Source organism: Phycodurus eques, chromosome 7 (genome assembly GCF_024500275.1).
Source record: "Phycodurus eques isolate BA_2022a chromosome 7, UOR_Pequ_1.1, whole genome shotgun sequence".
Taxonomy (NCBI): Eukaryota; Metazoa; Chordata; class Actinopteri; order Syngnathiformes; family Syngnathidae; genus Phycodurus; species Phycodurus eques.
Window position 1 is genome coordinate 777,017 of NC_084531.1, and position 72,089 is coordinate 849,105.

Genomic DNA, 72,089 nt, shown 5'->3' on the forward strand with positions numbered 1-72,089 from the left:
GACACACAAACCCCTCCACCACGACAAGGTGACGGCTCAAGGAGGGGAGAGACATAATACATAGGTTATATATAAAAAATAATAATATTAATTTAAAAAACAAGAGACCGTCTTTTATTTAAACATGAGAAATCACAGCTTCATTATACAAACCCCAAAAGTTGTCCAATCAGTTGTTCTGATTCTGATTCTGAAAAAGAACAATTATCCCCTCCTGTGTTACACTGCTTAACCTGCATTACATTATTGTTGTGTAAACGGAGAAATGGGGCAATATTGTACAAACCCAATTCCAATGAAGTCAGGACGTTGTGTCAAACATAAATAAAAACAGAGTACAATGACTTGCAAATCATGTTCAACCTATATTTAATTGAATACACTACACAGACAATATATTTAATGTTCAAACTGACAAAACTTTCATGTTTTTAGCAAATAATCATTAACTTATAATTGTATGGCTGCAACACGTTCCAAAAAAGCTTTATTCTTATAACGTTCCATCTTCATTGGAATTGGGGTTGTTAAAGTACATTTGAGTACATCACATTATGTAAAAGTACATTGAGTACATCACATTTGTGACTCAGATGTCATGGTCTTGTATTTTGTCAAAGGTAATCTTGTCTCACCCCATGTTTCCATATCCCGCATGTTGACGAGTGGTCAGTATTTTGGTTTCCATGTTTCTTTGATTATAGATTTTTTACTATGTTAAGTTAGCATTTACAGTTGTCCATGTACCTTGTTTGTTTTGGAATTAAATCTCATTTGTGAGACTACGGCACTCCTGCCTTGCGTCCCTGCCTCCCTGCACTTGGGTCCCCCACTTCCTTGCCTCCAGTGCCTTCAAAAACCCCACGTGACATCAGAGACTCGGAAGCAAAATAAACATGTAGCCACTGACAGCAACACAATGCAATTTAGAGAAAAATACGGTTCATTCCAAGAAAAAAATCACAAGTTAAACCTTGGCTATTTTTTATTTGGCTAGTTTTTCTTTTCCTATCTTCTACCCAGAAATCAAACAAAGGGCCTGATTTATGAAAGATTTGCACACACAAAAACTGGTTCATATTTGATTGCTCAATCAGAATCAGAATCATCTTTATTTGCCAAGTATGTCCAAAACACACAAGGAATTTGTCTCCGGTAGTTGGAGCCGCTCTAGTACAACAGACAGTCAATTTACAGAACACTTTGGAGACAAAGACATTGACAAAAAACAATTGTGCAAAAAGATGCAGAGTCCTCTAGCACTTTGAGCAGTTCGAATGACTAATATTGCAATAGTCCGGTGCAATGACCATTGTGCAAAGGGCGCTGAGACTTCAAAGAGTGTATGCGGTTTAAAGTGACGAGTAGTGCGATCATCTGGGACAATGTTGGTTGTGCAAATGTTACAGATACTCCTCAATCAGTGTGCAAATGGAGCAGATGCTACTCTGGCATGAGTGGCCAGTGTATGCAAGTAGTGCAGCGTGGCGAGACAACTACAGTGAGTGCACGAGTAATACATAATTGGCCCCACAGAAATGTGCCAACCAACTCAAGTCAAAAAATTGCCAGCTTGCTGTAATGGAATTACAGGTTAGGTGTTTAAGAAGTTGATTGCAAGAGGGAAGAAGCTGTTGGAATGTCTACTAGTTCTAGTTTGCATTGATCGGTAGCGCCTACCTGAGGGAAGGAGCTGGAAGAGCCGGTGACCGGGGTGCGGAGGGTCCGAGAGGATTATGCACGCCCTTGTCTTAGTTCTGGCAGCGTGCAAGTCCTCAATGGTGGGTAGGGGGGTACCAACAATCCTTTCAGCAGTTTTGATTGTCCGTTGCAGTCGGAGTTTGTCATTTTTTGTAGCAGCACCAAACCAGACAGTGATGGAAGAACACAGGACTGATTCGATGACCGCTGTGTAGAACTGTCTCAGCAGCTCCGGTGGCAGGCCGTGCTTTCTCAGAAGCCGCAGGAAGTACATCCTCTGCTGGGTCTTTTTGAGGACGGAGTTGATGTTGGTCACCCACTTCAGGTCCTGAGAGATTGTAATTCCCAGGAACTTGAAGGTCTCGACGGTTGACACAAGGCAGCTGGACAACGTGAGGGGCAGCTGTGGCGAAGGATGCCTCCTGAAGTCCACGATCATCTCTACCGTCTTGAGCGTGTTCAGCTCCAGGTTGTCTCGGCCGCACCGCAGCTCCAGCCGCTTCGCTTCCTGTCGATATGCAGACTCGTCACCGTCCTTTATGAGGCCGATGACAGTGGTGTCATCTGCAAACTTCAGGAGTTTCACAGTCGGGTTCGCTGAGGTGCAGTCGTTCGTGTAGAGAGAGAAGAGCAGCGGAGAGGACACAACCTTGGGGCGCCCCAGTGCTGATGCTGCGTGTGGATGAGGTGGCCTCCCCCAGCCTGACCTGCTGTGTCCTGCCCGTCAGAAAGCTGTAAATCCACTGGCAGATGGCAGGTGAGACGCTGAGCTGGAGAAGCTTGGTTGAAAGGAGTTCAGGGATGATGTTGTTGAACGCTGAGCTGAAGTCCACGAACAGGATCCTCGCGTAGGTCCCTGCACTGTCGAGGTGTTTGAGGATGAAGTGCAGTCCCATGTTGACTGCATCATCCCCAGACATGTTCGCTTGGTAGGCAAACTGCAGGGGGTCCAGCAGGGGAGCTGTGACACTCTTGAGGTGGTCCAGCACAAGACGTTCAAAGGACTTCATGACCACAGATGTCAAAGCGACAGGCCTGTAGTCATTCTGACCCGAGATTGCAGGTTTCTTGGGGACTGGAATGATGGTGGAGCGTTTGAAACAGGATGGAACTTCGCGAACAGATGTGAGCGCTGTAACCAGGCGTACCTCGGATTGCATCTGCCAAACGTGCAACATTCTGTCCCACATCCCAAAAACATGTGTGGTAGGTTGAATGAAGACTCTAAATTACCCGTAGGTGTGAATGTGAGTGTGAACGGTTGGTTGTTTATATGTGCCCTGCGATTGGTTGGCGATCAGTTCAGGGTGTACGCTGCCTCTCGCCCGAAGATTGCTGGGATAGACTCCAGCCTGCCCACGAACTTGCTGAGGATAACGGCGTCTTTGTCCTCGCGTAGGTGGTGACCGCGCTGACGTCATTGCGGCTTTCCCGCGCGCAGTTTGCCTTTATAATCGAGCACAACCCACGTGCGCAGTTTTGAAAATGTACTGCAGTTCCCCTGCAAGTCGGGGGTGTCGCTATAGCTGATATTGGCTTGGACACCAGTGGGTGGAATTTCCTGTGCCATTTCCGGTAGCAGTTTATAACTTTCCTTTCCGTAATAAGGAACAAAGCAACAACAATGGCGACCGTGGAACAGTGTCTGCTCGAACAAATGGACCTAGATGACCAGATGATACGTTTAATTATGCTCCAAAATCGATCAAGAAGGCGACGGTATGTGGAACCAAGGGGAAGGCTGAGTAGGTCATCACAGCATGTGACAAAAACGGACCAATCACGAAATATGATCTCAGTAGCATTCTTCGCGCAGCAACAATTTTTGCAGTGTGTGCGTCAAGTGGGCCGCACGGGCCAATGTCTCAGTCACGTGATGCAATGCGGGCGTTTTCGGCTGCGCGGGAGTATAAAGAGGCCTTAAGCGGTAAAGAAAATGGATGGGTGGAAGTTCAGAGTTCCAGCTTTTATTTCATGGTATTCACATCTAGATGTGTTACATGTATATACAGTCTGGGGAAACCCATTGATTTCCCCAGACTGTATATACATATAATAGCTGGGCGTACCGGTGCACCATTCAGATGTTAGGGCCCATGTGCGACTAAATCAGTCACACTGTAGAGCCCTGAAAAATCGGATTCCATTAGCACATATGTCATAGTAGTATTTAAACTTCAAACACATAAATAATAACAATTATATCATTAGTTTTAGGGAAAATGACAGGCATAAGATGCACACAAAAAATATATATTCTTTATTCCAAAAATATTTTCTTCCCATACAGTGATGAAGTACAGATAGGTACAGTGGTAGAAAGTAGTTGATGAAGCAAAGAAGTGTCATGTAGTCCTTGGAGCTTCAGAATTAATTAACTTCTTAAGTGGTACGGAAAATGGATGGCTGGATGATAAACCTGTCAATCGCTCACTCACCTCCCACAGCTTCTTTGCCAGAGCATCATCTCGCCCTTTGTGTCCCACCTGTTGCAGGGCACAGTTGGAAAAATAGCGCCCGCTGAGACTCTCGATGCCCTCTTGGAGGGCACAGTACACGGTGGTCTGGGAGCCACCCTCAGGGTCGAGAAAGAAAAGCTTGGCAAAGGGCATTATCAGAAACTGCTGCCACAGGCTCATATTGCGGCATAATTCGGTGTAGATAATGCCTGTGAAGAACAGATATGATCAAGCTTTCCAAACAATTTCCTTTTTTATTTTTTAACTCTTCAACTTGCCTGTAAGACCCCATCCCTCCTAGGTTGCCTAGGGGTTTCCCACCACTGGCTGTTAGTTCAGCACATCTTTATCGACAGGCTAAATAATACCAGTGTTAATCATTTAAATAAGTAAAAAAGTATATATATATCTACTCTTGACTTGGGTGTCTTTTCCAACTACAGGCCTACATTATATCTAGCCTCCTTACATACCGTAATTTTCCTACCAAATTATTTACTCCTTTACTCCTTATTCTTCTTGTTCCCTGAGAAAGCAACTCCCATCCATCAATGCTATGGCTACTAAACAGTCAGTACGTTTAACAAGAGATAATTGAATATTTTGCTTTAAAACAACTGCAACCACACACTTAAAATGGATGTAAACTGTAATCTGAGCATTTCAAGTGGACATTAGTATACACTTCGACCAGTAAGAAATCATATATGCCTTTCAGCCCATGTTGCAGTCTCCAACACATTGTCACATCAATGATATCAGGGTGAACTACGGGCTCTGATTCATTCAATAATTGGATGAGACATTTGTTTCCATAGTTTTGCTCAAATGGAAATAAATAAACAAAGATGATAGTAGTGCACCTGTGCAAGTTTCACTAACCTGGGTGGAGACTGTAGCAGGTCACTTTTGAGCCCTCCAGTATGTTTGCAAGTTCTCTGGTGAAAAGCACGTTACACAGCTTGCTGTTGCAGTAGGCCTGAAAGTTGCGCCAGGTCGACTGGCCTGTCACCAAATCTTTGTTGCAAGCCAGAAAGGAGAAATCAATGTTGCCAAGGCGGTGGAGAAGAGCGGACACATTTACGACGCGACTGGGCCCGCACTGCTGCATTCTCTTGAGGAGAAGGTTGGTGAGCAGGAAGTGACCCAGGTAGTTGACCCCAAGCACCATACTAAAACCATCCTGTGTGCATCCAGGGCCCATGAGACCTGAAACATATATGTCGAAAAAAATACCGTCATTTTTCATCCATAATACACGTTCAAGTATAATCCGCACGTTCAAGTATAATGTCGCGTCAATGCAGAGGGCATCTGACGCTCACCGTCATGTCATCAGGTAGAAAAGTGTTGTATTCTGGAGCGTTGACGCGGTGACGTCAAAAAGCTCCTCCAATGGGAGCAGGGTTGGTGGAGTGATTTCAGAGTGTCCTACTATCCCAAACTTTGGGCCAAAAGAAAAACAATATTCCGAAAACATCTCTGCAGGAGGCTTTCAAACTCCCTTTTAAAGCTCCCTGCTCAGTCTGAAATACACCTCGAAGCACTCTTCTTGGAACTAGAAAGCTCACGAACGAGTTTAAACTCTAAAATGCTGCTGTTAAATTAGTATGGGATATTCCAATTGTTTTTTTGGTTTTTTTTTTTTTTTTTTTGCTGCTCCATCACCTCCTCCTCCTTAAAATAAGGTTCTACACACACGCAACAATTAAAATATACTGTAGTTCTTTTTAGAGACTTCTGTAAAATGTGATATTTTGATCTATTTGAACCATCTTACCTGCATTGTTGATAAGAATGTCCACTCTGGGCTCAGTTTTTAAGAAGGTTTCAGCAAAACTGCGTACAGACTGAAAACTTGCAAGATCCAACTGCATGAACACAACTTGATTGTTCCCACTCTCCTAAGAGACAAGTATAATGTTTGAGGCTATGAGTGAAAATCCGCCTAGATTCGTTGAGTTTCGACTGACACAGTCAATAAGATTGTAATTTTACACGCACCTTTGATAATAGTCAAATTAACATCCCTCAATACAATGCATTGCATTTCGACTAAAAACAATTACCGGTACTTGAACATACAAGTGTAGAAGTATCTTACTCTGCGGATGTCAAACACAGCAGCTTCAGCTTTCTTCTTATTACGGCAGGCTAAAATGACCCTGGCTCCTCTCTTGGCCAATTCAAGAGCTGTGGCCTTACCAATACCAGTGTTGCCCCCTGAAAGGAAATACCACTTGTTACACCACAAAATAACACTTAAAAAAGATATTTCGGTAAATGGTCCACAGGCACATGCACACATCGACCCCAAGTGGTGCTCAAGCACCTGCCCTTTTGCCCTGGATGAAAAAATTGCCCTTTTTGCTGCACTAATTTTTTTTCCTTCATCAATAATTATTCATTTATTCATCAACCTTTCCGCTTATCCTCACTAGGGTCACGGGCGTGCTGGAGCCTATCCCAGCAATCTCCGGGAGAGAGGCGGTGTAGACCCTGAACTGGTCGCCAGCCAATCAGGAGGGCATATAGAAACAAACCACCATTTGCACTCACATTCACACCTACGGGCAATGTAGAGTTTCAATTAACCTACTCTGCATGTCTTTGGGATGTGGGAGGAAACCGGAGTACCCGGAGAAAACCCACGCAGGCACGGGGTGAACATGCAAATTCCACACAGGGAGGAATTTGAACCCCGGTCCCCAGAACTGTGAGGCAGATGTGCTAACCAGTCGTCCACCATGCCGCTTTCATCAAGAAATTCAAAAAATATAAATTATCTTCTGTGTCATGAATGCCAACAAATGTTTTGATATATGATGGCCATTTATTTGCGTCTTTGTGAGAATTATAAATTTGATATGATTAGTGATGCTTTTGGAATTGTTTTGTTACCTTCTTCTGAACAATGAGACTGCGAAAGCTCTCTGCGGACCTTGGCTGGTGGTGTAAGATGTGACAACAAAAACGTCCGGAAAAGCCTACGAGAGCAGCTGAGATGTATTTGTAGTTAATCAGAGCCATTTTAAATGGTGGCAGTTGTGTGCTGATCCCCATTTAACATGTTTGAATGTCATTGCTTAATTCTGAACAAAAATACAAAACATTGTTATTTTTGCAATTCAGTTGTACAGGTTATAGGTTAAAAAAAAAATAATAATAAATAAAAAGTCTTACATTTATTTGTCTTGGTCTCATTTTTTTATACCACAAAGACCTGCCATTTGAACAAGGGTATGAAGAATTATTATACCCACTGTAGCTTCCCTTCACTTCCCTTTGTTAATAGTTGTACTATTAATACTATACTATAAACAAATTAACTGACGGTGACTGTGTTGATTATCTCAACAGAAATAAATAATACATGATCCATATACGGGCGGCACGGTGGACGACTGGTGAGCACATCTGCCTCACAGTTCTGAGGACCGGGGTTCAAATCCCAGCCTCGCCTTTGTGGCGTTTACATGTTCTGCCTGTGCTTGCGTGAGTTTTCTCTGGGTACTCCGGTTTCCTCCCACCCCCCCACACAAAACATGCATGGTAGGTTAATTGAAGACTCTAAATTGCCCGTACGTGTGAATGTGAATGCGAAGGGTTGTTTGTTTATATGTGCCCTCCGATTGGCTGGCGACCAATTCAGGGTGTACCCTGCCTCCCGCCCGAAGATAGCTGGGATAGGCTCCAGCACGCCCGCGACCCTTGTGAGGATAAGCGGTACAGAATATGGATGGATGTATGGATGGATGATCCATATACAAGTTTTTTTTTTTTTTTTCCTTAATTGTATGAATAATTTTGGGTGCCCTTTATTTGGCTTGAGCAGCTGCCGCCTAAAATGTCTGTGGCAGTGCCTGATGGTCCATTCCAGATCTAGCTTTCGAAATAGATACAGCGGCTGAATATATTTAACACGTTACTATTTTTCCCAAATACATTTCCAATGGTGCTATTGCCATGAACATTTCACCAGATGTTGGGAAGATTTTCAATTTTTTTCCTTTGAAACCAATTGAGTTTCCTTGGTTTTGGATCATTATCCTGCTGAAATGTCCCCCCCTCGTTTCATTTTCATCATCCTCATAAATGGCAGCAGATTTTTGTCAGGAATGTCTCAGTACATTTGCCCATGCTCTTACCCATCATGAGATGTGTCTTGACTCACAACTTGGCTATGAGACCTTTTTGTAGGCCATCAATTAGGACTGAACCAGCTGATAGAAGGGGCGGGATTCCTGTTTGATTATTGATCAGAGTTTCGGTGTTGTCTTGGCTTTCCATGCCTTTTTGCACCTCCCTATCTTCATGTGTTCAATACCTTTTCCCTGTGTCATTTCAACAAGTTCAACGCACAACTTAATTTCCAATTGTATTTGTTCTACTTTCTTTGTATGTATGGATTACGTAGGTTTGTGCCCAACATCTGGTGAAAATTTCATATCAACGGCACCTTTGGAATATATTTAGTGAGAAAAAGGGTGACGTGTTCAATACTTCTTTCAGCCGCTGTAACTCCCATATCCACGCCACAATTCATATAATATACAGCATCCCACTTTGCTTCACACTGCCATGCAGGATTTGATGTGGCCCATAATTTTTTTACAAAATTAAACATAAAGTTAATGCCCTCATAAAAAGGCTAGTGAGTCTGGGAAGCCAACTAGCCACGGTGACTGGTGAGCAAAAAAAAGTTAGCGTCAAGCCCGGGATACATGGTCGTGTTATGTCCTTAAAATGTGTTTAGAACAATTGAACCGTACTCGTGTTAACGTAAACAAAGAAACTGATTCCGGGTAGTTCCTGTCACAATTCTGATCTCACATTGACTGACACGACTCCTGAAAACGAAAAGATTACCTGTCACGACGGCTGTCTTGCCGTTCAGCTTCTTTGGACTCAAGCACCTCGCCCCCCTGAACACCCAATAATACGCGAACACATAGCAAACGACGACGACCGCCACGAATCCAACAGGCGCCACCATCACTGTGTTCGTTAGTATCAAGCTAGCCTGTCGGCGTCAATAAAGTAGTTCCGCTTAAATCATGACTATTTAAATATTTACGTTTCTAGAAGGGTATTTCAAATAATATATTCGGCTTTGTAGTGGCAAAATACGTTTCGAGATTCCAAGACTTGCGTCGTGAGTACGTGTTCATCACGTGGGCTTCACGCGCTTGCATTGTTGAGCCAGAAGATGTCGGTATTTATCTACTCGACGAAGACAAAATGGCGATTTGAAACAGCAAAAAAAAAAAAAAAAACACCAAAATGGAAACAGTGGCACTTGTGCATCTGGACAGAAGAGAGACGAGTTCAACTGTAATGTTGTCTCAAGGACAGCATCTCTGCTATGTGTTATCACTGCTGAATTTTTCAAAATACTGACACACTGTGTACACTTAGCCGGTGTTTATTTGATTTTCGTTTGTGTCATCACCACCACACTGCACTATGTGATGACATGCGATGGTAATGACATTTGAATTTGTTTAGCTAACTGTGCTATGCTGGTAGAGTTAGCTTACATTTTTCATTTTAGCTAGCTAGTCCTGTACAACATTTTTATTTGATTATCAAGTTTTTACAGGAAAATCTTAAAACATATTGACACGACAAGTTGTTTGGTAATGACATGCAATAAAAATATGATCTGACTTAACGGTACCAATGAGAAAAAAAAACTTACTCATGCAGTTCTCAAAAATGTCTGACTTCTCTCTGCCCGAGCATGTGCTTGAGCGACAAGACAAAATGACACAGGGAATTTTGAATCAGATTTTGAATAAACTTTATTGATCGAAAAGTGGTCAATGTGGCGGTAATGACAGCAACTTTAAGGGACAGACATATTGTAGTGAAGAATAAAAGACAGAATTTGAAATGTTTTGAATATATGATGAGAAATCATTAATTCTATTATATTTTAAGGAATTTATGGTAAACATTACACAATTTTTGCATTTTTAAAGTAGAAAGATAGAGCTTCATATATCTGAACCCTGTGCTAGGGACTGGGTGAAAACTGTAAAATACCGCCAATAAAACCTCTCCAAAAATGTCAAAATATTAACATGAAATTTTAGACAACACTTATAATTAGGCACGCCCAATGCTAGTTATTGAAAAAAAATTATTTAGTAAATACATTTTTCCTTTACATTTTACATCAAGGACACAAAAAGGTCCGGAATCAAATAAACAATGGTCGTACATTGTACAAAGTACAATGGGGTTACACAGTAGAGAACGTTTCTTTCAAATTAAGAGTCAACCAATTAGAGTTTCTATTTTACCTCAAAATCTGAATATAATTTATGGTCTTGGAAATTATTAATAATTAATAAACTGAGGAAAACATTAAAAATGTAAGTGAAATACAGTAGATGTAAAATGCCCACTGCTTTTTCTCCAAAACATCGAACCTTGGTTGTCCCTCTGATGAGCTCCACCCTTGCTATCTCTTCCCCCACCACCCCTCTCATTCATGCACATATATTCTGTCTTACTTCGGCGAATCTTCATTCCTCTGCTTTCCAGTGTGTGCCTCCATCTTCCTAACTGTTCCTCCACCTGCTCCCTGCTTTCACTGCACATCACAATGTCATCTGCGAACATCACGGTCCATGGGGATTCCAGTCTAACCTCATCCGTCAGCCTATCCATCACCACTGCAAACAGGAAGGGGCTAAGGGCTGATCCCTGATGCAGTCCCACGTCCACCTTTAATTCGTCTGTCACGCCTACAGCACACCTCACCGCTGTTCTGCTGCCCTCGTACATGTCCTGTATTATTCTAACATACTTCTCTGCCACTCCAGACTTCCGAATGCAGTACCACAGTTCCTCTCTGGGTACTCTGTCATGCTTCACTGTTGGGACTGTATTGGCCAGGTGATGAGCATTATCTGGTTTTCTTCACACATACTGCTTAGAATTCAGGCCAACAATTTCTATCTTGGTCTCACCAGACCAGAGAATCTTATTTCTTACCATCTTGGAGTCCTTCAGGTGTTTTTTTTTTTTTAGCAAACTACATGCGGGCTTTCATGTGTCTTGCACTGAGGAGAGGCTTCCATCGAGCTACTCTGCCATAAAGCCCCAACTGGTGGAGGGCTGCAGTGATGGTTGACTTTCTAGAACTTTCTCCCATCTCCCGACTGCATCTCTGGAGCTCAGCCACAGTGATCTTTGGGTTCTTCTTTACCTCTCTCATCAAGGCTCTTCTCCCCCGATTTCTCAGTTTGGCCGCCATGCTTCTCTCCCGCAGATATTTAATGCACTACACACATTTGCATATCCTTTGGGGAGCTGGTCGGTCTAGGTGGGGGTGACGGTGGCGGGTCATTATTGCCCTATGACAGTCTCGCCTCACGCCCACCAGTTTCTCCCAATTTAATGCACTTCACCCCACCACACACAATAACTGTACAGGGATAATGGTTGCCAGTTAGGGACCTGGTAACAATCAGAATCAGAATCATCATTATTTGCAAAGTATATCCAAAAACCCACAAGGAATTTGTCTCCGGTAGCCGCTCTAGTACGACAACAGACAGAGAACACTTTTGAGACATAAAGACATTGACAAAAAGAGGCACTGAGCAATAAAAGGTTGCTAGTTATCTGGTAATGCCCGTACAAACTTTTGTTGTTGTTTTTTTGTTTTTAACAATTGTGCAAAAAGATGCAGAGTTCTCTAGGACTTAGAGCAGTTTGAAAGACTAATATAACAATAGCCTGGTGCAATGACAATTGTGCAAAGGGCGCCGAGACTTCAAGGAATAGTAGTGCGATAATCTGGGACAATGTTGATTGTGCAAATGTTGCAGATACTCCTCAGTCAGTGTGCAAATGGGGCAGATGCTACTCTGGCATGAGTGGCCAGTATTGGTCAACAACAGATATGCAAATAGTGCAGCGTGGTGAGACTACTATAGTGAGTGCACGAGTAATATACAATTGGCCCCACAGAAATGTGACAACAAACTCAAGACAAAACAATTGCCATGTTGCAATGGAATTGTAGGTTAGCTGTTTAAGAAGTTGATTGCAAGAGGGAAGAAGCTGTTGAATGTCTGCTAGTTCTAGTTTGCATTGCAATCGTCATAGGGTGGGTGGTGGGTTTTCACATTTCTCTTGGTTGGACTTCTGGGGCCTGCGCCCCCCTACCCTTTGGTTTCCTTTCCCCTCTCTTGGCGCCCTCGCCCGTCCTTGCTCACGGGCGCTTAACTTGGGCTTGCTTTGGCAAGCTATGACTTTTTTTGGGTGGCTACTGGCTCCCGCGTTGGACCCTGTTGATGGATGGGGCCCCCCATGCTCTCCTGGGTTGATGGGGGCAGCGGGGCTTGCTGGGTGGGGAGGGCGGGGTCCGGTGCCCATGCCCCTCCACTTGGGACTGGTCGGGGCGCTTCGGTCAGGCTCGAGACCTCCCTGGGTCATCGGTGGCGTCCCCCTGGATGTTGTCCGGGCTCACCCTCCCTCGATGTGCCGGTTCAGCAACTCCGTACACCAGTTGAGTAACATGCATTTTATATGGTGTTCATTCACTAATAAGTTTGATAGGAACACTATAGACTTTCATTACTTGTGCTGGGATCACTAATAACAACACAGGTTATACTAACATTTCAACTCACAGGTTCTTACAGGTGTTTAGGCACTAAAAAAGAATCCCACCACACCACTCGACAGTAGCACTGCCTTGCTCGTTTTCCCACATCCTGTCCAGTCCCTTCTCTGTCCTCTCTTATCTTTTGATTAGTTAATGCATGTCCTCACCGGGTGTCTCCCACCCCCAAATCTACAAATAACTGGTGTAATCTTACTTGTGTTCAAATATCTAGACTGTCTCACTATTGTTCTGCTGTGGGTTTCACCCCTGTCCTCTTGTCCACTCTGCCCCTCTGTCTGTCCCCTAAAACCCTTTTCTGTCCGGCTGCATTTTCGATAAACATCAGAATAATATATATACTTTTTTTTTTTTTTTTAAATAAGCAGAGGGAGTATTTCAAACTCCCATGTTGCACAGCAAAACTGTTCCACCACAAAGGCATACAGATCCACCATTCTGCAAGGCCATGCAGCTGACAGGACAGGTTTAAAACAGTTTTTTTTTTTTTTAAAAAGATACAGTATGACAATGCATGTTGATGAATAGTTGTCTTAATTGGCATACTGTACTTTCATGAAGTACAGTTTGACAGTGACTTGATATATTTGCCAAATATTTTCCTGGGAACAAGAATTTTGTCTCTATAGGGCAGGAGAATTGGTTTGAAATCATGGCAAAACAATAATGAATTGTAAACAAAATCCATACGTGATCAACACTAGTCGTACATGATGAAACCTGTCTGGAATGCCAATCACCTGCCAAAACATCATGCCAATTGCAAAATGTTATATATATAATATAATACATATATAATATATAACATAATATATAACATTTGTGTATGAACTGTATTTTAAACAATGCATTTACATCGATTAAAATCATTACGTTAACTGTGCATGAAATTCGCATTTCAAGTAACAGACGTATATGGATTTCCCTATAGTGCATACAGCAGAATGTTTTTATTTAAAAAAAACAAAAAAAAAACGCTGTAATTTTTTTTTTTTCTTCTTCTCGCTCTGAAAAATACAACAGGAACCACACGGCTACCTTTAACAAGCCGTGCGCTGTACAAAATGAGTTGTTGGTTCAGAAAAAAAGAAGTCATTATTTCCACAGATATTTTTAGCTCGTTGAGTACATGAGTTACAGTGCCGTGAAAATTTGCCCCCTTCTCAAATTCTTATATTTTTGCATAGTTTCTCCGCTTTATTATCATCAAACAAATGTAAATATCAGACAAATATAACCCAAGTGAACTTAAAATGCTGTTTTTAAATGATTTAATTTAGTAAGGAAAAAAACTATTCAAAGTCACCTGGCCCTGTGTGAAAAAATAATCACCCCCGCCCCCTTTGTTAAATCATGAATTGTGGCTAATCACAACTTTTGGTGAATTTTCATTGATCACACACACCCAAGCCTGATTACCTCCAGAACTGGTCAATCAAGAAATCACTGAAACCTAATGTGTCCCGAAGGGTTACAAAAGCCATTTCTAAAGCTTTAGGATTCATGTTAACCATAGGGAGAGCCATTATCCTCCCGTGGAGAAAACATGGAACAAGTGATTAACCTTCCCAGGAGTTGCTGGCCTACAAAGATTACCCCCGAGAAAACGGCAATGATTAATCCAAGAAGCCACAAAGGAACTCACGAAAATTTTCCTTGCCTCAGTTAAGTTCATGACAATAATAAGGAAGAGATTGGGCAAAAATGGTATCCATAGCAGAGGCCCAAGGTGAAAAGCTTTGCTGTACATAAAGAACATAAAGGCTCGTCTTACTTTTTCCCAAAAAAAAAAAAAAAAACAATGATTCCCAAGACTTTTGGGAGAATATTATATGGACTGGCAAGATGAAAGTTGAGCTTTTTGGAAGGTGTGCGTCTTGTTACATCTGGCATAAATGTAGCACAGCATACCAACAGTCAAATGTGGTGGTAGTGTGATGGCCTTGGGCTGCTTTTCTCCTTCAGGACCTGGACAACTTGCTGTGATGGAACCGTGAATTCCGCTCTTTAACATAAAATTCTGAAGGAAATATCTTCAGCCGTCAGTTTGTGACCTCAAGCTGCAGCGCACTTTTAGAATAGCCACTGTTAGCATTTTATCAGTACCGTAGAAATAGTACAGGGAAAGATATTCCTGGCCAATTGCAGTGATTAATATCCAATTAAGGTTATTCAATCGCAAATTGATCTCCCGTAGGTAGGCACAATTCCATCAGTAAAGCCAAGTTGTCAGCAGTTTAATCTGGACACAAAATTTGTGACAGGAGCAGTGAAGTAATTACAACACAACGCAAAGTTATGAGCTTTAATTGCATTCAACTAAAATCAATTGTGAATTCATTCATGCAAGGCCACACATTCGCTCACTGATTTCCCACAGCTTCTTAGCTGCAGCATCATCCTTTGCTTTAGAATAGACTTCTTGCACAGTACAGTTGGAGAAGTAACGTCCACTGAGATGTTCAATTCCCTCCTGCAGAGCACAGTGAAGAGTGGTCTGGCATCCCTGGACAGTGTTTTTGAAGAAAAGGGCAGTGATGGGCTTCAAGAGGAGCTGAAACAATGAGTTGGTGTTCCTGGCCAACTCAGAGTTGATACTGCCTGCAGGGGGAAAAAAAACATGACAAAATAAAGGGGGGGGAAAAATGCTGCTTTTCCCCTTTTTCTTAAACATCCGATGGTGTTGTACAGTATATTTCAAAATAGCACTCAAAGAATAGACTGATAAAAAAGGCCGTGCACAATATAGACACCTGGCCAATAAACGGATGGATTTGTTTTGCAGACACACACACACACAACACGCAACTTGCAGTGGGTACGCAGTTATCATGTGTCAAATTGTAAATTAAATAAATGTAACAAAATCCAACTGAAAAGAGTTTTCGTATAACCTATAAGGAAGGGCATTGTGTCTCATGTCATGAAAAAGCAGACCACGGTGTTCAGCTGACATTCCAGCGACTGATAGCATCTGATCCAAATCCCTTCAGGGTTTTCTTGTCTGGCTACTTTCTTCACATGACTCTTCCAACCACCACCGCATAGAAAAATACAAAACATCTCCTCTGTAGCACCTTGGTCGAGCTCACATAACCAGCGTCACACCCCCACTACCATTGCCTTTTCTATTAATAAAAAGACTGTTTTGGTGGGCGGCTGGTTAGAGCGTCTGCCTCACAGTTCTGAGGACCGGGGTTCAATCCCCGGCCCCGCCTGTGTGGAGTTTGCATGTTCTCCCCGTGCCTGCGTGGGTTTTCTCCGAGCAATCCGGTTTCCTCCCACATCCCAAAAACATGCATAGGTTCATCGAAGACTTTAAATTGACCGTAGGTGTGAATGTGAGTGCGAATGGTTGTTTGTTTCTACGTGCCCTGCGATTGGCTGGCAACCAGTTCAGGGTGTACCCCGCCTCCTGCCCGATGATAGCTGGGATAGGCTCCAGCACGCCCGCGACCCTGGTTTCACATTTGTAGCTTGTATTGCATAATTTCATCAGAATTAATGTTATAGTAAATTCTCACTGACCTGGATGGAGGGAGTAGCATGTGACTTTGGTTCCTTGCAGTCTCTTGGCTAACTCATGGGTGAAGAGGACATTGCATAGTTTGCTGTTACAATAGGCCTGCAATACCTCCATGAATGAAGTCCCCAGTCCCAGAGCTTTGTGTTTATTTAGACATTCAAAGTCGATTTTTCCAAAGTTATGTCCCAATGATGACACGTTGACCACTCGACTTGCTTCACACTCCTTCAGCCTGTCCATCAATAGGTTGGTTAAGAGGAAGTGACCAACGTGATTGATGCCAAACATCATGCCTAAACCATCCTCCGTTCGACCCGCCATATAAATTCCTGAGGCAAAAAAAGTAGAGCAGTCATTTTCCCCTTTGTCATTCCTCATACAACAACTTAACACGTACAGTAACTTAGACACAATTTGCATGATTGGTAGACATCTAAAAAATGTTATCACGAAGAGAAAGGCAACGTCATTTTATTTTGTTATACAACCCCAATTCCAATGAAATTGGGATATTGTGTTAAACATAAATATAAACAGAATACAATGATTTGCAAATCATGTTCAACCTATATTTAATTGAATACGCTACAAAGAGGTGGCACGGTGGCCGACTGGTTAGAGCGTCAGCCTCACAGTTCTGAGGACCCGGGTTCAATCCCCGGCCCCGACTGTGTGGAGTTTGCATGTTCTCCCAGTGCCTGCGTGGGTTTTCTCCGGGCACTCCGGTTTCCTCCCACATCCCCAAAAACATGCAGCCTCTAAATTGCCCGTAGGTGTGCATGTGAGTGCGAATGGTTGTCTGTTTGTATGTGCCCTGCGATTGGCTGGCAAACAGTACCCCGCCTCCTGCCCGATGACAGCTGGGATAGGCTCCAGCACGCCCGCGACCCTAGTGAGGATAAGCGGCTCAGAAAATGGATGGATGGATGGACGCTACAAAGACAAGACATTTCATGTTCAAACTGACATTGTTTTGAGCAAATGATCATTAACTTTTATGGCTGCAACACGTTCCAAAAAAGCCGGGACAGGTGGCAAAAAAGACTGAGAAAGTTGAGGAACGCTCATCAAACACCTGTTTGGAACATCCCACAGGTGAACAGGCGAATTGGGAACAGGTGGGTGCCATGATCGGGTAGAAAAGGAGCTTCCCTGAATTGCTCAGTCATTCACAAGCAAAGATGGGGCGAGGTTCACCTCTTTGTGAACAAGTGCGTGAGAAAATAGTCAAACTGTTTAAGTACAGCGTTCCTCAACGTACAATTGCAAGGAATTGAGGGATTTCATCATCTACGGTCCATAATATCATCAAAAGGTTCAGAGAATCTGGAGAAATCACTGCATGTAAGCGGCAAGGCTGAAAACAAACATTGAATGCCCGTGACCTTCGATCCCTCAGGCGGCACTGGATCAAAAACCGACATCAATGTGTAAAAGATATCACCACATGGGCTCAGGAACACTGGGGAAAACCAATGTCAGTAAATACAGTTCGGCGCTACATCCGTAAGTGCAACTTAAAAACTCTACTATGCAAAGCAAAAGCCATTTATCAACAACACTCAGAAACACCGCCGGCTTCTCTGGGCCCGAGCTCATCTAAGATGGACTGACGCAAAGTGGAAAAGTGTTATGTGGTCCGACGAGTCCACATTTCAAATTGTTTCTGGAAATTGTGGACGTCGTGTCCTCTGGGAGGCCAAAGAGGAAACGAACCATCTGGACTGTTATGGACGCAAAGTTCATAAGCCAGCATCTGTGATGGTATGGGGCTGTGTTAGTGCCAACGGCATGGGTAACTTACACATCTTGTGAAGGCACCATTAATGCTGAAAGGTACATACAGGTTTTGGAGAAACATATGCTGCCATCCAAGCAACGTCTTTTTCATGGACGCCACTGCTTATTTCAACAAGACAATGCCAAACCACATTCTGCACGCGTTACAACAGCGTGGCTTGAGTGCGGGTACTAGACTGGCCTGCCTGCAGTCCAGACCCGTCTCCCATTGAAAACGTGTGGCTTATTATGAAGCGTAAAATACGACAACTGAGACCCCGGACTGTCGTACAGCTGAAGCTGTCCATCAGGATGTGCAATTAGTGCTCTTACCTGCATTGTTGATGAGAATGTCCAGTCTGGGTTCATTTCTCAAGAATGTTTCGGCAAAGCTGCGAACAGACTTAAGATTCCCCAGATCCAACTGCATGAACACAACCTGATTACTCCCACTCTCCTGTCAGGGCCAATAAACATATTTGACTCATACTGCACGTGTCGAATACAAATAGGTTATTATTACACGATGGAAAACGCATCATCAAGACTTCAGTTCTTCTCACCTGTTTGACATGAGCAAGAGCAGCCTCTCCTCTCTGACGATTACGACAAGCCAGAATAACTCGGGCTCCTCTTTTAGCCAGGTCTACTGCTGTAGTTTTCCCAATGCCCGTGTTGCTACCTGGGGAGACAGAACAACACTTTTAGCAATCCTCGTCGACGAAAATCCAAGTTCAATTGTGAATTCAATGTGAAGGGTTGCATTTTTATCAGCTGTCCGATTAAGGAAAGTAAATAACTTTACATTCCCAACCCTCATTGAGTGACAGTTAAGTCTTTCCAGTTCCAAGTTCTTGCGAAATACCTTTTGCCCATGAACCGATTTATAACAGTAAATGGGCTGTAACTTCCACGGCCCCCGGGCGAATAAGCCAAAGGAAATCGAGATTCTTACCGGTCACGATCACAGTCCTGCCGTGCAGCTTTGCTTCGCTCGTGCACCGCTTCCCCTTGACCACGACCTGACGGAAAACATAAGCAGCTCCCACAACTCCACCCAAAACCAGCAAGGCAATAAACATTGTGTCGTCGTCTGAGATACCGCGAGTAGAGTGAATGTAATCGCTCTTGTTCTGCTGTGTAAAGACTGACTTGACCGTTGAAACAAGCACGCCCCCCTTTCCTGCATGGGCGTGGCGATGTTCCCCTTGTTGTCAGCAAACTGGAAGGACCAGAAATGAAGCAACAAAAGCAAAAGCACAGTCAACTACAAGTTAGGGTCACCGAACTAGGTGTGTGAGTTCACCGTTTATCTCAAAAGGTAATGAATGGCAAGTCAGAAAAAAAAAAAAAATGAAATAAATACTAACACAATCCCAAGAAGGGAAAGCCCTCGGTTTGTCAGCCCCGGTAATTTACTGCTCCATTCTCTGCACCAGGGTGTAGAGCTGGTCGGGTCACCCACGGCCAACAGATCCTAGGTGAGGGATCAGACAAAGCACGGCTCCAAAACCCCCTATGATGAATAAAATGGATATAGGTTTCCCTTGCCCAGACACGGGTCACTGGTCACTGGCCCCCCCCCCCCCCCCCCCCCTCTCCTCTGGAGCCAGACCTGGAGGTGGGGCTCGAGGGCAAGCTCTTAACTATTATTTTATATTACGTTAAAGTAGTTGGGGCATGATGGTGAAATGTCTGGGAATCAGTGTTCTACATTGATTGAAGCAGATTTTATTCATTGCCGATCAGCGATCACTAACATTTTCATCTGCAAACATTGTGATGAGGCCCCAGTTCCGATCCTCAGTAGGGAAGGGTCTTGACACCCCCCACCCCTGCGAAAAAATAAAATAATGCAGGGCCACTACAGATTCAGTGAGCTTGTACTTAGAAAATCTTTATGTATTTACAGTTATGAGATGAGAGGCTACAGAAAAAGAGTGCTTATATACAGAGCAGCACAAGTTGTTAAAATGAGTGCTTAAAACGATATATTTACAGATGGATTATAGCAGAGTACAGACTACGAACAAGGTTTATCACAAAATCTCTGGTAGTCTACACAGTATCACAAATTCCATGGGCTGTACAGTTAAAAGCCAGAAAATGGGGAATCTACATGAAATGCAATGCTTCTCCAATTGAGAGCCATTGAATCATACATATTTACAGAAGATGGATGTACATATAATGTATGAGCATGTACACTACCATTCAAACCGTCTGGGGTCACCAAGACAATGCCATGTTTCCCATGAAAATATACTGCTGTATATATAAACTACAAGAGTTTGGGGGTCACAGAGAAATGTCCTTTTCAAAAGGGGAAACCAGTTTGACCACATCAACAATGTCTAGACTGTATATCAGATTGATTCAATGTTATCTTCATTTAAAAAGTGTTTCTCTTGAGGACATTTCTAAGTGATCCGCCCCAAACATTTGAATGGTAATAGAACACAGTGTTTTTTGTTTTGTTTTGTTTTGTTAAAAAATAAGGACATTTCTAGATGATTGCAAACTTTTGAACAGTAGTGTAGCATGTCATACAGAGCTACCTGTGGCGCAAAGGCAGCCGAAGAAATAAGAATGCACGTTAAGACAAAACAACAAAATGAGACATTTGTGCTAAACAGACAGACTGACAAAGTTAGGATACATCATACATAATATACTGGCAAAATAATTGAACATAGACTAATACTCTTTGCTCAAAGTCAGTCTAACATGAACAGGTTGATGTCAGTCTTTCAAAAATAGAAGAGATTGTCAATTATACTCCCAAGTTCATGCAAATATATCATTAACAATGACCTAAAAAAGAAACAAAACAATCCCTGTCCACCAGCCAAGTGTGCAGGCTTTACAATAACTGTATAGCAAAGAAGGTGCAAACCAAAACAAAAAAAGAGGAGGGTGGGATTTCCTGCTTTGAGTTTATGGGATAGAGTTGGAGTGCAGAGTGAGCACTTGGTCGGAAAGTACTGTCTCCATCTCGTCCTGGCTGGAGGGGCTGCATGCTGCGGCAGTGTTGCGGGGAGGTGCGAGCATCGTGGCGTGTGTGAGGCTCGAAGCACTGCTGCTACTGCTAGTGCAACTGGCAGCAGGCGCGGCGCTGTCTTCCTCTTTCGGCTGCTTACTGGCAAACTCTGCGATGCTGAACACAAACTGCAGGCAACCTAGTTTTATGTAGCTACCGTGGTGGAGCATGGCCGTGCCCTCCCAGCCTGCTCCACTACCTCCAATCAGGCTTGAGCTGCTTGCCTTACAGCTGCACAACTGCTCCAAGCCACCCTGAGGGTGGCTGCTCATCACGCCGCCAGCCGGGAGCAATCCCACCACAGACGTGGGACCCTCTTTGTCCACCCACTTCTTGCTTCGACCTGGAGGGGGAAAAACAAGAACAAAAAAGACATGCCTTATTTCTGCAAAACTGTATGTAAGTGTTCATTATGCGTTTGACCTTTAACCCAACTAAGAAACAGCCAGATCCACCAAATATTGGGACATGGACACAATTCAGCATTTGAAAAGAACGCACATGATGTGAATTAGAAGAACTTACGAATGATGCCTTGGACTTTCGCTACGAGGCCACTGGGTGGCGATGGCGAGACTTTCTCAGAGAAGTCACAGGAGTAAAGGACGTTGTCCACTGTGGTGCCATGCTCACTGTAGTTTAGCAACTCATAATGCTTGGTGTTCTACAAACACACCAGTCAAAATCACATCCATTAATTAATTAATGCATTAACATGAATCATGAAATCACTTGCCAGTGCCTTACCTCGTCATAGAATATACAGGCGTGTTTGCCTGATACGAAGTTGCAATGACCATAGTTTGGGAGGCACACATCCATGTCAGCACCTTGACCAAAAAAAAAAAATATATATATATACATATATAATTCATTCAAAATAAGCTAGGGTATGGACTTTTCCCATGAATATTAAAGCATATTTGGGTCATTTTCATATAACTTGATCAATAATGGTAACGACATGGCCCACTGAATTTGGTTTTGTAAAATAAATAAATTTGACTGGTATGAGTATTGCAATTATTGGCAGTTATTATACATCAAAAGGTCAAAATTGGGAAGACCTCCGGTCTGGCGAGCATGGAGTAGGCTGCTTATCCCTCGAGCTCCCACTCCTGAACTTTACGACCCAGCTTTAAACTGTTTTTTCGTATACATGACCGAATGTTTGGAGTTTGTCACTTGGTCGTGCCTTGTTTCATGATGCCACCTAGATTTCCCAAAGTGAGTGGGGGGGGGAAAAAAAAAAAAAAAAAAAAAAAAAACAGTCGGAGGTTACCACCGGCAGTATTAGCAAAGCTGATTTGCCTGCCTCGTTAGCCGCACTTCAAACATCCCTGCTCACGGAGATAAAAAAGTATTTTGCCGAAGTGAATGGGAAGTGGGATGGGCTTCAGAAAACGGTCGATACCCATGACGAGTGCTTGAACTCCCTGGCAGATAACGGTGACTCGCTACAACAGCGCTTGGGTAAAGTGGACTATTGCTATGAAAGACCGCTGGCCGATAACACCAAGCTAGCGGCAAAGCTAACGGACCTGGAGGGGAGAAACAGGAGGAACAATTTCTGTCTTATTGGTCTACGAGAGGGGGATCCACAGTCCCGCAAGTTCTTCTCACAACTGTTTCAGGATGTTTTTGGACAGGACGCCTTCTCATCACCTCCGGAATTGGATCGTGCACACCGCAGCCTAGCTCTGAAGCCGGGTACTGGTGATAAGCCTCGGCTTGTCATCTGTTTCCATCGGCAACAAAACAAAGAGCTGGTGATCAGTCAGGCGCGGAAGAGACGCGACTTGTCCTACCAAAACAATGCATTTAGAATCTACGAGGACTACAGTCCTGACCTGGTGAGTCAAAGGAAGAAATATTCTGCGGTGATGTCAGCCTTGTATGAGATGGGACTTAAACCTTCCCTGTTATTTCCTGCCCGGCTCGGTATTGTCAACAGCGATGGCATGTACAAGGCGTTTAGCTCTGTGAATGAAGCCGAGAAGATTCTAGAGGACTCAAGGGACGTTTGAGCGACAGGTACTGACTTCTGGAAGCTGTGTAACAACTATTGTAAAGAATGTTCACTGTTTCCACATAGTAGTTTACACGAGGCATTGTACTTATTTCTAACGTTTAATACTTATAGTTGTGGCGATAGCGTATGTTCTATTGTTTGTTAGGTTTATGTCGTTCTTGGCGGCTGTAGCTCAGTTGGTAGTTGGTTTTCTATTGTTTTTGGGGGTAAAAATGACATTAAATCCACTGTTGTTACTTTTTGGGGGTTATGGCTGAGGGGTTAGGGCTACCTGCCAGGGGTCGAAGAGTTATCGCCTCCTCAACCTTGCTAGGACGTCGGCTAATTCTTTCGAAATGGAAAGATGCAGCTCCTCCTAAAGTATCACATTGGATTGGATTTCATCGCAAATTGGAGAAAATTAGATGTGTGATGGGGGGGGGGGGGTTCTGAACGGGAGTTTCATTGTGTGTCTTTTTTGACATTCTTTAATCAACCATCAACAAAGGTGCAAGAATTAATGTTTGTGCAATATTCTGGCAGACTTACAGAGTATTAGTCTGTGTGTGTATGCTTGTATTGTGCGTATTTATTTGTTTTATGTGACGGGAGTAAAGGGAGTTGAGCTTTGTGTGGGGTGGTTTTTTTCCCTTTTTTTTTTCTTTTCTTCTGTAAGTCTTTTTGTGACTGTTAAAATGTCAAATATATTAAACACAAAAGGTCAAAATTGTTTCTCAGAAAAAAATTATAGTAAAGTACCGTAATTTCTCGTGTATAATGCGCACCCCCCAAGTTGACCTCCAAATTGACCTCAAATCCGATGTATAATGCATTTTTACAATGCATGATTTTGCTTCTACTCATATGATCAAAACATGAAGTATGATCTGTATTTTGTTAGTTTTTTCCAAATAATAATTTATTTGAACACGTAATACTTTGTATTTATTTATTTGTTCTTATTTTGAAATTCACAGCCCTACTTTTATTTAGCAAATTAGAAAACACACAGTTGTGCTCATATGTTTGAATATCAAGGCAGAATTTGTAAGATGGGTACAATTCTTTAAAGAAAACATGAAGGACCAAGCGAAACATTAATTTTCTTTTAATTGGATTCAAATTAAATGGTCAAGCATTTCAGAAAATCATTATTCAACAAAACACAACCATAAAGAAATGAATATATATTTCACAAATTCTGCCAGGGTATGTAAACTTTTGAGCACAACTGTACATCTATGCAGTCATATGTACCCCTGTCGTATTGTAATGAAAGTGCAGGCTACACCTTTTTATAACCATTAGGTGGCAGTGCCATATTAGAATGAAAGTGTACACCTCTCTCATAACCTCTCGGTGGCGGTGGGATTTTGGAATGAAAGTGTACAGCTTTTTCATAACCACTAGATGGCGGCACACATTTATAAAATGTGACATTTCTTTTCAATTTGCCCCTATATCTATGTATAATGCACACTATTGACTTTTGAAATTTTTTTGTTGGCGAGGTGGGGGTGGGAGAGGAAATGCGCATTATGCACAAGAAATTACGGTAATATATACAACTTTGTCTCCAGCCCAGGTTTCTGCATTAGATAAGCCAAAAGAGCTACAGGAGATAATGGAAGCAATTAGATCATTGTAACCGCGCAAATCTCCCGGTTTGGACGGCCTGCCAAGTGAGTTCTATGCTGCATTTTGTAAAGAACTTACACAAATTTTTACAACAGTAAGTACAGAATCTTTTACCCAAAATGTCTCTACCGTTAGTTGTCTGAAATGTTTTGCAACATTTCTTCTGAAGATGATGCCAATTTTACATTTTTTTTTTTTCTCCTATTGCTCATTATGCCTTTTTCCATGAAAACTAACACAAATGCATCTTAGTGTCTGAAGAGTAGGGCTGGGCGATTTGGCCAAAAAACCATTACGATTATTTTCTTCATATCGTCCTATCTCAATTATTATCAAGATTTTTTATAATTTAAAAAATATTTTTTTTAAATAGACGGTTTTAAAGGATCTCCACTGAAAACTAAAAAAGCTAGAGAGTAATTCAACATTTTATTAACAACACTCAGTAAATATTTAAAACAGTAACCCCAGCACGATATTGGCATACTAAGCAAATAAGGCGAAACAATTTTCACTCAACAGCGCAACAAATGAAGAAAAATATAACAACTGTGCACTGGTTTGAAGTCCTGAGTATTTTTGGAGGAATAAGATACAAAATAAATAACTGCCATCTCTGGGATCCTGAAGACACCTTGGATTGTAAACATTATCGCTCTCCAGTTATGAAGGTTTTGTTTTTGTTGATTCTATTATTGTTACATTCAAATGTGCATCATCTTTAATAATAATAAAGATTAACTAGTTTTGCCATTTTACCCTACCTGAATAATGATGACACGATTGACTGTTGCGTTGGTCTGGTGGCCTCACCGCTCGCAGCTAATAGCATCGCTCAACGTCGCTTTGGAGAAGCCACCACACAACCGGACACGGACTTGCCGGCCTCTAGAGCATGGGCGAAGAGTGGCCGCCGAAGACACGGCGTGCGCTGTGTGACGACGGCTGAGTTGGACCGAGAGTTTCGATTTTGACAGCAAAGGAGGCGTGTTTTCTGTTTACTCCCACAACTGGCAACCAGAAGTGGAGCAGAAAAAGGACAACTCTGATTGGCTGTTGTCACACACATTCCCGCCGTGTTAGATCGAGTAAAAACGTAAACAGTTGATAATAGAGATTGACGGACAATTTATCAGGATATTTGATCTCGATCATTTAATTGCCCAGCCCTACTTGTTTTCTTTTTTTTTTGGTTCTTTTACAAATGGTCCTTCTTCCTCACTCAAGCTGTCTCTACTGTTAATGCCACTGTAGAGAGCGTCGTTATGTTGTTGCGATACACCAGAGTGATCCGTGAGCTGAAGTGCCAGGATGAGGCAGCCATTTTGCATTCACACAGCAAAATTGTGTTATTTCTGTGATATAAATGAAAATGTATACATTTGTGCAAGTATCGGAACTATTGCATGTCTTTACTGTTATTACAATTGTAGAAAGAAAAGAGTGTAATGAAATTATTGAGTAGTTTGGATCATTTATGCCACAAGTGTCAAACTCAAAACCCGGGGGTCAGATCCGGCCTGCATCATCATTTTATGTTGCCCGTGAAAGCAAATCATGTGACTTCACTATACTGGCTCAAATACCAAAGTTGCAAATTGTCTTCACTTTAAAAAAAAGGTTTTGATATTGCAAGCACTTTTTGTTACGAATCCCACTTTAAAATAAATTGAAAAATAGTTGAAAGGTTTGTCCTGCTTTCTTATTTCCAAACTAGTTACCCATCAATTTGTGTACATGTAATAATATGAGGCGATCATATATTCATATGGGTTCACAGCCATAACGGCCCTCTGAGAGAAACCATAACTACCATATGTACCACAACAAAAATGAGTTTGATGTCCCTGATTTATGAACACGTCAGGCAACAGGTAAATTGTGGAACTGGCACTATTTTTATCAAGCTGTTTGTTTTTACCGTTGTTGTTGTTGTTCACCTTTTTACTTTACTGTTAGAAATGGAAATGTATTTCGACAGGCTACCACCATTTGCTCTGTCAATAAGGATTGCCTTGACTATGAATGCCTAAAATATTAAATCAATAACTTTTTGAAAATGGGACTTGAAACGTGGCTATTTCAGCATGGGAGACATTTATCCATTTAAAACCAAGGCGGCATAAAAAGTAGAATTTACTTCGACCTGATCAGTATCGGCCGATAATTAGCATTTTATGCCGATCGGCTTTGTCATAATTCGCCGATCTGAACGCTCCGCAAAAGACATTTACTCCGCGTTGTGGTCATGTACAGTATATTTGAATCCAAAAGCTGGTTTGTTTTTAGCCTTGTTGCATGTCTTTTGACGTAGTACTGTAAATATTTGACAGCCAACAAAGTTATGGGAAAAAAAAAACAGTGGTGGTATGGGACAGACAACATGTAATGCCTGGGTAAGACTATAAGACAAATTAGGTCTTTCACGATTGCACTCATGTCAGACTACTGCAATAAAATCTTGTATTCCGATACCACAGCATCCTGTCTTTTTTTTTTTATCACTGGGCTTTATCTTGTCAACAAAAAACACAACCGGTTACGCTCGTTACCACGGCTACAACAACAACAACAATGGCTTGCGCATGTATTGTGTTGGTCAAAAAAGAACAAAATGGAGGAAAACGCGTGGTGGTGGTGGTCACCCACACTCGGGAGAAGATGTTCATTCCAGGATTGCTTGATGAGCTATGTTTATGTACTTTTAATACGATATGGCTCGCACACAGGCAACAAAAGGTATGTATGTAGGCCAGCAAGCTAGTGCTAGTTCTGTCGAATCATGCTCAAAAGTTTGGGTGTGTGTGAAGTAATTGAATTCCAATAAAGTAATTGTACGTTTGCTCCCATTATTTCCGTCATGTTGTAATGCTGGTTTCACATGACTGATTAGAAAACATTTATTCTTCTCCCCATTCTTGAAGGCATGCACGCTGCAAGAATTTAGAAGTGGCCAGGCAAAATCATCTTTATATTCCATCCTGGGCAGCCGTGCCCCAATGGTTAAGATCATCGCCTGCCACCGTGGGGAACCTAATGTTCAAGACCCCGACTGGACCATCCGCCAACATCCCCCGGACTCACAGCTGTGGTGTCCTTGAGCAAGACACTGATACCCCGAAATGCTCCCCGGGCGCTTCAGCTACCCCCTGCTCCAGTGTGTTCCACTAACGTGTATGCGTTCACTGTGATGGGTAAAATGCAGAGAACAAATTTCATGCGCATGCATGCGTGTTCATGACAATAAAAGGTGATTCTTCCCTTCTTCTTATGGACAGAACTGTTTCCAACTCCTTGCTACTTCCTTCTGATAGAAAATGCTAAACTCTACACCTCGCTATATTATTTTTTTAAACAATAGATTGTTCACTGACACGTTGCCATTGTTTTGCACAATGGTGCTGAGTTCATTACTGTAACATTCTCACTTTGCCAATTACACTTTCTGTACTTTGTACATTTATTGATGTATTGTAAATTTATATTTTGCCCTTTATTTTTATTTTTTTACTTGCTCTGATACAAGAATGACACCAACTAGCAGCAACATATTCCTTGTTTTTGCACATACTGCGCCAAGAAAGATTATTTTGACCTACTTATTCCGTGTCAGTGCAGTTTATACATAAAAGTGTCATGGTAAAAAAGAGAATGCAGCCTGTTACATATATTAGTTTTCTGTCCGATTACTTACAGAACTATAACCATCCCACCTACATACCAAGGCAATAAAGATTGTTTAGTTGAACAGAAAGCTATTGTCTTGTTGTATGAAAGGCATCAGGTGGATACGCATGATAAATGTACCTTCTGCCATCTAGAGGAAGAGCATTTAATTGTTCTGCCTGTCATGGTATAAAAATGTACCACGACACAGTAGTTGGGAGTCACCGACACGTATATGTCAGTTTGCACCAAAAATGGTAGTATTTCTCACTAATAAGCTGTTTTTTCTTTGTTTTTAAATGCTTTGAATCATGTAAAGCATATTGAGTTACCTTGTGTATGAAATGCGCTATATAAATAAATTTGCTTTGCTTTGCTCATACTACTAAAAAACTTGGTGTACAAAACAAGGTGGAGACATTGTGACTAAATCATTGTATCTTACCAGATCCTATGTATAATGTCCTATAGCACATGCTAACAGCCTTTCCTTTTCCTGCCAGTGGGTAGAAGACTGCTCGGGCCTGCAACTTCTTCTGATCTGCAAAAAAAATGAATTCAAGATTAAAACTTTGGAAGAATAGACATGCGTGAAATCAGACTGAATTGCAATGTTGATGTCTTACAGTCGGGTAGAGACTTAGGGCGTTTGGGAGCGTCGCTGGCATCTGTAGGAAGAGGGCTGGGGGCTTTACAAGGGAATAGCTGCTGGATCCTCTGCCATGCCAGTAACTTTACCATCTCTGTGTCAAGCTTTCCCAGCTCGATCCCTAACAAGATATGCATACAAGAACACAAATTTGACATTTCAACAGATAAGGCTTGTAGAATCCCCCAACTAAAATGACTCCACCTACCCCCATTATCATCAATGCAATCTTTCATGCAGAGATTAGTGATGGAGGAGAGCGAACTGGATAGCAATGCGTCCGTCAGTCCCAAACCAGCCTTCACATCTGCAAAGACCATTAGGATAGAAATAGTCAGACGTGACACTAAACCCATATAATGAACTCATTTTAGAAGTTGTGATTTTGAAAATGTTCATCACTTCCCAGCTTTAAAATTCAGGCCGGATACAGTGCAAACACTCCAAATATTATCCCTAGTCAAAACTAATCTGATTGGACTTAAAATAAGACTCATCACCTAAAAAATTTACTTGTTTTAAAATAATTTTCAGGTTATTTTTACTTGTAATAAGTAGGAAAAAATACCAGTGGAGTAATTTTTTTTTCTTACTCCACTGGCAATTTTCTAAAAATAAATCACTTTTGATGTGATGAGTCTTATTTAAGTGTAATCAGATTGTTTTGACAAGAAATAAGACAAATATACTTGGCAACATTTTGAGTTTTTAGTGGAGCCAAGCTCTCTCCCTCAAGACAGCTGAAATGACTTACTACCAGTATCCAGTGTTCATAACTGCACAGTACTCTTAAAAGGTCGATTTAATAACATTTTAACCTGAATTGACACATCTGTGAACCCATCAAAGAGTTGATATAGTGTATTGTCTCTATGTACTGTATACAGATTATAAAAGGAAACTCCCTAGTTTTCATGTTGAGCAGTCCATCTACCAGTCTGATTCTACACTTAGAAATTTCATAGGGCTTTTACAGTAACTTACTGAAATTACAGTAAACGACAATAACTTACTGACAACAGTGTCAAATCAATGTTTCTATTCATCGTGGTGCTGATGAGTTACACAAGGTAACAGCAGAAGTAGGCCAGGTAACGCTTACCTTAGCAAGCAGCAGAACTGACAAGGATGTCACTCGACTGCACACAACCCACAGTCAGGGTTTAATGGAAAAAAAAAAGTGCAACATACATGTAACGCGAGAGTTAAATAAACATGCAGTCAACGATCTATGGGTGACATAAAGACATGTGATCAATGCTATGTTAATCCTTAGTGTTCATGATAATTAAGGATTACCTCTTTAAGATCATCAAACATATGTAAATAGACATATAATAGGCTTTACACGATCAGGATTTTTGGGGCCGATCAGCGAGTTGAAAAAAAAAATTATAACCAATCACCGATCCGATCACAAGATGGAGGAATGTGTCTATTTAAATGACCTGTTCATTTACTTTATATACGTGTGTACTTAATTGCTCAAACAATTATATTTACAATAAATAATGTATCTTTGTTCATCTATTTATGCCTGTGAGGCATAGCGACAGACAGAACAAATGATAAATGGTCTTCTATTAGATGGCAGGAAGTACATATGGTAATAAATGTATCCACTTTTTGTGACATTTTTGTTTGTTGGTGTTCCGTGAGATTTTTCAATTGTAAAATATGTTCCTTGGCTCCATAAAGGTTGGAAATCACTGCTCTAGTCAGATCGTGTATTCTAATCAGTCAGGTCAAACCAACATTACATGACAGAAATAATGGGTGCGAATTTACGGTAATTAAATTACTTCACCCACACCAAAAATTTAGAGCATGATTCGACAGAACGGCGCCATGTTTACGTCCAACCGTTCATGGTACCGCTACCTTGCTAGGCTACATAACATTTTGTTGCCTGCTTGCGAGCCATATCGTATTCAAAGTACGGGAACATACCTCAAGCAAGCCTTAAACGAACGTCCTCTCCTGCCCTGAGCACCGGTGACCACCAACACACGTTTTTCCCCAATTTGTCCTTATAATACAAAGTCGGCGCATTCCACTCTTGTTGTCTTCGCCACGGTAATGTGTGTAAATCGGTCGCAATTGAGTTGGCAAGATAAAGCCCAATGATCGTAAAAAACGGGATGCGGTGGTATCGGAATACAAGATTTTGTAGTCTGAGGGCATTATGTGTTGTCTGTTCCACACCGCCTACAGGTGTTTTTTTTTTTTTTTTTTAAATAACTATTGGCCGTCAGATATTTCCAATAATATGTCAAAAGACGCGTGACAAGGCTAAAAATAAACTAGCTTTTGGATTAAAATATACTGTGCACGATGGCGACGCAGAGTAAATGTCTTTTGCAGAGCCAATCAATGACGTCATTGATTGGATCGGCGAATTATGACAAAGCCGATCAGCATAAAATGCTAAATAACGGCCGATACCGATCAGCCCAATAAAATCGGTGTAAAGTCTAATATATAACCCAAGTGAACTTAAAATACAGTTTTTAAATGGTGACTTAATTTACTAAGGAAGGGGGGGAGAACTACAAAGTTACCTGTTCCCATGTGAAAGTAATTACCCCCCTCTTGTTAAATCATGAATTAAGAGTGGCTAATGACAATTTTGGGTTAATTTGCACTGATCACACCCAAGCCCGATTACCTCCAGACCTGTTCAATCAACAAATCACTTAAAAAGAATCTGTCCCGATAAAATCAAGTCAGACAATAGATCTAAAAACGTTGCAACAAAATTACACGATCCAAAGAAATTTCAGAACAGTTGAGAAACAAAGTAATTGACATCTATCAGTCTGGATATGGTTACAAAAGCCATTTCTAAAGCTTTAGGATTCCAGCGAACCATAGGGGAAGCTATTATCCTCACATGGACTAAACACGGAACAGTGGTGAAAAGATCCCAGGAGTGGTCGGCCTACAAAGATTACCTCAAGAAAATAGCAATGACTCACGCAGGAGGACACAACGGAACTCATGACAACTAAAGAATGGCAGGCCTCCCTTGCCTCAGTTAAGGTCAGTGTTCATGACACAACAATAAGGAAGAGACATAGAAAATGGTATCCATGACGAAAAACGCTGCTGACCAAAAAAATAAAGGTTAGTCTTACTTTTGAAAAAAAACAACTGAATGAATCCAAAGACTTTTGGAAGAATATTTTATGGACTGAGGAGAGAAAGTTGAGCTTTTTGGAAGGTGTCTCTCTTTTTACAGAAACAACAACAGAAAACAGCATTACAGAAAACCACCACCAGTCATATGTGGTGCTAGTGTGATGGTGTTGGGCTGCTTTGCTCTTTCAGGACCTTGACAACTTGCTGTGATTGATGGAAGCATGAATTCTGCTCTAACAGAAAAATGGAGAAGGTTCACCCATCAGTTTGTGACCTCAGGCTGAAGCACACTTAGGTTCTGTAGCACGATAACGATCCAAAACACACGAGCAAGTCAACTTTTAAATGGCTTAAGAAATCATAATGAAGGTTTTGGATTGGCCTAGTCAAAGTCCAGAATTTAATCTGATTGAAATGCAGTAGTCTGACCTTAAAAAGACTGTTCATGCTTGAAAACCCTCCATTTTTGCTGAATTCAAACAATTCTGCAAGGAAGAGTGGGACAAAATAAAGCCGCCTCCAGAAGTATAGGTACGGCAAGGTCAACTCCTTTGTTTTTATTTTCGTTGATACTGAAGACATTTGGGTTTCAGATCAAAAGATGAATATGAGACAAAAGCTCAGAATTCCAGGTTTTATTTCATTTACATCAAGGTATGATCAACAACTCAGTAAAGCACTTTTTGTTTGAACCTGCCCACTTTTCATGTGAGCAAAAATATTGGAACATGTGACTGATGGGTGTTCCGAGTTGCTCAGGTGTTGCCTTTTAGATTGATTGCTTTTTTTGGCTCTAGGTTGCAACTGTGAAAACTGCATTTGCTCTGATGCAAACATGAAGACCAGAGAGCTGTCTATGGGAGAAAAGCAAACCATATTGAAGCTGAGAAAAGAGGGCAAATGGATCACAGCTATTGCACAAATATTGGGCATAGCCAATACAATAATCTGGAATATCCTGAAAAAGAAAAACTACTGGTGTACTGAGCAACAGACATGGAACAGTTCAGCCAAGGGTATCAACAGCAATTGAGAGAAACGTGAGAGCTGTGAAGAAACACCCAGAGACACCACTGCCAACATCCACATGGCAGGGGTGAAGGTATCACAATCCACTGTTCAAAGAAGACATTGAGAGAAGAAATATAGAGGCCATACCGCAAGATGCAAATCACTCATCAGCAAAAAGAATGGGATGGCCAGACGAGATTTTTCAAAGCAGGACAGCGATGAGCCACAAAGGTTTTGGAACAAAGTTTTATGGACTGATCAGAACAATATTAACCTTGACCAAAGTGATGGAAAGGCCAAAGTATGGAGAAAGAAAGGATCTGCTTATGATCCAAAACACACAAGCTCATCTGTGAAGAATGGTGAAGGTGGCTTACATGTCTGCTTCTGAAAGTGGCTCACTAGTCTTTACTGATGATGTAACTCGTGATGGTAGCAGCAGAATGACTTTTGAAGTCCAATAAACCATTTTGTCTGGCGATTTACAGAAAAATGCATCCAAACTAATTGGGAGAAACTTTATCATGCAAGCAAGACAATGACCCAAAAGACACTGCCAACACAATGAATGACTTCATCAGGGGGTAAAAGTGGAAGGTCTTAGACTGCAAGTCAATCACCGGACCTTAACCCAAAAGAGAATGCATTTTACCTCCCGAAGGGGAGACTGAAGGGGAAACCCCCCAGAAACAAACAAGAACTGAAAGAGTCAGCAGTAAAGGCCTGGAAAAACATTTCAAATGAAATTCAACAGTCTGGCGAAGTCAATGGGTCGCAGGCTTGATGCAGTTATTGCAAGTAAGGGTTATGCCTCCAAATATTAATTGTTATTCACTTTAAGTGAATTTAATAAGGTCTGTTCCGATACTTTTGCTCACTTAAAAAGTGGGTGGCTTCAAACAAAATATGCTCTGTCCTGAGTTGTTCAACACATCTAGATGTAAATACTGTGACATAAAAGGTGGAATTCTGAACTTTTGTCTCATATTCATCTATTGATCTGAAACCAAAATATCTTCGGTAAACAAAAAACAAAGGAATTGACCTTGCCGTTATAAAACTTTTGGAGGGGACTGTGTCTCCACAGAGATGTGAAAGAATCATTGTCATTTATAGAAAATGCTTGATTTCGCTTGATTTTCACATTTCCCTTGGCTTGAGTCCTTGTCGGGCCGCGGAGAGATGGGGGTCCGCCCCCCAATTGGGCCCCGCCTTCCTCTCCCCACTGTTGGCGCCCTCGTCCATCCTTGCTCATGACAGGCGCTTAACATGGGCTTGCTTTGGCAGGCTATGACCGTTTTTGGGTGGCAGCTGGCTCCTGCGCTGGTGGCTGTGCCCCCCTCGTTGGGTCCCCTGCTCGACGGGCTCGCTGCCTTGACCCCCCCCTCACCGGGTGTCTCAACATACACATAAATAATAACACGATTTGATTGTTGTAATGTTACTTGTGTTCTAATATCGAGACTGTCTCACTATTGTTCTGCTGTGGTTCTCACCCCTTGTCCCTTGTCCCTCTGTCTGTCCCCAAAAACTATTTTCTGTCCAGCTGCATTTTCAATAAAACATCAGAATAATTAAAAAATTAGCAGAGGGATTATTTCAAACTCCCCTGTTGCACAGCTAAACTGTTCCAGCACAAAAGCATACAGATCCACCATTTTGCAGGGCCATGCAGCTGAACAGGACAGGTTAAAAAAAAAATAATAATAATAATAATTAAAAAAAAGAAAACACTTGCTTTCAGTTGTTGCTGCTGTGGATGGCCCAACCAGTTATTAGGTTTAGGGGGCCATTACTTTTTCACACAGGGCCAGGTAACTGAATAGTTTTCCTTAATAAATGAAAATCATCATTTAAGAACAGCATTTTAAATTCACTTGGATTATATTTGTCTGACATTTACATTTGCTTGATGAGCTTAAAAGTGGGGAAACTATGCAACAATGTAAGAATTTGAGAAGAGGGCCAATACTTTTTCACGGCACTGTAGAAGATCATTTGTATGAGGCTTGCAAGGTTGCGGCACTCGCTCGCCATGTTTGTATCATTTTAATGATGACACACCTACTAAATGAGCGATTTAGCAGCACATTAAATTAGCGATTGTCGATTGAACATAATTTTGGGGTGCGAGCTGTGTTTCATAGCTGTTGTTCATGTGATATATTCTGCCTGGGTAATCGAACATATGATCACAATTGTGTGTTTTCTAATTTATTAAATAAAAGTAGGTAGGGCTGTGAATTAAAAAAAAAAGCAAGTTAAAAAAAAAAAAAAAAAAAAGTAATTCAGTGTTCAAATAAAGTGCTTATGAGTAGAAGCAAATAAAAATATCAATTATATTATATTATAAAAATGCATTATACATAGGCAGAAGGGTCTTCCAGAATTTTGAGGTCAACTTTAGGGGTGCGTATTATAGGTGTGCATTATACACGAGAAATTATGGTAGTTAAAACGGCAGCAATTTCTAATGTTATACCTTTAAAAAAGTCAAATAACGTGAACTTACAAATTCATTGCAACATGCTGCCATTATTTTTGTCTTGAGTTTGTTGTCACATTTCTGTCGGCCAATTACACATTACTCATGCACTCACTGTAGTAGTCTTGCCACGCTGCACTATTTGTACATCTGTTGTTGAGCAATACTGGCCACTCATGTGCCTGAGTAGCATCTGCACCATTTGCACAATCAACTGAGTAGTAAGTCTGGCGCGGCAGAGAAGTATGTTAGAATAATATAGGACATGTACGAGGGCCCTCCTTGGGCCGTCACCTTGTCGTGGTGGAGGGGTTTGTGTGTCCCAGTGATCCTAGGAGCTAAGTTGTCTGGGGCTTTATGCCCCTGGCAGGGTCACCCATGACAAACAGGTCCTAGGTGAGGGACCAGACAAAGCACGCTCAAAGACCCCTAATGATGACGACAACCAATGGACTTCGTTTTCCCTTGCCTGGACGCGGGTCACCAGGGCCCCCCACTGTAGCCAGGCCTGGTGGTGGGGCTCGAAGGCGAGCGCCTTGTGGCCGGGCCTGCACCCATGGGGCCCGGCCGGGCACAGCCCGAAAGGGTAACGTGGGTCCCCCTTCCCATGGGCTCACCACCTGTGGGAGGGGCCATAGGGGTCGGGTGCAGTGTGAGCTGGGCGGTGGCCGAAGGCGGGGACCTTGGCGATCCGATCCCCACTGACAGAAGCTGGCTCTAGGGACGTGGAATGTCACCTCTCTGGCAGGGAAGGAGCCCGAGCTGGTGTGTGAGGTCGAGAAGTTCCGACTAGATATAGTCGGACTCGCCTCCACACACAGCTTGGGCTCTGGTACCAGTCCTCTCGAGAGGGGTTGGACTCTCTTCCACTCTGGAGTTGCCCACAGTGAGAGGCGCCAAGCAGGTGTGGGTATACTTATTGCCTCTCGGCTCGGCACCTCTACGTTGGGGTTCACCCCGGTGGACGAGAGGGTAGCCTCCCTCCGCCTTCGGGTGGGGGGACGGGTCCTGACTGTTGTTTGTGCCTATGCACCAAACAGCTAAAGCTACTGCCCCCGCGACCCGACCCGGATAAGCGGTAGAAAATGGATGGATGGATGGATGGATGTACGAGGGCAGCAGAACAGCGGTGAGGTGTGCTGTAGGTGTGACAGACGAATTTAAGGTGGGACTGCATCAGGGATCAGCCCTGAGCCCCTTCCTTTTTGCAGTGGTGATGGATAGGCTGACAGATGAGGTTAGACTGGAATCCCCGTGGACCATGACGTTTGCAGATGACATTGTGATCTGCAGTGAAAGCAGAGAGCAGCTGGAGAAACAGTTAGACAGACAGAGGCATGCACTAGAAAGCAGAGGAATGAAGATTAGCCGAAGTAAGACAGAATATATGTGCATGAATGAGAGGGATGGTGGGGGAAGAGTGAGGCTACAGGGAAAAGAGATAGCAAGGGTGGAGGACTTTAAATACTTGGGGTCAACCGTCCAGAGCAATGGGGAGTGTGGTCAAGAAGTGAAGAAACGGGTCCAAGCAGATTGGAACGGGTGGAGGAAGGTGTGTTATGTGACAGAAGAGTCTCTGCTTGGATGAAGGGCAAAGTTTATAAAACAGTGGTGAGGCCAGCCATGATGTACGGATTAGAGACAGTGGCACTGAAGAGACAACAGGAAGCAGAGCTGGCGGAAATGAAGATGTTGAGGTTCGCTCTCGGAGTGACCAGATTGGATAAAATTAGAAATGAGCTCATCACAGGGACAGCCAAGGTTCGATGTTTTGGAGGCAAAGTTAGAGAGAGCAGACTTCGATGGTTTGGACACGTCCAGAGGAGAAATAGAGAATATATAGTATACGGACGTCACAGAGCTCAGCACACACTGCAGCCCGCATTTGGAGTCGCTGTTGAACTGTAAGCCATTTTACTCGCAGTGTGAGTTCGCATCATTCATTATCGCTGGCGCCTACATTCCGCCTCAAGCTAACACGAACACCGCACTGCTAATGCTCGCCAAACAAGTAAATGAAATTGAAAGAAAAAAAAAAAACACCAGACTCGCCACTCATTATTCTCGGGGACTTTAACAAAGCTAAACTCAACCACGAACTCCCTAAATACAAGCAGCACATCGACTGTCCTACCAGGGAAAATAATACTTTAGACCACTGCAACACCACGGTAAAAAACGCATACCGTGCTATACCTCGTGCAGCCCTGGGCTCGTCTGATCACTGCTTAATTCACTTCATACCGACGTACAGGCAAGAACTTAAATGTGCGAACCCTACAGTGAAAACAGTGAAAAAGTGGACCAATGATGCAAAGATGGAACTTCAAAGCTGTTTAGACTGCAACAGACTGGAGTGTCTTTGAAAATGCAGCTGGCAGCCTGGATGAATATACGGACACTGTCACATCCTATATCAGTTTCTGTGAAGATGCGTGTGGACCAACAAAGTCATTTCGCACATTCAACCAACAACAAGCTGTGGTTCATTGCCAAATTTAAGCAGCTTCGCCAAGCTAAGGAGGACGCATATCAAAGCGGGGACAGGGCCCTGTATAATCGCGCTAGAAACCAGCTGATTAAAGAAATTAACATTGCAAAGAGGAACTATGCAGCAAAGTTGGAAAAACAGTTTAGCGCTAACGACTCTAAATCAGTCTGGCATGCATTCCAATCGCTGACTAATTACAAGCGACGATCCCCCCAAGCTGAGAACAATAGCACACGAGCCAACGACTTGAATACCTTCGACTGCAGATTTGAAAAGGACACTTTCACAGCCCGCACCCACCCAGCCGCACCACCGACCACTATCACACCACCGACTTCTGCGTTAACCATCTTCAAACAACAAAGGATTAACAACGCGGCATGCCCAGACAATGTGTCCCCATCCTGCCTCAAAGTCTGCGCGGACCAGCTTGCTCCAGTCTTCACTCAGATCTTCAATACATCTCTGGAACTGTGCGAAGTACCATCATGTTTCAAACGCTCTACCATCATTCCAGTCCCCAGGAAACCTTCAATCTTGGGTCTAAATGACTACAGGCCTGTCTCCTTGACATCTGTGGTCATGAAGTCCTTTGAACGTCTCGTGCAGGACCAGCTCAAGAGTGTCACAGGTCCCCTGCTGGACCCCCTGCAGTTTGCCTACCAAGCCAACAGGTCTGCGGATGATGCAGTCAACATGGGACTGCACTTCATCCTAGAACACCTCAACAGTGCAGGGACCTACGCGAGGATACTGTTCGTGGACTTCACCTCAGCGTTCAACACCATCATCCCTGAACTCCTTTCATCCAAGCTTCTCCAGCTCAGCGTCTCACCTGCCATCTGCCAGTGGATTTACAGCTTCCTAATGGGCAGGACACAGCACGTGAGGCTGGGGGAGGCCACCTCATCCACACGCAGCATCAGCACTGGGGCGCCCCAAGCTTGTGTCCTCTTTCCGCTGCTCTTCTCACTCTACATGAACGACTGCACCGCAACGCACCCGGGTGTCAAATTCCTGAAATTTGCAGATGACACCACTGTCATCGTCCTCATCAAGGACTGTGACGAGTCTGCATATCGACAGGAAGTGGAGCAGCCGACACAACCTGGAGCTGAACATGCTCAAGACTGTAGAGATGATCGTGGACTTCGGGAGGCATCCTTTGCCACAGCTGCCCCTCAGGCTGTTCAGCTGCCTTGTGTCAACCGTCGAGACCTTCAAGTTCCTGGGTATTGCAGTCTCTCAGGACCTGAAGTGGGCAAACAACATCAACTCCGTCTTCAAAAAGGCCCAGCAGAGGATGTACTTCCTGCGGCTTCTGAGAAAGCACGGCCTGCCACAGGAGCTGCTGAGGCAGTTCTACACAGCGGTCATCGAATCAGTGCTGTGTTCTTCCATCACAGTCTGGTTTGGTGCTGCTACAAAAAAGGACAAACTCCGACTCCAACGGAGAATCAAAACTGCTGAAAGGATTGTCGGTACCTCACTACCCACCCTTGAGGACTTGCACGCAGCCAGAACTAAGACAAGAGCGTGCAAAACCCTCTCGGACCCTCCACATCCCGGTCACCAGCTCTTCTGGCTCCTTCCCTCAGGTAGGTGCTACCGATCAATGCAAACTAGAACTAGCAGACATTCCAACAGCTTCTTCAACGGCTTTTGAACTTTGCGTCCATAACAGTCTGGATGGTTCTTTTCCTCTCTGGCCCAGAGGACACGACGTATACAATTTCCAAAAACAATTTGAAAAGTGGACTCGTCGGACCACAGAACACTTTTCCACTTTGCATCAGTCCATCTTAGATGAGCTTGGGCCCAGAGAAGCCGGGAGAATTTCTGGGTATTGTTGATAAATGGCTTTTGCTTTGCATAGTAGAGTTTCAAGTTGCACTTACGGATGTCGCGCCGACATTGTATTTGCTGACATTGGTTTACTGAAGTGTTCCTGAGCCCATGTCGTGATATCCTTTACACATTGATGTTGGTTTTTAATGCAGTGCCGCTTGAGGGATCAAAGGTCACGGGCATTCAATGTTGGTTTTCGGCCTTTCCGCTTACATGCAGTGATTTCTCCAAATTCTCTGAACCTTTTCATGATATTATGGACCAGAGATGATTAAATCCCTAAATTCCTTGTAATTGTCCTTAAACTTGTTGACTATTTTCTCACGCACTTGTTCAGAAAGAGGTGAACCTCGCCCCATCTTTGCTTGTGAATGACTGAGTAATTCAGGGAAGCTCCTTTTATACTCAATCATGGCACCCACCTGTTTCCAATTAGCCTGTTCACCTGTGGGATGTTCCAAACAGGGCATTGCTCAACTTTCTCAGTCTTTTTTGCCACCTGTCCCAGCTCTTTTGGAACGTGTTACAGCCATAAAATTCCAAGATAATGATTATTTGCTAAAAACAATAAAGTTTATCAGTTTGAACATGAAATATCTTGTCTTTGTAGTGTATTCAATTAAATCTAGGTTTAACATGATTTGAAAATCTTTGTATTCTGTTTTTATTTTTGTTTAACACAACGTCCCAACTTCATTGGAATTGAGGTTGTATGTTTGGCTGTTTACAGTTTTTACACAAATATTTTTTCACTTTGTCATTATGGGATATTTTATGTAGATTTGTATTTTTTTAAGAAAACGATACTCAATTTAGCTTTAGAATAAGTCTAGAATACCGCAAAATGTGGACAATCTGAAAGGGTGTGAATACTTTCTGTTTTTTTTCATTTCTTAATGTTTAAGATCATCAAACAAATGTAAATAGACAAATATAACGCAAGAGAACTTAAAATGCTGTTTTTAAAAGGTGATTTTTAAAAAAACCTATTGAAAGTTACCTGGCCTTCTGTTAAAAAGTAATGGCCCCCTAAATCTAATAACTGGTTGGGCAATCCTCAGCAACTAAAATCAAGCGTTTTCTACTATAACTGGCAATGAGTCTTTTACATCTCTGTGGAGATATTGTGACCCACTCTTCCTTGCAGAATTGTTTGAATTCAGCAACAATGGAGGGTTTTCGAGCATGAACGGCCTTTTTTAAGGTCACGCCACTGCATTTCATTCGGATTCAAGTCCAGACTTTGACTAGGTCACGTCAAAACCTTAATTTTGTTTTTTAAGCCATTCAGACGTTGACTTGCTGGTGTGTTTTGGATCGTTATCCTCCTGCAGAGCCCAAGTGCGCTGCAGCTTTAGGTCACAAACTCACGGCTGAAGATTCTCCTTCAGAATTTTATGTTAAAGAGCGGAATTCACGGTTCCATCACAGCAAGTTGTCCAGGTCCTGAAGGAGAAAAGCAGCCCAAGACCATCACACTACCACCACATTTGACTGTTGGTATGCTGTGCTACATTTATGCCAGATGTAACAAGACGCACACCTTCCAAAAAGCTCAACTTTCATCTTGCCAGTCCATATAATATTCTCCCAAAAGTCTTGGGAATCATTGTTTTTTTTGTTTTTGTTTGAAAAAGTAAGACGAGCCTTTATGTTCTTTATGTACAGCAAAGCTTTTCACCTTGGGCCTCTGCTATGGATACTATTTTTGCCCAGTCTCTTCCTTATTATTGTCATGAACACTGACCTTAACAGAGGCAAGGAAAGTTTTCGTGAGTTCCTTTCTGGCTTCTTGGATGAATCATTGCCGTTTTCTCGGGGGTAATCTTTGTAGGCCAGCAACTCCTGGGAAGGTTAATCCCTTGTTCCATGTTTTTTTCCACATGAAGATAATGGCTCTCCTTATGGTTAACATGAATCCTAAAGCTTTAGAAAGGGCTTTGGTAACCCTTTCCAGACTGATAGATGTCAATTACGTTATTTCTCAACTATTCCGGAATTTCTTTGCATCGTGTCATTTTGTTGTAGCCTTTTTAGATCTTTTGTCCGACTTGATATTGTCGGGACACATTAGGTTTCAGTGATTTCTCGATTGACCAGTTCTGGAGGTAATCAGGCTTGGGTGTGTGTGATCAATGAAAATTCACCAAAAGTTGTGATTAGCCACAATTCATGATTTAACAAAGGGGGCAGGGGTGATTATTTTTTCACACAGGGCCAGGTGACTTTGAATAGTTTTTTTCCTTATTAAATTAAATCATTTAAAAACAGCATTTTAAGTTCACTTGGGTTATATTTGTCTGATATTTACATTTGTTTGATGATAATAAAGCGGAGAAACTATGCAAAAATATAAGAATTTGAGAAGGGGGCAAATTTTCACAGCACTGTAACTCATGTACTCAACGAGCTAAAAATATCTGTGGAAATAATGACTTCTTTTTTTCTGAACCAACAACTAATTTTGTACAGCGCACGGCTTGTTAAAGGTAGCCGTGTGGTGCCTGTTGTATTTTTCAGAGCGAGAAGAAGAAAAAAAAAAAATTACAGCGTTTTTTTTTTGTTTTTTTTAAATAAAAACATTCTGCTGTATGCACTATAGGGAAATCCATATACTTCTGTTACTTGAAATGCGAATTTCATGCACAGTTAACGTAATGATTTTAATCGATGTAAATGCATTGTTTAAAATACAGTTCATACACAAATGTTATATATTATGTTATATATTATATATGTATTATATTATATATATAACATTTTGCAATTGGCATGTGATTGGCATTCCAGACAGGTTTCATCATGTACGACTAGTGTTGATCACGTATGGATTTTGTTTACAATTCATTATTGTTTTGCCATGATTTCAAACCAATTCTCCTGCCCTATAGAGACAAAATTCTTGTTCCCAGGAAAATATTTGGCAAATATATCAAGTCACTGTCAAACTGTACTTCATGAAAGTACAGTATGCCAATTAAGACAACTATTCATCAACATGCATTGTCATACTGTATGTTTAAAAAAAAAAAAAAAAAAAAAAAAACTGTTTTAAACCTGTCCTGTCAGCTGCATGGCCTTGCAGAATGGTGGATCTGTATGCCTTTGTGGTGGAACAGTTTTGCTGTGCAACATGGGAGTTTGAAATACTCCCTCTGCTTATTTAAAAAAAAAAAAGTAAGTATATATATTATTCTGATGTTTATCGAAAATGCAGCCGGACAGAAAAGGGTTTTAGGGGACAGACAGAGGGGCAGAGTGGACAAGAGGACAGGGGTGAAACCCACAGCAGAACAACAGTGAGACAGTCTAGATATTTGAACACAAGTAAGATTACACCAGTTATTTGTAGATTTGGGGGTGGGAGACACCCGGTGAGGACATGCATTAACTAATCAAAAGATAAGAGAGGACAGAAAAGGGACTGGACAGGATGTGGGAAAACGAGCAAGGCAGTGCTACTGTCGAGTGGTGTGGTGGGATTCTTTTTTAGTGCCTAAACACCTGTAAGAACCTGTGAGTTGAAATGTTAGTATAACCTGTGTTGTTATTAGTGATCCCAGCACAAGTAATGAAAGTCTATAGTGTTCCTATCAAACTTATTAGTGAATGAACACCATATAAAATGCATGTTACTCAACTGGTGTACGGAGTTGCTGAACCGGCACATCGAGGGAGGGTGAGCCCGGACAACATCCAGGGGGACGCCACCGATGACCCAGGGAGGTCTCGAGCCTGACCGAAGCGCCCCGACCAGTCCCAAGTGGAGGGGCATGGGCACCGGACCCCGCCCTCCCCACCCAGCAAGCCCCGCTGCCCCCATCAACCCAGGAGAGCATGGGGGGCCCCATCCATCAACAGGGTCCAACGCGGGAGCCAGTAGCCACCCAAAAAAAGTCATAGCTTGCCAAAGCAAGCCCAAGTTAAGCGCCCGTGAGCAAGGACGGGCGAGGGCGCCAAGAGAGGGGAAAGGAAACCAAAGGGTAGGGGGGCGCAGGCCCCAGAAGTCCAACCAAGAGAAATGTGAAAACCCACCACCCACCCTATTACGATTGCAATGCAAACTAGAACTAGCAGACATTCAACAGCTTCTTCCCTCTTGCAATCAACTTCTTAAACAGCTAACCTACAATTCCATTGCAACATGGCAATTGTTTTGTCTTGAGTTTGTTGTCACATTTCTGTGGGGCCAATTGTATATTACTCGTGCACTCACTATAGTAGTCTCACCACGCTGCACTATTTGCATATCTGTTGTTGACCAATACTGGCCACTCATGCCAGAGTAGCATCTGCCCCATTTGCACACTGACTGAGGAGTATCTGCAACATTTGCACAATCAACATTGTCCCAGATTATCGCACTACTATTCCTTGAAGTCTCGGCGCCCTTTGCACAATTGTCATTGCACCAGGCTATTGTTATATTAGTCTTTCAAACTGCTCTAAGTGCTAGAGAACTCTGCATCTTTTTGCACAATTGTTAAAAACAAAAAAACAACAAAAAAAGTTTGTACGGGCATTACCAGATAACTAGCAACCTTTTATTGCTCAGTGCCTCTTTTTGTCAATGTCTTTATGTCTCAAAAGTGTTCTCTGTCTGTTGTCGTACTAGAGCGGCTACCGGAGACAAATTCCTTGTGGGTTTTTGGATATACTTTGCAAATAATGATGATTCTGATTCTGATTGTTACCAGGTCCCTAACTGGCAACCATTATCCCTGTACAGTTATTGTGTGTGGTGGGGTGAAGTGCATTAAATTGGGAGAAACTGGTGGGCGTGAGGCGAGACTGCCATAGGGCAATAATGACCCGCCACCGTCACCCCCACCTAGACCGACCAGCTCCCCAAAGGATATGCAAATGTATGTAGTGCATTAAATATCTGCGGGAGAGAAGCATGGCGGGCCAGAGAGCAGGCCAGAGTGCCGGGACACCTGGCCAAGTGTCCCAGCCCGAGCCTTCCCCTCCCACACAGATGGGTGTATGATGCATTAAAACTGGAGGACCGGCAGAACAGTGAAAGTCTTGTGCCTCCCAAAAAAAAATAATAATAAAAATTAAAAAAAATAATTATAATAATAAAAAACAAAAGGTGCAACCGAATCATGTGCTGGGGCGACCAACTTTTTCAGTTGGCACTGGTGCGACCAACTTTTTCAGTTGGTCGCACCAGTGCTACTAGTGCAAAGGTGAGTGTACAGCCCTGTTACAATGTGGCCTGTGGCAAAAAGGAGTTTGACAAGCGCGTGTGTACCTGGAGTTGGTGATGACGATTCAATGTTGCTTGGCTGTTGCTCTTGACTGGTGATGGAGTCAGACGGTTTTATGCTGTTGCTCAGACACTCAATCTGGAGCTCTGCCTGGCTCCTATGGTACTGCTGGTTGTTTTGAGAGCATGTGGTTGTGGATACAGAATTATGTTTTGGAGTGCAAGCTTCTGTGGTGCTCTCAGGCTCCTTTTTGAGTGTTTCGGTTCCTATGTGGTTCACCAGGACAGCAGCAGCTGAGTCAGGTGTGTCTGTGCAGGGCTTTAATCTGTGCTGTGGGACTCCTTGTACGCAATACTGGGATTCACTGTTATAGTCCAATGGTCCATTTGCTTTGGAATGGTGACACTCATCTGGTAGAATTCCATTATGTTTCCTACAGTTCTGGCAGGGTTGCATGCTGCATTTAGAACCAACTTGCTGTGTTAGGGTGCCCTGTGTTGAAGAGCACCCCTGGGGGTCATCAGATGTACTGCAGAGTTTAGAGTAGGGGCCAGGAGAAGAAGAAGTCTTTTGGAAAGAGGGTTTAGTTTTCACATCCTCTGATGATGTACAAGATTTACACTTGTCTTTATTGTCAGAGTCCACCTGTGCCGATGGCGAGGTGGATGAAGTATTTTGCTTGGTGGACAAGTGGCGCATGATGCTGCACTGGAGGGCGATGACATCCTGAAGCCACTGTTTTGAGACAACAGGACAAAATTTAAGAGTAAATTATATGTAACGTGACCACCTCATGATTTCAATCAATTACAATTCAGAAGGCTCTAATTTGATTTCATTATTTTGAATTTTCTATTTTTTTCTAGAGATTTCTGTTTTCCTTAATTACTATTTTTTTGCAGTATTTGTAGTGATCCAAATTTTTATGGTTAAAATATTTTATTTGAAACAAAATGGAGCTCTACAAAACATGGTTCTCACCATTTCAAAAACCCAACAGTGTTACAATTGTGTGCATTCATATAGGCAAACCTCCTAAGTCCTAGCAAATAAGCATTTAATATTTAAATCAGGCTGTGAGAGACTAATTATACACAGATCAATTTACACATCACTTGCATCAATAACAACAGGCCACGTCACTCTCATGCGTCCGCATTTAAGTTGCAGAATACCAGAGCACTTGCTCTGTGATGTGGTGCCACTGTCACATCAGATGGTCACCTTCCTAAGAACCACAGCCACACAGCCCTAACGCTATAATCAGGGGTACTCAAATACAAATCCTTAAAGGGGAACAAGGAATTTTTCAATGAATCAAAGGTCCATTTATTGGGTTTGGTCAGGCCACAAGCGATAATACAGTAATATTCAAAGCAAAATGTATTTTTTTTTTCCCATTTAAAACAAAATACAAGCGAAAAAAATAACTTCCGTTCTGACAATTAAAATAGAACAAAAAGTGGTGGTTAAGAAGGATTTTTTTTAAAAATTGTATTCTTTTTAAAAAAAAAAAAAAAAACAGTGGAAACCAAACAGTGGAAAGAAAAACAGTGGAAACCACAAAAAGTAAGTAACAATGTACTGTGGATGCCCGCATACTCCAGGTTTGGCACCCAATTGATTCACTTATTTGCTGATTTTTCTTTTTTTACCCCCAATTTTCTTTCATTTTTCTTTTATTTTTTTTTATTTTTGCGGGACGGAACTAATTCAGCTAACACTTATTAGCAGTTTATCCCTGCTTCAAAAATTTTTGGTGTAAGAAAAAGAGAAAAAAAAAAAAAAAAAAGTCTTTTTACAATGCATTTATAATGAGGATCAATTATCTGTGGATTTTCGCAATTCGCGATCCAGCCCAGTCCCTATCCCCCATGAATGGTGGGGGTCCACTGTATTGGGATGGTAAATAAATTACTCCAGTTCTTAGAATACAATTTCTTTGTGTGAGTGTGTGCGCACGCGCCCATGCTTGTTCCTTCTACATTAAAACATTACAGCGATGTTTTTTTTTAAACAAAACAGGCTTACTTCAATGCATCTAACCTAACTATTTTCACTTGCGACCCTAGTGAGGTTAAGCTGTACGTAAAATGAAGATGGGCTGTCGAAAAAGAAACATCCAGGCTGGCATAATGCAACACAGTTCCCGCAGAGTAAGGGAGAAGACAGCATTTTTCTACTCTTCTCAGACAGTGGAGTGCTCAAAAGAGTGAATACAGTGGAGCCTCGATAAAACAGACCCCGATAAAACGGATATTGGATAAAACGGACCGTTTGGGACTGAACAAATGTGTACAAAAATAGTTTCCATTTGTCACTTAAAATGCCGTTCCAGACTTGGCCGCTGTTGTTTACTGGTGCTGTGACGCAATGCAGGCACAGAATGGGACTGACGTATTTCCGGGTCACATATCGTAATTTCTCCCATGAATAATACGCACCCCCAAAGTTGACCTGAAAATTCTGGAAAACCCTTCTACCTATGTATAATACATTTTTGCAATGCATGATTTTGCTTCTACCGATATGATCAAAACATGAAGCATTATCTGTATTTTGTTCGGTTTTTTTTCAAAGAATTATTCTGAAGGGCGGCACGATGGAAAACTGGTTAGAGCGTCTGCCTCACAGTTCTGAGGACCGGGGTTCAATCCCCGGCCCCGCCTGTGTGGAGTTTGCATGTTCTCCCCGTGCTTGCGTGGGTTTTCTCAGTTTCCTCCCACATCCCCAAAACATGCATGGTACATGGTAAAATGCAATTGAAGTTTCTAAATTGCCCGTCGGTGTGAATGTGAGTACATATGGTTGTTTTATGTGTGCCCTACGATTGGGTGGCAACCAGTTCAGTTCAGGGTGTACCCCGCCTCCTGCCCGATGATAGCTGGGATAGGCTCCAGCACTCCCACGCCTTGTCAGGATAAGCGGCTCAGAAAATGGATGGATTCTGAAGTTAAGCACTTGGTTTGAACACTTAATCCTTTTTTAAATTTACTTGCTCTTATTTTGAAATTCACAACCCTACTTTTATTTAGTAAATTAGAAAACACACAGTTGTGCTCATGTTTGATTACCCAGGCAGAATTTGTAAGATGGGTACAATTATTTAAAGAAAACATGAAGGACCAGAAGAAACATTTACTTTTATTTTAATGGTATTCAAATTAAACGGTCAAGCATTTCATAAAAGCATTATCATTAAACAAAACATAACCAAAAATAAATTAATGATTGTTGCTCAGTCATCTGTCAGATTAATTAAAAAAAAAAAAAAAAAAATTCTGTCAGGGTATGTAAACTTGAGCCGCCGCCTTATCGTAGTGGAGGGGTTTGTGTGTCCCACTGATCCTAGAAGATAAGTTGTCTGGGGCTTTATGCCCCTGGCAGGGTCACCCATGGCAAACAGGTCCTAGGTGAGGGATCAGACAACGCACGGCTCAAAGACCACTTCTGATGACGATAAAAAATGGACTCGGGTTTCCCTTGCCCATACGCGGGTTACCGGGGCCCCCCTCTGGAGCCACGCCTGCAGGTGGGGGTCGAAGGCAAGCGCCTGCACCCATGGGGCCCGGCCGGGGACAGCCCGAAAGCGTAACGTGGGTCCCCCTTCCCATGGGCTCACCACCTGTGGGAGGGGCCATAGGGGTCGGGTGCAATGCGAGCTGGGTGGTGGCCGAAGGCTGGGACCTTGGCAATATGATCCCCGGCCACAGAAGCTGGCTCCAGGGACGTGGAACGTCACTGCCCTGGCAGGGAAGGAGCCCGAGCTGGTGTGTGAGGTTGAGAAGTTCCGACTAAATATAGTCTGACTTGCCTCCACGCACAGCTTTGGCTCTGGTACCAGTCCTCTCGAGAGGGGTTGGACTCTCTTCCACTCTGGAGTTGCCCACGGTAAGAGGCGCCGAGCAGGTGTGGGTATACTTATTGCTCCCCGGCTCGGCGCCTGGACGTTGGGGTTCACCCCGGTGGACGAGAGGGTTAGCCTCCCTCCGCCTTTGGGTGGGGGGACGGGTCCTGACTGTTGTTTGTGCCTATGCACTAAACAGCAGTTCAGAGTACCCACCCTTTTTGGAGTCCTTGGAGGGGGTGCTGGAGAGCGCACCCGCTGGGGACTCCATCGTTCTGTTGCGGGACTTCAATGCTCACGTGGGCAATGACAGTGAGACCTGGAAGGGAAGTGATTGGGAGGAACGCCCCACCCCCCCCGATAAGCGGTGTTCTGTGATTGGACTTCTGTGCTCATCACGGATTGCCCATAATGAACACTTGGCACCAGGACAGCGCAGTGCACCATCAACACTGTGTATAGTGGGGATGGAGCAGAGTCTGGGTTCTCTGAGGCAGGCTCTCCTATCTCTGGGGTTGAGGTCACCGAGGTGGTTAAAAAAACTCCTCGGGATTGACTTTCCCTACCCACTGGTCACGTTTTCCTTCTTCACTTGGATAGCCAAAAAAAACTCTTCCCACTGCCTGAACCATTTGTACAACCAAAGGCTACACAATAAACCATCGTGACATCGTTAAATCATATGACAACAAATATACAAGGACGGGAACACCAGCATGGAACAATAGCAAACAACGCCGAATGAACAGGATGTTTGGCTTGTGAGACGTCACAGCGCCGGAAAGAGACGAAGACCGGAAGGCGCTGGACGCAAAAAGCAGAAGGCGCATTCTTCATCATATTTATCAATTTAACTGCCGTATATCTGCTATATAATCACTTTGTAATGGCAGATGTAGTTTGTAAAGGGGTTCTAGAGTCGTCAAGAAAATATTTAAAATCTTTGTCCTCTGACCTTTAATACGATAGAGCTCACAAGCAGCCAACAAAACATTATGTAGCCTTGCAAGCTAGTGCCAGCACTAACGGTTGTACGTAACCATGCCGGCGTTATGTTGAATCATGCTCTAAAGTTTGTGTGTGTGTGACGTAATTTAATTACAATAAAGTAATTTAATTACAGCAAGTTAGCACCCATTATTTCTGTCATGTTGTAACGCTGGTTTGACCTGACTGATTAGAATACATGACCTGACTAGAAAATATTTTTGAAGACACTCAGTACATAGTACACAAGTACATAAAATAAATTAACAAGTCCGTTAAATAGACACATTCCTCACCTTGTGATCGGATCGGTGATCGGTTATCGTTTTTTTTAAACTCGGTGATCGATACCAGCTTAGTTACTCAAGGTGGCAGCGCGTGCATACGCAGCGGCTATTCCAATTTATACGTCAGTGTTTTAATCCGTCTTTGTCATGTCTACATGTTCCAAGGCGCAGATACAGTCGTAAGCTTCTGCTCGACATTGGCAGAACTACTTTTACGGAGTTAAAACGCTACTCTCAGCTACGGAACTCCGGTCTGCTCCAGGTGCCTACAACAGCTGCAACCCCCACTCCTGCGTCGCGCCCAGAGTGGAGGCACCATGAACAGCAAAGGTCAAGAAGCTGGATTACATTCAACTGCTCCGCTCTACCCATAAGACTATGGGAGAGTGCTGTTTTTGTGTTTGTGGAAACATGACTTAACAGCAGCGTTCCAGACAGTGCCATTCAGCTCGACCGGCTAGCGTGCTAACGAGCAGAAAGAACTCTCGAGGGAGGTCAGACTCGCGACAGCGGACTGTGTGTTTACATCTATGACGCCTGGTGCCGGGACGCCATCTCGGTCAGTCAACACTGCTCACCACTCCTGGAGTTTATGGCTCTGAAGTACCGATACATTTATTTACCAAGGGAATTCACTGCCATACTGTTTGTTGAGTCTGTATTCCCCCAAACTCCAGCAATAACAGGAGTGAGGCACTAAATGACCAATACCATCATGTCAGTGAATAGCTTGACGGGCAACCCAGATGCTTTCCTCATCCAAGCTGGGGACTTGAACAATGCTGAACCCAAGGCTGTTTCCTAAACTCTACTCAAACATTGACTTTCCAACACACCGAAATAACACTCTGGACAATGTTTTAGCCCACTGAGAGGGGCCTACAAGGCCCTTCCCCTCCCTCACCTCTGCGCCTCAGACCATCTCACTGTTATGCTCATGCCAGTTTACAGACCACTGGTTAAATTTGTTGTCTTGAGTTTGTTGTCACATTTCTGTCAGGCCAATTATACATTACTCGTGGACTCACTGTAGCAGTCCCGCCACGCTGCACTATTTGAAAAACTGTTGTTATTGTTGTATATACTGGCCACTCGTGTGCCTGAGTAGCATCTACAACATTTGCACAATCGAAGTCCCAGATTATCGCATAACTAGTTACTTTAAACTGCATACATTTCTTGAAGTCTCTGCGCCCTTTGCACAATGGTCATTGCACTGGACTATTGTTATATTAGTCATTTCAAACTGCTAGAGGACTGCATCTTTTTGCACAATTGTCCAAAAAAAATAAAGATTGTATCGGCATTACCACAACATTTGAACCATGTTCAAACAGGCTACCACCTACAACTCCATCATAGACCTTCAGGAGTACACAGAGACTGTTAGTGCCTACATCAACAAGTGCATGGAAGATGTCAGCACCACTAAGTCCATCACTGTCCGTGCTAATCAGAAGCCATGGCTGTGGGGGGAGGTCTGCAGACTACTGAAGGTCCGCACCGCGGATTTTAGATCTGGGGATGAGGAGGGCCCGAGGACAGCCAGGGCCAATTTGTCCGGTGGCATCAGGGAGGCCAAGAGGGAGTACTCCAGGAAGATTGCCCACCAGTTCAGTGACAGCGGTGACACCAGGAGTCTGTGGCATGATATTCACAAAATTATGGACTATAAAGCCTCACCACAGACCTGTGACAGCTCCACCTCCCTGCTAAATGTGCTAAATTACTTCTTTGCTCGCTTTGAGGCACACAACAGCACCCCTTTACACAAGACTCCACCCACTCCTGGTGACCCAGTGTTGACACTGACCCGGGACAGCGTGAGAAGTTCTCTCGATTGGATCAACACACGAAACGCCCCAGGCCCAGATAACACACCTGGTCGTGTTCTGAGGGACTGTGCAGCTGAACATACCTGGTTGTGTTCTGAAGGACTGTGCAGCTGAACTCACAGATGTCTTCGCGGACATCTTTAACACCTCCTTGACTCAGGGTGTTTTCCCCACGTGCTTCAAAGCCACCACCATCATCCCGGTCCCGAAGAAGTCATCTCCCGCTTACCTCAATGACTACCCTCCGGTAGCGCTCACTCCCATCCTGATGATGTCTGCTGTTCATAGACTTCAGATCAGCATTCAATACCATCATCCTTCAACAACTGCTCTACAAATTGGACCAGCTGGGGCTCAACACTGATGTGCAACTGGCTGCTGGACTTTCTGACAGGGAGTCCCCTCTTCCTCACCCTGCTGACCTATGACTGCACACCGACATACAGCTGCAACCTCTTCATCACGTTTGCAGACGACACACCTGTGATGGGTCTCATCAGCAACGGGGTTGAGAAAGGAATGACGCGAGCCACCAGGCTGCACGGACAATCTCTTCCTAAATGTGGAAAAAAACTAAGGAGATTGTTGTGGACTTCAGAAGAGCACACTCCCATCATGCTCCCCTGAACATCAACGGTGCTGCGGTGGAGAGTGTGTGCAGCATCAAGTTCCTGGGAGTGCACATCACAGAGGACCTCTCCTGGACCAGAAACGCCATCACTGGCTAGCGTCTCTACTACCTGCGCAAGCTGAGAAGAGCGAGAGCCCCGACCCCCATCATGTCCTCGTTCTACAGAGGGACCATAGATCACTGTGTGGTACGGAGCCTGCACCGCATCCTGCCGCAAGACTCTCCATCGCATAGTGAGGGCAGCTGAGAAGATCATTGGAACCTCTTTTTCCCTCCCTGCAGGACATTTACAGCACCGCCTCACCCACAAAACCCTCCGCATAGCGGGGGATGCCACCCATCCATCACACACTGTTCAGTCTACTGGCATCAGGGAGGAGACGGCGGAGACTGTGGGCCAGGATTAGCTGACTCAAAAACAGTTTTATTCATCAGGCTGTCAAGAATCTGAACTCTCTGCCCACCTGAACGCTGACGACCCACAAACATGCACATGCACAGACAAAGACACGAGACTCAGGGTCGTACCAGCCACTTTAGCAGCATTGTGGGTTTGTCATCTAATTTATAGATGACTTATTTGCCTTGGTTCTCTGACCTTGATTATGTTGCACACATCACCTGATCTTGATATCTGCACATTCAATTCATACTTTTTATACTGCATACACCACAGTTTTATTAAGCATTTTTATATTGATATTATTTGTAGTCTTTTGTAGCACCGCAGGCCCTTGAGTACCGTAATTCCAATCCTCCGTATGTGATACGCATATTGAATAATTGACAATAAAAGCACCGTGAACCATGAAAATCCTGATCGTGTCAAGCCTAATAGTTACAGGTACATCGCAATAAATTAGAAAAGTGTCAAAAGCTTAATTTAGTTCGGTGAAAGAATGAAATATTTCAATTGTTTCATATATGCACAGTATAATAATTTTGATGATTATAACTTACAGCAAACATAACCCACAAATTTCCCATCTCTAGAAATTATAACATTACGGAACAATCAAGAAACAATGACTTAGAATATAGAAATTTAGGCAGGAATTTGCACTCTGAAAAGTATTTTCCCAAGTGTTTAATGAATCTACATAACGTATGAGTACTGAAATAAATAGACTTTTCTACCATCTTCTAATTTATTGAGATGTACCTGTACATTTGGTCGCACTAACTTCCAATCCTCCACAGCTTCTGTGAGACCTTTGTCTAAATCATCAGAAGCGTGACTGTTGAGGAGGTGTGTCTGAAGAACGCTGCTTTTCACCTTCTACCTTCATATAACAGTATGTCTATGACACGCTTGTCATCTGGGACATACATAATACTAAAACCAAAGTACCGTATTTTCACGACCATATGGTGCACCGTATTAAAAGGCGCAGTCTCCGCTACGGGGTCTATTTCTGTATTTAACGCATACATAAGGTGCACCGTATTATTGGGCGCAGGCATGGTAAAACATACGGTAGCATGCATGCATGCACGCTAAAACAATGTTTTGAAAAAGGCAGCGGGAGCAAAACTGAGTTCGCTTGTACTTTATTGAACTATTTAACAATGTACTCACATTATTTTTTGATCAATCCTCATCCACAAATCCATCAAAGTCCTCATCTTCTGTATCCAAAATGAACAGCTGGGCAAGTTCTCCAACAAACATGCCAGATTCCCTCTCGTCATTGTCAGAGTCAATCTCGTTGCCGGGGGGCTTTCGCGAAAGCTCGGACAACAGTCAAAGCAGATACCTTAGCCCAAGCAGCCACAATCCATTCACATATAGTGGCGTAACTGGCCTGGCGTTACCTCCCAGTCTTAGTTGCACTTGGTTTTTCACAGCGGCTGTGAGATGTGCACGCATGGAGTTATAGATCAACAGGGACGGTGGCGCGTGGAAAAAAAACATCCGGTCTCTTTACGTACACCTCACTCAGCCACTCTCTCATTTTCTACGCGTCCATCCAGCCCTTTTGATTGGCCTTTATGTTGACTTCGGCTGGAAACTTTTCTTTCGGCAGCATATTCCTCTTAAAAATCACCATAGGTGGCAGTTTCTGTCCATTACCATGGCAACCAAGCACAACAGTAAAAGCCGACTTCTCATGCCCCGTTGTGCGTATCGCTACCGTGGTGGTCCCCTTCTCTGTCGAAAGTGAGCGGCACCACGTCCGTGTTGGTGATGTGGTTGGGCTGGATGTGTTTGTCGGCAATCTTTTTATTGCAGTAGGAGCGGAAGATGGCCAGCTTTTCCTTGTAATCCACCGGAATTTGCTGCGTCACAGTAGTCCTTGCCCGGATGGATAGATGGCGCCGTTTCATAAAATGAAAGCACAAAGACGGACCTCCTTGAAAATGTTCCATTTTAATTTCTTCTGCAAGCGTTATTGCCCTCAGTCGAATGGTGACTGTAGAGACGCATCTCCCGGCTGTTCTTTGCTCATTATTCCATTGCTCCAGTTGGTCTTCCAACTCGGGCTACCTCGCCTTGTTTCTGCGGAAACTCAGCTTCGTCTTCTTGACTTGGCGAAGCTCGTTTTCCTGCTTCCTCCACTTGCGAACCGTGGATTCGTTGATCTTGAATTCTCTCGCGGCTGCTCGATTCCCATGTTCCTCCACTCATCAAAGTCACAATAACAACATTTACAGATTTTGGAACACGGCGCACACATAAGGCGCGCCACATTATAAGGCGCCCCGTCCAGTTCGGAGAAAATTTAAGACTTTTAAGTGCGCCTTATGGTCGTGAAAATACGGTAGTTCCAAAGGGCAGATTTGAAGGATGGGGGAGGATTTTCGATTTCGGGCCGGCCTATGGCACTGGCCATGTTGCAACGGCGCGTTAGCTTCTGTCTCAGTAGCTTGGGATGTGTTCGGAAATATCATCCGGCGCTGCTCTGCTACATTCAGAGTAGCGTTAAGGCCTCTTTATACTCCCGCAGTCACACGGCCGACAACCCCCACATTGCATCAAGTGACCGACGAATTCCCCTGCACGGCCCATCTGCGTAGCTTGACGCGCACACATCAAAAATTGTTGCTGCGCGTCGAACGCTGCGGAGATCATCTATCGTGATTGGTCCGTTTTAGTCACATGCTGTAATGACGTACTCAGATTGCCCCTTGGTTCTACGTACCATCTACGCTGCCGTCTTCTCGATTGATTTTGCAGCATAATTAAACGTATCATCTTGGTCATCGAGTTCCATTTGTTCTAGCAGAATCTTTTCCACGGTCACCATTGTTGTTGCTTTGTTCCATGTTACGGAAAGGAAAGTAAAAACAGCTACCGGAAATGGCCCAAAAAAATGCAGAGGAAACTCCACCCTGTGGTGTCCTTGCCAATACCATCTGAAGTGACACCCCCGACTTGGAGGTGAACTGCAGTACATTTTCAAAACTGCGCGCGTGGGTTGCGCTCGAGTATAAAATCCAACTACGCATGGGACAGCCGCAGTGACGTCAGCGCGACCGCCGTCCCCGCGAATATAAAGATTAGGGTGTCAGGGTGAATTTTTGAACGCACCCTTCCTTGGTCAGAATGAACATGTGAGAGGAGCAGCATCATGGATCTGCGCTCAACAAAGGCGTAACGTGGAGTAGTTTAGCACAGCTCCTCGTCATCAGAGGTTTATACAGTAGAAAATACGTAATAAGAGTAAAATAACAGTTTGCCATTAGTGCGCACCGAACCGTGACCATTGTATCGAACGACTCAATACAGATTAATGTATTGTTGCACCACTAAGTTACGGTTTTATGGTCTAGCATTAAAAGATGCATTAAAATGACACTGATTGGAACCTAGTTGTGGATGTGTGTGTGTCCCCCGCCCCCCGCCCATCCTACCTCCTGCTGCTCAGCTTCTGTGGTGAGGTGCTTTGCAGACTGGTGTTCAGAGACACCACTACACACCAGCTCCAACTGGCGCACCCCTGCAGGATGTACAATGGAGGGTGGATTCCTGTACTGAGACTTGATGGCATCTGGCACCTGAAACCAAACAGCAGTTGTTAAAAAAAAAAAAATATATATATATATATATATATATATATGCACAACAAAACAGGCACTTCTGAAACATTCCAGTTTCTCTGAATGGATACACAAACACACAATGTACTAACACACACTCTACCTTGATGGTCCTTTTGTTGTACTGCTGAGTGGTCTGACAGTTTGGTGAAAACTGCCGATGCACTCTGCGTAGGAAATCCAACTTGACAGCATGTTGGGACATTCTGTCCTGAAAATCATCGAAAAGCTGACACCGACTGGACAGGCTAAGGCTCCTCTGACTTAGCTGAGCAAGAAAAGTATTTTTGAAAAGATTAGCATTGTATTTAAACAGAGAAAAACAGTAACTTGCAGTCCTACACCACTCACCACTAAATGCTCAACATGATTCGGGCACATCCATTTTCCAGCAGGGAAAGCTGTAAGAGGTGGGTCCAGACAGTCCGTGTGGAAGAGGAGAGGACAATAGTCACACTGTATCAAGGGAGCCAACCTGCAACTCCTACAGGAAGTAACAAAAGATAATTGCTGCAAAACAATTAAGGATATAACTGATCTGTGTATATGCCTGTGCAGACAAGATTTGCATACCTGTTGCATGAAAAACAGACTTTGACTGGTAATGGTACCAGACCATTAGAATCTAGTTCATATTGCGGTCGCCTGAACGGCCTCACAAGCAATTCCTCCTTTCTCCTTCGTTTACTGCTGCCTGAACACCCAGATTAGGGGTTTGTTAATCACTCAAGAAGTGCTGAACACATTACAAGTTAGAATTGTGTTAACTGACTTTCACTTGACAATGTTTAGGTACGGACTGACCTGGCAACGCAGTGGTACATGTAAGTTCACTGGGTAGCTGGAACTGTGTGGGATTTCTCTCCATTGCAGCTGCTATAAGCAGCTCAAAAGGCCTCTTGAGAAGACGTGGCATTGGAGATGACAATGCGTTGCTCTCGAGCTCGGCGCCCTGAACATCATCCTCAGGGTCGGCTGCCTCCTCTTCTCCGTCGTTCTGCTCCTCTGAGGGGGTAGGGGTCGACGAAGTATTGGAAGTTGGCGTGCCTGGCCGGCTGCTTGGCCTGCTGCTACTCCTACGGTCCAAGAGGCGTACCTGGGCCACGCGAAGACCAGGCCCTGCTGCTCCAGCCCCTGGAGGAAGGCCATCAAGACGCAGTGGGCCAGCCCCAAGCTCCAGCTCCATAGCTGGAGAGGAAGAGCGCTTAGCAGAGGACTTTTCCAGCAAGCCGTTGGTCTGTTCAGACTTTTGCTCTCGCTTCTGAAAGAAATAATTTGAAAAATACCCAGCTTTTACCAGGAAATTCTTTTGTTTTAAGTTCGGTGGCAACACCAATAGGTTTGGCGGAGGACTGAAATTTAATTGTGGAAGAAGAAAATAAAATACACACAAACCCACCTTTTTTCGAACATTGCAGCGATGACACATCCATTCTCCTGGAGGAAGCATCTCTTCACTCAGGGGTGGGTCACTATGGTTCAAACAATCAGTCGGTAAGCCAGTTGTCAGTTTTTAAATAGAATAACAAATATGCATTGTCTGAAAATATAATTATATAGCAACTAAAAATAAATCACTCCCAAATTGGTAAGGAAATCCACGACCTGTCTCTTTCTGCTGAACAGACGTAACTACATTTTAGAAATGCAAAGCATGCTTTGGCTTGCGGATTCAATCATTTGCCTATTTTAGAAATGCAGCACAAGTTATGTGTGTAAGCAAGTGTGTGACAGAAGAACTAAGGCACTGACTAAGCATCATGACAAAGTTAAGAGTGATAAAGGATGGGCTAAAGCTGCTTTGTGTTAACCACGACTTGATGGCCAGCCGCAGGGGAGACAATGCGAGGAAAGGAACACAACAACTATCAAAATGACCCCACATTTAGGAATGAAAAGCACACAACCACAGCTTTGTCTAAGATTGAATGAAGTCTCATGACTGGCCAGGTGAAGGCTTCCACCTTGACCATACGTGGAGACTGCTCTTGCGGTGTGGTCTGTGCAGTTATGCATCCATTTATCCAAATGCCAAAAGTTGCACTGCTCAACTAAAACACGCTAAGTGGTAGCAAATAATTTATTCTAATTACAGGAGACACTCCTCTCTCCTCGTCATCCGAAAATGTCCTTTTCTTTCTTATTTGTCAGTGAGGAGTCCCCCGTCCCCCGTCCCACACACACACACACACAAGCTACATGTTAAAAGGCTTTGTAAGATGGCGGTAGAAGAGAAAGCAGCAGCAGGGAGGTCGCCATATTGTAAACAGACTCCATTTTTTTTTTTTTTTTAGCAGCGGCCACAGCTCGTCCGGCGGGATTGAGAAAAGAGTGAGAATTTACCAGCACTGGAGGTGGAAGGCTGCAGGGCAGTGGTCACAGCACAACAAATCCCCTCCTTCTCTACAACTATCGCAGGTGTCGTGGTTGGTGGCCCTGCCGCTTCTCCGGACGTCTCTCCCCAACTTCCGACTTCTCTTTTCGACCTCCTCAGACTTCGGGGGCGCCAGAAGCGTCTGAATTTGCTGTGGATGTGGTTTTTTTTTTTGCGAGAATCGGTCACGACTTTCCGATATACTGCACTTATTTATACATAGCGTATTCAGCTTGACGTCCACCGAAAGGCTTGAATTTCAGGGTCATTACTGTGGCCTCAACTCATTACATCGACTGTTAGCAAAGGCTAAACTATACAATTAATTAACATTATAGATACATATATTAACACGTGTATTGAGAAGAGTACTCGGCTTCTGGGCCAAGAAACCTTACCTCCATTAAGCCCCCAGATGTATCCAAGTCGTACACAATCGTCGGGGTCTCCATTTTGTCCCACATTCATCCAGGGCAAGAGTACCAAATTCTAAGGGCAATCCTTATTGCTATTAGGCAAACGGTAACGAGTGTTGACCCGGCAATACGCCGCTGTGTGTTTCCAAATGAATTGGACAAGAAACTGGAGCGTTCGTTAGCCGGCTAATGCGCTAACGACGACGTCAAAGCAGTCAAGGTTGCGGGACTAGCGAAGTCGCTAGCTGGGCCGCACAACAAACAAAGTGAGCGACAATCGCCTGTTAAAACACTGAATTCTTCGGACCGCCTTTTAACGGTAAGACCAATCCAATATGGCGTAGGTTGTATCCAAATACGCCCGCTGTTTGCTACAAAACCCCCGCGTGCGGCCTAGCTGGCTAGCCATGTTTCTCGTTTCTGCTCCTGCAAAAATGTGCCGTGTAAATCTGCAAAGCCCTCCGCTCCCATTGTCAACGGAGGACGCGCTCCCAAAACATAACCGCCGACAAAGCGGACGCGATCCAAGTTGCACCAATTCCACACGCCTGTGCAATGGAATCCAATGGCAAGGTAAGCCGAGATTCGAATTTGGACGATGTTATTGTTGTGAAAAGGCCAATGCAGCTATACTGGCTGCTAGCAACATCATATCGCTCTCTCTCTCTTTCTCTCTTTCTCCCCCCCTCCCGCCTGCTTTGGCGCAACCGCGAACCGCCGACCGCGCATGCGCAGTGGAGCGGATACGCGAATGACCAGCGGCATAAACCAATACCAATTTGGTCGAGTGGGGTTTTTCGGTATTTCCGGTTACTAAGACGCGGAACACAGTCAACAAATGAAGCCGATTAACCGCAACAACAACAACAACAAAAACATTTAATTTTTTTTTTTTTTTTTTTTACAAATGATACCTCACCTTCCGAGCACTCCCGTAAATGTGAGTGTTTTTGTCAAGCTTTCGCAAAGAGTAGAACTGCAACATCGAAATGAAAAAAAATAAAATAAAATAAAAACATAACCACTAGTTGGAGAATAGAAATAGTCAACACAAACATAGAAAATGAACAGTGTGAAGAAGATCACTTTGGAAATGTAGTTATAATGACAAGTCGCCCTGTTCAAAATGTAATAGTCGTATGAGTAGTTGCATTTCTTTCTCAAAGTAATTGAATCAAATATTGAAATTACATTTAAATTCATATGGATTCGTTTTTGTTCATTTGGAATAGAATGCATCAACAGGAGTATCCTCGAAAAAAAAAAAAAATTGGATGTATGAACATTTCCGAAAGCAAATGTCATTTATTTACACATTTTCTCCCAGTAATGTAATGTGTCATTTTCATGTTAGAAAAGAAGAAAACTAAATATGGAACACATTTATTAGCTACATTAGCCTATCTATGGACAATGTCTGAAAACGAAGACGTGGACAGACTGTCAATAGCCTCCTCTGTTGTAGTATTGTAATTTTACCAACAGATGGCGGTGTTGCTCTGTTACCAGGGTGTGACTGCAGAATAGAAGAGTATTTAGATTAGAAACATTCCCAAAGTTAGTGACATATACATGTCGATAAATGCACACACAGGCATAACACAGGCACACAGTGCAAATTAGTACACATTTGAATGGTGTAATACTGTAGAAAGTTACACAGGTACTGTACAGTAGATACCAGGGGCGTGGCACCGCATTCTGTGGCTCCATATGTAAACCTCCTGACGGGGCCCCCTACACCCCTGGTCTCAGAACATGACAAAAGAGATTTCGATTAGTTCTATTTCTCGTTTGTATTTTATTCTTCATCTTGTGTCGAGGGATTTTATCTTGTATCTGTTATTATTATTATATTTTATTCTTTTTTTTAAAGTTAGTTTTTTTTTTTTTTTTTGCACATATATACTGCGAATAGTGCAAATCCGCAAATAATTGGCGCCCATTATAATTGGATTGGGCTAATGACAAGACGCATGAATAAATAGCAATTTGGTCGAGTATGGTTGAAAAAAAAATGTGAAAAACAATTGAATTCATGTTTTTTCTTTTTAATGAAATTTGAAAATAAAATTGCAAACAGGTGAATCCGCACATGCCGAACCGCAAGTATGCAGGGGTAAGGATGTGTACCTTTCACATTTCAACCGGTACCTGGGAATCAGTACAGGTACTCAGTTTTTTTTAACCAATTTTCTGTACTTGTGTGTGTGTGTTTATGTGGTGTGCTAATAAATATTTTGTTCAATAATAATTTTGATTTGATTTTTGAAAAGTTTTTCAATTTAACATGACATTTGACTATATAAACGTTATTACAAAAGGGCAAAGCAAACTTATTCGCAAGGACCTGCACAAGGAACAAAGATAAACAGTAATTGTATTGTGATAAGTAACGCAGGCTAAAAATCCAAGCTTTTCAACATGCACATACTGTATCTAATACAGTTGATCTAATACCACTGTCATCGGCCTCATCAGGGACGGGTGACGAGTCTGCTTAGGGTTAGGGTTAGCTCCATAGGGTAACCTACTCGTCACTTTAAACCGCATACACTCCTTGAAGTCTCTGCACCCTTTGCACAATGGTCATTGCACCGGACTATTGCAATATTAGTCATTCGAACTGCTCTAAGTGCTAGAGGACTCTGCATCTTTTGTACAATTGTAAAAACAAAAAAAAAAAAAAAAACATACCGGCATTACCAGATAACTATTAACCCTTTATTGCTCAGTGACTGTTTTTTTGTCAATGTCTTTTATGTCTCCAAAGTGTTCTCTGTCAATTGACTGTCTGTTGTCGTACTAGAGCGGCTCCGACTACCGGAGACAAATTCCTTGTGTGTTTTTTGGACATACTTGGCAAATAAAGATGATTCTGATTCTGAATCTCCAAAGCCAAATTTGCGAAATACTGCAAACAGGAAAGCCCAGTTAACTTTATCGAAAGCTTTCTCTGCGTCAAGTGACATGATGATTGCGTTTAGATTTTTACGCTGTGACATGCTCATTAAATTTAATAGATGTCTGACATTATTTGTGGAATTTATACCTTTAATAAAGCCTGTCTGGTCAGTGGATTATCGACAGAAGTACCTTTTCAAGTCTCGTCGTGAGGGCTTTTGAGAAAAATTGCCTTTTAATTGAGTAATTTCTGCAGAAGCGACGTGCAGCTGTCTTTGTTGCGCTCCAGAAATTAGTTCGCCAGAGCTAAGGGCCTGAGTTAATTTATCGTTTTCACAGGTTAATTCGACGCCGTCTTCGACATCAACTGCGCAGCCTCAGCTGCAGCAGTGAGGTCGGCTATCTGGGCCTCCGCATCATCACGGTGCGTTTCACGGCCAAGTTTAAACGAGTGATGGTTTCTGTCAGCTGGGCAGTTAACTCGACTTGTTTGTGCTGTTCAGCTTCCAGCCTGTGCTTCACCCGGTCATCCTCTAAGTCGCTTCTTTTTAATTATGACACTAAATTCAACACCATCAGGCATCGTTTGCATCGCACGAGATTCCTATCTTTGAACATCTTGTGTTCCGCGTCGCTCATGAGTTGTGCGATATTAAGGACTTGAAGACTAGCGTCTTTGACGGATTCTGCATAACCTGGGTTGAGGTTTTTAGTTAGGTTGCTTACAAGCTGCTTGAACATTTCTTTTATCTTTCCACAGTTCAAAGCATGCAGCACTCAAAACAATGGATATCTGAATAACATTCAACAATACAACAAATTCACTCCAGTTTGACTGTGAGGGCAACTCTTGGCTTCCTCACATTCACAACTGCTCACAACCTTGTATCGCTATGGTAACAGAATGACGCTCACACACGGCTCCACATGAAAGTGCCTACACCAATATTTTTGTGACAAAAATTGTGACTTTTGTGTGTCCAAATGGGACATGAACATGGTCCCCACTCGGGGCACCAATCTGTAGCGTATATTGGTTTGGATAAAAGCATAATTAATTTGAAAAGGCAGTCAGCGAGTCAACGCCTGCGATTCCCTCCAAGATAATTCAAGCGAATGTTAGAATGTTGCAATCAAAGCTATCTTTGTCTCGTATAGGGCACCATTCTTATATTATTTTTTTTAGGGAAAGTGACAAAAAACCTCTTCATCAATCTCTGTTCTCTAGAAGGCTCGCTGCATTCAAAAGGGTAATAGTTGTCGATTTCAGTGGTCAAATGTTGCACTCAAACACACAGTACACAACAGGGGTTTTAATGTAGAGAAAATTTGATGAAAACTACAAGGAAACTTAGGGAACAGATGCAGAGGGACTTGACTACAAAAATCAAAGGTAAACATAGCTAAAGAACAAGATATAGGACGAATGGCTGAACTTGTGATGTGAGCGTGAAAGGAGTTGATGCGTGTTGAGCGATGATAAAGCTGGGTATCTTTGTGATTAATTAATTCATGAATTGAATTGAATCCCACATTTTTATGCACTAATTAGTACTGGGTAAACATCAAGGTGTACTCACGTTAGGGAGATCAAGCTAGTCAAGCGGGTCTTTTCTTCTGATGTCTTGACAGGACGCTGACAGGTTGATTTTAAGAAAAAGATGGGGGGGGGGGGGGAGGATACACAGTAGGGGACTAAAACACAATAAGAAGGATGCTTGTCACGCACTCAGAGAGTAGCACAAACCCTAACCCATGAAAATCCTTTCTGCCTCGGCATGCACACTGGCAACTCAAACTCTGACTTTATGCTAGGAGAAGCATCGTTGAGGAGTTGTGCAGAGTTGTCTCTTTGGCCTGGCGAGTGTTGAATCGGCTGGGAAGTTGCTTTGCCGGGCCGAGCCCATGTGGCTCAATCGACCTTGTGGCGTGGGGGGAAGGAGAGAACGCGGTTGTTTTGGCTGTCGCCGAGGTTTTGGAGCTTTGCAGGAAACAAGGGCGCTTCGTTATTTGCTTAACAAGCTCTGGTGGTTCGAGGGTGCTCTGGAGTGTTGGTATTCTTTTTTTTTTTTTTTTTTTTTATTGCTCCTTTTAATTTATTGTTTTGAAGAAATACATATGGGTGTACCCCGCCTCCTGCCCGATGATAGCTGGGATAGGCTCCAGCACGAAGCGGCTCAGAAAATGGATGGACTTCCTTTCTGTAGTGGCCAATAGTGAAACTGCACAAATACTTTAGTAATTGGCACGGCAGTTCTTTTGAGGGTACCGGATCACTAGAATCCGTTAAGTTCAAAAGATTCGTTCAAAAGATTAGTTCATCGAATCGTGAAATTTTTTTTCACACACATTTAAGTGCTTTCTCATTCAGTTAATGATTTAGCCCTGAGTTCACATTCACGTTGACCAGGACTATGCGTTGTTGTTGACACGTTTTGTAAACTAGGAATGGCGGGTAGGTTAAAAAAAAAAAAAAAAAAAAGCAAAGTTGTCACCTAATCTCTCGCTCAGCAAGCTCTCAAACACCCGGCTTCGGTCGTGATTTGTGAACATCCGTGCGGCAAGCTCAGCTACCGCACATATTTGGAATCAGATTTGTGCCAAAAAGATTCACACAAAACTTTTTAAATCGCAAACGCAATGACGACTTTTGCGTTTGCATTTCAGTTTTTTCGCTTACGTTTTAGTTTTTTTTCGTTTACGGTTCAGTTTTTTTCGTTTACAGTTTCAGTTTTACGTTTGCTTTTTTCGCTGACTTTTGGCACAAACCTATCGGGTGGGTGGGCTTTATGAGAACTGTGTCTTTATTGGCTAATTTGTTTTGAGTGACAGCTAATGCCCCGGATGTGATTTTTTTTTCGCGTCACACTAAGCAGCAGAGCCAACATTAAGAATGCAAGATTAAATTTTCGATCACCTTAAGGAAGGGTAAGTATCTATCGTATATGTTCTCAATGTTGTACTAGGAAGACGTGATGTAACATTATGCTTGTAATGTTAGAAGTGCACAGCCACAGTTTATCAACAATTTAGCAGCTAAATACCGTTAGCTATATTGCTAACGTTAGCTAACATACTGACTCGTCTGTACTGTTTGCTATATGGCCACTAGCCACATTTCTTTATCATCTTATGATGATTACATTATTAAATAAAATGTTGCTAGTAATCTGATAATGCTGGTATAATTTTTTTTTTTTTTTTTTTTTTTTTTGACAATTGTGCAAAATGATAGAGTCATCTAGCACTTAGAGCAGTTTGAATGACTAATATAGCAAGAGTCCGGTGCAATGACCATTGTGCAAAGGGCGCCGAGACTTTAAGGAATGTATGCAGTTTAAAGTGACTAGTAGTGTGTCTGGGGACATAGTCTGGGACAATGTCGAATGGGCAAATGTTGCAGATACTCCTCAGTCAGTGTGCAAGTGGGGCAGATGCTACTCTGGCATGAGTGGCCAGTATTGGTCAACAACAGATATGCAAAAAGTGCAGCGTGGCGAGACAACCACAGTGAGTTCACGATTAATGTATATTTGGCCCGACAGAAATGTGACAACAAACGCAAGAAAAAAAAAATTGCAGCACGTTGCAATGGAATTGTAAGTTAGCTGTTTAAGAAGTTGATGGCAAGAGGGAAGAAGCTGTTGGAAAGTCTGCTAGTTTTAGTTTGCATTGATCGGTAGCGCTCTTGAACAAGAGACCACGTCAGAAGTGTCTCGCCTGGGCTAAAGACAAAAAGGGCTCGACTGCTACTGAGTGGTCCAGAGTTATGTTCTCTGATGAAAGTAAACTTTGCATGTCCTTTGGAAATCAAGTTTCCAGAGTCTGGAGTAAGAGAGGAGAGGCACAGAATTCATGTTGCTTGAGGTCGAGTGCAAAGTTTCCACAGTCAGTGATGGTTCGGGTTGCCATGACATGTGCTGGTGTTGGTCCACTGTGTTTCCTTAGGTCCAAGGTCTACGCAGCCGTCTACCAGGAAGTTTTAGAGCACTTCATGTGTCCTGCTGCTGACCAACGTTATGCAGATGCAGATTTCATTTTCCAACAGGACTTGGCACCTGCACACAGTGCCAAAGCTACCAGTACCTACTTTCAGGACCTTGGTATCCCTGTTCATGATTGGCCAGCAAACTCTCCTGACCTCAACCCATAGAAAGTCTATGGGGTATTGTGAAGAGGACAATGCGATAATGCCAGACCCAACAATGCAGAAGAGCTGAAGGCCACTAGGCTCTCACAACACCTGAGCAGTGCCACAGACTGATCGACTCCATGCCACACTGCATTGCTGCAGTAATTCAGGCAAAAGGAGCCCCAATTAAGTATTGAGTGCTGCACATGCTCATACTTTTCATGTTCATACTTTTTAGTTGGCCAACATTTCTGGAAATATATTTTTTTGTATCGGTCTTAAGTAATATTCAAATTTTCTCAGATACTGAATTTTGGATTTTAATTAAAACATTTTATTAAAAAAAATATAAAAATGATTAGCAGACTTCATAAAGAAAATAATGGTAGGAGACGTGCCAACATAAAACACAGACATGACTGGGGGCTTACCACGACAGTAGTAACTAGGGAGTGGGGTGGGGCGGGGGGGGGGGGGGGGGGGGGGGGCGTTCGAAATGCACACAGCACCCGTGAGACAGCAAACCAAACCAAAATAAGTGAAAAAGGAACCACCACCAGGGAACCACTGCTGGTCCTCAGCACCTGTCGAAACAATAGAAAAGGAGCAACGAATTATCAAAAATAGGAAACCAAATGTATAAACACAGAAGGGAATATAATAAAAGGACAAATTCAAGGATAATGAAACATAAACATCGGAAATAAGATACTGATACTAATTAATAGTCTGCATATTCACAATAAGGACCAGACACACAATTGGAAGTCTTCATTGGGCGACCAGGACACTCCACTCTACTCAAATTGGGCAACGTTGTGTCCAATTTGCACCTGAGCCACACAGTCTTGCGTCTGGTCACCAATGGACAGCCGGCAGCCGAAGCCTTAAAAAAAAAATAAAGTCACATAAATGACGGTCTCAAGGGAGAGACTCAAAAGAGTCTAAAAGAGCCAAGAGAGCTTTGTGGCTCGAGACAGCAGCCAACGACAGCCACACTGAAAAATGAATGAAATAAATTGATCAGGAAGTGGCACTGTGGTAGACTGGTTAGCACATCTGCCTCACAATTCTGAGGACCCAGGTTCAAATCCGGCCTCACCTGTATGGAGTTTGCATGTTCTCCCCGTGCCTGCGTGGGTTTTCTCCGGGTACTACCGTTTCCTCCCACATCCCCAAAACATGCATGGTAGCTTAATTAAAGACTCTAAATTGCCCGTAGGTGTTAATGGTTGTTTGTTTATATGTGCCCTGCGATTGGGTGGCGACTAGTTCAGGGTGTACCCCGTCACTTTCCCAAAGATAGCAGGGATAGGCTCCAGCACACCCGCGACCCTCGTGAGGATAAGCGGTACGGAATATTAATGACTGAATGAAATTGATCAGGAAATGAGTTTGAAATAAGTTAACAAAGGCAGCAAATAAAGATGTCCTACCGGAGAGCAGGGTTAGATCAGGTGGCGACAGCAGGAACCATGCAGCTCGACCCTGCTTTTGATGGCTGGGAGAGAATCCTTATTAATTCCCTCACCAGATCACCAGCAGCAAGATGTAAACAGTCGGACAACTTAATGCCTTACCCACAAGAAGCGCCGCGCGCCCGCACAGACCCCACAGGGAAGCCCAGCTCCAAGTCACACCACACTGTCGTAACGGAGCAAAACCGACGGCGTAAAACGCCATGCACGTGGAACCAAATGGATTGAGTCGAACAATAGAACATGTGTACCTTGTCAGATTACAACGCCACACTCCTCTCTATGACTACCAGTCGGGGACGTAGTAGTCATCGTAATGGGGGGGAGGTGAGTTTCCACTGGAGCCGGGTCCCTCTGGCTGGATGGATTCTTGGGGTGGGGGGCTCACCTCTTGTGCTCCATGGTTGCTCTCTGGGGTGCCCCCCTTATTGTTCCCCTATCGGGTGCCCCTATCCGCCCTCCTTTCCACCAAGCGGGGGACAGTGTCTCGCCCTCTGGCCGGGCGGGGACTGACTAAATTGGCGGGTCCTGAGGTTTGTGGGGCGGGGTGGCTCGCTCTCCTGGGTGGAGGGGCGTTGGGCCCCTGCGGCCTCCTCCAGGTGCCCGGTTTTGGGGCGCCTCAGTGGGGCCGGTGGACCACCCTGGGTCCCTCGGTGTGAGTGGTGTCCCTCAGTGTCTTTGGCTCCTGGGCCCGACCCCGCCTCTCGAGTGGGTGGAGTGGCGTTCTCAGCCCCCGTGGTGCATGCACAGCAATTACCAGACTCTTCTAGTGTGCTTGCGAGACAGTGCCAATTCACTTGTATGTGTCCGCAGACACACACCCTAGGACTTAATTGCTGGGTGTGGGGCCACTCACTCGTTGTGATAATTCATAACTATGCAAACTTCCTGACTATACCCTCACTTTCACTGGGTTTCTATAGATGTTTAGAATTTACATAGCCACTCCCACCACACTTAAATTGTACAGCTGGCTCCACTACATCTGTCCTGCATGGTTCCTGTTAGAATAAAAGTACATTTGTTATCCCATATTTACTCTTATAGTATTTTCAAAGCATGCATTTAGCAGTATGTTGATTGTATCATGTGTATTGACGTTGTCTGTGATTCTGTTTACACATTGCTGCTATGTGCTCCCCCAACTGTATAGCAGCAACAGCTGTGTAACTAGGAACCGCCCTAAGAAAATAAAAAGAGAGGAAGTTTGTTCAGAGCGGTAGGAGTTTGTAAACTGCGAACAACTCTTAATCACTCTCCTCGCGAGTATAAAAACCATCTCTTGTCTTCCTTTCTTGTTTATTGTTTATTAAATGTTCTAGGTTGTTTGAACCTGACATTAACTTGGTCCTTCGAGCTGGGTGCCAAAATACCTAAGGATTCCAGCGGGTGTGGTGGACTCCAGAAAGACCGTGGCCACGGCAGGCTCCCTAGAGTGAGCCAGAGATCCTTTTTCCAGGACTGGACTTCAACCCACCATCTGGGATCTGACGGTTGACGGCATTCCGATGGAGGGAAGACAACAGTGGTGAGTTAAACTTCATTAAAGGGGGGAAGTGAATGACTGGATGTCATTGTACGTTAATGACTGGAGGTCATTGCGTGTTGGGAAAACCCTGTGAATACTAGTAAATGAGGGACGGCGGAGTCCAATAAATTCCGTAGAAAAAGGACGGCGGAGTCCTGTGTACACTTAAATTCCGTGAAAATCACAGTAATAAAGCGCTTGTGTGACTGAGAAGTGAATGCATGGAGATAAAATATCACAAGTATTTATCTCATATAAAACAGTGGGATTGTAAACAGCAGACTAGTGTGGATGTGTGTTTTGGACATACTTGGCAAATAAAGATGATTCTGATTCAGATTCTGATTCTGATGCAAAGGCAAGAATTCTCCACCAGAAAAGGTTGAAGTGAGAATTAGCACAACAGAAAATTTGAGTTGCTGTCCTACTGATAAGAAACCAGTTTTTAGAACATCCTGGGTGTTGACAAACTGGACCAAATTCTCTAAAATGGGGAAAGGAAGTAGTAAAATAAAACCCAGGGATACACTGCAGTGTAAAAATTGGAAGTTCATTAAAAAACAGGATCCTGATAAAATTTAATATTTAGACACATGGATAACTGAACACGGCTTTAGTGGTTGGTTAAATACACAAAAAATAGCCGCGTTGCAGGAATCAATTATAAAAAGAAGAGAAAAAAAGAAAATGATTTTGAACAAACAGAATACTGGATGAGAATTTGAGAGGGAGACAGAGAACAGAAAGGAAAAAGAATGTGAAAAGAAAGACAGGGAATGTGTAGAAAAGGAAAAAGAACAATTAATGTTCCATAGAAAGGAGGATGATCAAACAGGATCAGTGTCAAGGAGAAGAGAAAGAATTGTTGAAATAAGTGAAAACGGGGGAGGTGTAACTGCCCCCCTTTATCCCAAATTACCACCACCTCCACATTATGAGGCAACACCACACAGAATGACTGGATCAGACGGAACTGACTTGAAATGGTCAAAACAACTGGGAGAATTGCTATCTCCCGCACCGACTACTCCACAAATAACTAATACGTCACCTTACCAAGGAGACCTGTAGCCAATCCAAACACCCAAGATGGTGCTGGCCCGACTATTTTAGTTTATAGGACTTGGACTATGGACGACGTAAAAAAGACCGTAGAAGGACTGACACCACATAAAGCAGACATAAACCAGTTTGTGGAGGAATTGGAAAATTTAAGGCGATCATATTATTGAAATGGTGCGGAAATCCAACAAGTGTGGATGACGGCCATGGGTCCAGATTGACATAATATTAGAGGACCATGGAATCCAAGAGATGAAAATGGGATTTTGGCCCATGATAGTCGCAAATTGGGACACCGGGTGGAAGCATTAATTAACAGAGCAACCCAGCGTTTCAGACAGAGAGCAAATTACACTGAAATAGGAAGAGTAAAACAAAAGGATGATGAGCCTTTTTGAGGAATACAGAGTAAGAATGACCACTGTATTCAAGACTCACATTGGCCTGCAGGAGGATGGAGATCCATTCCAGTAAATGATCCATTTCAACAGCAGTTGAAGAATGCTCTCCATGCAGGTTTAAAAGACGCAATTCGCGGCTGGGTTAACAAACATTACATTGGCCTGCCTACAGGCACCTTGTAAAATGATGTATGAGGATGACCTCAAAATGACATCACCCTTAAAGTGGATTGATGAAGCAGAAAAGACTTTTTGTGAAATAAAACATGATTGTCAAGAGTTAGCAGAAACAACAGCCAAAAGCAGAAGTGACCTGAAAGATCAGCCGTTTAGAAAAAGGAGAGGTCCTATTCGTAGATGGCTCATCGAAGAAAAATGAACAAGGGAAAACACAAACAGGTTATGCAGTTGTGACTAAAGACACTATAATAAAAGCTGAGCGGTTACCATCAAATTACTCAGCTCAGGCAGCAGAATTAGCAGCGTTAACAGAAGCGTGTAAAATAATGAGAGGAAAGGATGTTACTATTTACACAGATAGTTAATATGCATTTGCCACAGTACACACCTTTGCACAATATTGGAAGAATAGAGGAATGATATCATCAACAGGCAAATTGGTTACACATGCGGAACTCTTATCAACATTACAAAAGACATCTATGTATGACAACAACAAAAAATAAAACTATCCTTCCAAAAAATCTATACAAATGGGCTGCTATATTGAGTCATGGTGTAACACATGTCTCAACAGGAGGGATGGTGGGGCAGATACATCAATATTATACAACTTATGGTTTTAATTCTTATTCCAAAAAATTTTTGTAGGGCATGTTTGACATGTGCAAGGCACAATCTACA

At 43.1% G+C, this 72,089-nt stretch overlaps 3 protein-coding genes across 4 annotated transcripts; all 3 read right to left on the reverse strand.

Annotated features, from left to right (window-relative positions):
• Positions 1-3,945: 3,945 nt before the first annotated feature.
• Positions 3,946-9,920, reverse strand: LOC133404864 (dehydrogenase/reductase SDR family member 13-like). 2 transcript variants are annotated; one of them, XM_061681311.1, is made up of 5 exons: positions 9,862-9,920; positions 6,265-6,383; positions 5,941-6,064; positions 5,043-5,369; positions 3,946-4,369 (listed from the first exon to the last, which is right to left on the reverse strand). In XM_061681311.1, the coding sequence occupies exons 1-5, from the start codon at positions 9,863-9,865 to the stop codon at positions 4,047-4,049; spliced, it is 897 nt and encodes a 298-aa protein (XP_061537295.1). In that variant the 5' UTR covers positions 9,866-9,920; the 3' UTR covers positions 3,946-4,046. The 2 variants fall into 2 exon arrangements, with proteins under 2 accessions (XP_061537295.1, XP_061537294.1); XM_061681310.1 differs by lacking the exon at positions 9,862-9,920 and adding an exon at positions 9,030-9,335.
• Positions 9,921-15,095: 5,175 nt separating this feature from the next.
• LOC133404861 (dehydrogenase/reductase SDR family member 13-like) lies at positions 15,096-19,268 on the reverse strand. Its single transcript, XM_061681305.1, has 5 exons — positions 19,065-19,268; positions 18,673-18,791; positions 18,443-18,566; positions 16,333-16,659; positions 15,096-15,405 (listed from the first exon to the last, which is right to left on the reverse strand). The coding sequence occupies exons 1-5, from the start codon at positions 19,189-19,191 to the stop codon at positions 15,146-15,148; spliced, it is 957 nt and encodes a 318-aa protein (XP_061537289.1). The 5' UTR covers positions 19,192-19,268; the 3' UTR covers positions 15,096-15,145.
• Positions 19,269-19,894: 626 nt separating this feature from the next.
• phf12b (PHD finger protein 12b) lies at positions 19,895-60,418 on the reverse strand. Its single transcript, XM_061681719.1, has 15 exons — positions 59,703-60,418; positions 59,274-59,455; positions 58,330-58,402; positions 57,735-58,191; positions 57,504-57,624; positions 57,282-57,414; positions 57,034-57,198; positions 56,745-56,888; positions 45,347-46,037; positions 29,322-29,420; positions 29,091-29,234; positions 28,910-29,005; positions 21,897-21,979; positions 21,675-21,813; positions 19,895-21,492 (listed from the first exon to the last, which is right to left on the reverse strand). The coding sequence occupies exons 1-15, from the start codon at positions 59,766-59,768 to the stop codon at positions 21,047-21,049; spliced, it is 3,039 nt and encodes a 1,012-aa protein (XP_061537703.1). The 5' UTR covers positions 59,769-60,418; the 3' UTR covers positions 19,895-21,046.
• Between the last annotated feature and the right edge of the window lie 11,671 nt (positions 60,419-72,089).

Bases quoted from the DNA above. Each gene is read 5' to 3' on its own strand.
- LOC133404861 (XM_061681305.1), bottom strand. From the start codon at position 19,191: ATGTTTATTGCCTTGCTGGTTTTGGGTGGAGTTGTGGGAGCTGCTTAT. The intron at 18,567-18,672 runs GTGAGAAGAACT...TGGCCCTGACAG, and splicing joins CTCTTGCTCATGTCAAACAG to GAGAGTGGGAGTAATCAGGT. The intron at 16,660-18,442 runs GTAAGAGCACTA...TTTTTGCCTCAG, and splicing joins CATTCTCATCAACAATGCAG to GAATTTATATGGCGGGTCGA.
- LOC133404864 (XM_061681310.1), bottom strand. From the start codon at position 9,156: ATGGTGGCGCCTGTTGGATTCGTGGCGGTCGTCGTCGTTTGCTATGTG. The intron at 6,384-9,029 runs GTAATCTTTTCG...ATTTCCTTTCAG, and splicing joins CAAGACAGCCGTCGTGACAG to GGGGCAACACTGGTATTGGT. The intron at 6,065-6,264 runs GTAAGATACTTC...CTTGTCTCTTAG, and splicing joins CTGTGTTTGACATCCGCAGA to GAGAGTGGGAACAATCAAGT.
- phf12b (XM_061681719.1), bottom strand. From the start codon at position 59,768: ATGTGGGACAAAATGGAGACCCCGACGATTGTGTACGACTTGGATACA. The intron at 57,625-57,734 runs GTCAGTCCGTAC...CTGGGTGTTCAG, and splicing joins ATGTACCACTGCGTTGCCAG to GCAGCAGTAAACGAAGGAGA. The intron at 46,038-56,744 runs GTAGGATGGGCG...GTCTCAAAACAG, and splicing joins CAGAAGCTGAGCAGCAGGAG to TGGCTTCAGGATGTCATCGC.